We start from the raw sequence: 53,706 nt of genomic DNA, 5'->3' as shown, positions 1-53,706 counted from the left end.
CTCCCATTTAGACTGTAAGCCCTACGGGGTAGGGTCCTCTAGCCTTTTGTTTCCTTGACACTGAGCACTTAATCTGCATTGTAATTATATTTTTTATATTTATGTAAATTGTATTTCTAATAATGCACTTATTGCTACTTTTTATTCCAATGACCCCTTGTTAGTTACTACTAATTTATTGTTTTGCTGTACAGTGCTTTGCCCTCAAGGAGCGCTTTACAAATAAAAAATAAATAAATATACACACATGTATCAGGACTACTGTGCATTTGCTAACCCAAGACCTTGGAGATGGAGTAGTGTGCTACAGAATCATGAAAGGTAAATTGGCATAGCACTTAAGTGCATAGAGCTGCTGGCATTGAGGTGTGGAATAGCTGCTTTGTTTGCCAATGAAAATTAACCAGTGTTTGTATAGTGCTTTAAAGTATCCATTTTTAGACGTCTGTACTGCCTGTGTTATTAAGAGCCAATTTGCACATAATTTACATACCAGTACATATAGACTGATCACATACCTCCCAACATTTTGGAAATAGAAAGGGGGACAAAAACATTTGCTGCACGTAGCGAGGCGAAACATTTTGACCACGCCCATTTTGTGGACACACCCCCTAATTACCATGTTTGTTTTATAAAATTTGGAAGGTCATGAAAGTTTGAAAACATTTCTGTGGTTTTTATGTGTTATTACAGTTTTGTTAATGAAGGTGAATTGCCCTTTAAGCTGAAAGTTGCAGTTTCCCCAAGAGACCTGCTTATCTTTTGTAATTGTTTCTTTGCTTATCTTAAATTGTTACAAAAGTATCAAAGTGCACCTGCCACATATTCTGGGCTCTCTGCTAAAAGCCAATTACGTTTTAGAAGCTTTGTATCTTTTCCTGGCTGTTCAGTGCAGGAGATCAAATAGAAAGTCGGCGCATTTCAGTAACAAACCAGGACTGCAGAAAACGGGACAGTTGGGAGGTATGTGATCAGGCCCCTTTCACAATATATACTATACTACTCTACTCTAACACTATACTAATATCAGCCATTCATGAAATCATTGCTCTGCTTGGAGATAATTCTATTACCATTTCCCATTTCAGCAAAAGGAGAATTAGTCAATGTTACGGTTACTGCATGTGTAAGCTTTTAGCATTTATATTACTATAAATCCAGATAGGATAGTGCATGGAAGCATGTGTACCTGTAGATGGGGAGGTAACACACCACCACCCTGGTGTAATCTTGGTACGGTCCACAGGGATCTTTTCTGTGCTCATCTTCCATCCACTGAAATTACCTGACTATGATGGAGGGGAACTAATAAAATGCTACTATCAACATTACCAACATATTATTCCTTTTGCTAACATAAGGAATGTTAGCTGTTATATATATATAATACACAAAAGCCATGAATATCCTGTAAATTATATCCTTATAAACGGTGAGTAGTGATGTCATCAGTTATAAACGGTGAGTAGTGATGTCATTTCTGTCACATGACTCACTAAAATTTGTGTATTATAATAAATAAAGTACCCCCAGTTGTAAAATATGAGGATATTAGAAGTTACCTCGGAGTTCCATGACCTGTATAAAAACACTCGGCCTTCGGCCTCGTGTTTTCATATGGTCATGAAACTCCTCGGTAACTTATAATATCCTTATATTTTACAAGAGGGGGTACTTTATTCACTATATAATATATAGTTTATATGTATATAATATATAGTTTTTCTGAAGTCGCCCAAAGTTTCCTTGCAAGGAAACCATTCTCCTGGTGTGCCATTGCCCTAAAGGCCTCCGTATTTCAGTTGTCCAAATTTCCATAGCAACTCTGCCTTGATTTGAATAAGAGACTGGAATATGAACAGAAGAAGGCGTGAATAGAAAGATGCGTAATAAAAAGTAGCAATAACAATACATGTGTTGGCTTACAGAGCATCTGTTTTAGATGGGGTCAGTGACCCCCATTTAAAAGCTGGAAAGTGTCAGAAGAAGGAAAATAATTGAAAAACGATAAAAAATAAATAATGAAGACCAATTGAAAAGTTGCTTAGAATTAGCCATGTTATAACATACTAAAAGTTAACTTTAAAGGAGAATTCAACCTGTGGGCAGTTCAGGGAGATTGTCGCCCCAAAGAAGAGACAATTAGTCGCCAGGCGACTAAATCTCCCCGAATCTGCCCGTGTGCTAAAGCCCTAAACCTGAGTTGTTACAGAAACTGGTAATATAGCGACACCTGCTGGCATTGAAAAATAGATGGAGATTACACTACAGTAACTACCAGTTTGAAAATATATACAGGTATTGGACCCATTATCCAGAGACGTGTTATCCAGAAAGCTCCGAATTACGGAAAGGCTTCTTCCCATAGACTCCATTTTATCCAATTTTTTAAAAATGATTTCCTTTTTCTCTGTAATTATAAAACAGTACCTTGCACTTGATCCCAACTAAGATATAATGAATCCTTATTGGAAGCAAAACCAACCTGTTGGGTTTATTTAAAGGGATACTGTCATGGGAAAAAAATGTCTAGCCCCATGTCAGATTTCAAAATTGAATATAAAAAAAAATCTGTTTGCTCTTTTGAGAAATGTATTTCAGTGCAGAATTCTGCTGGAGCAGCACTATTAACTGATGCGTTATGAAAAAAACATGTTTTCCAATGACAGGATCCCTTTAATGTTTACATGATTTTCTAGTAGACTTAAGGTATGAAGATCCAAATTATGGAAAGACCCAATATCCAGAAAACCCCAGGTCCCAAACATTCTGGTTAACAGGTCCCATACCTGTACATATATGGAAATACATACACTATTTGCACCAGTAGAGGTTTATATTAGAATTTGTTCAGCCAATTATTGCATGGTCTATGTACAGTATATAGTGATCAATCAAAAATTTACTGCAACCCAGCTATTTATCTAACTGCTGGAGGAGCATAGCTGTGATTTTTTTTTTGACAATTAAACCCTTCATGCTTGTAAACACGGACTAAAATGATGAATTATGATATTTATTTTTTTTAAAGACGTATTCAATTTACAAAACTTTGTTTGGAATATGTTTCATATTACTTTTTCTGTTGCATTTTGTTTTCTAAAATGTTTAAAAAAAACAACCATTCATTTATCTCATAAAAGCTCTATAAAGGAGAACGAAAGCCTAACTAATGAAACAGGCTAGAAATGTTGTACATTATGTTTGGGGCTTCTGTACCAGCCCAAGGCAACTACAACCCTTTAGCAGTAAAGATCTGTCTCCAAAGATGCCCCAGTAGCTCCCCATCTTCTTTTCTGCTGATTTACTGCACATGCTCTGTGCTGCTGTCACTAACTGAGCTTAGGGACCCACTCACAATATACAGTACACATAGAATAGAAATGTCACAATATAAGGCTGATTAGTAATTAATACAGATAATTACTACATGGCAGCACAGAAACCAGTGCAATTAGCATCAGAATTTAATATGCACCCAATTACCAATGGACTTTGACTATAGAAGCTACAAATATAAGAAAAGGACACATTCAGGCTCATTTACAAACGCTGGGCAAATCAACGCCCAGGTAGTAACCCCTGACAACTAATGACAATTTTTCTTTCACTTATCTACCTGCAGATTAGAGTCCTGCAGCGGGTCGGGTACCTACGAGTACCTGCGGGTTACACGCAAAAAAGCAGGCACCCTGCGGAATGAGGGGAGGATTTTCAGGTGCAGGTCTGCGGGTCTCATCTAAATTTATCTCATGTAATATTGTCTATATTTTACTCCTTTTAAAGTTTTACAAAACGTGTTTCTGTCCTGCCCACTTTTGATGACGTCACTTCTGGTTTGCAGCACCATCACTTCCTGTTTGGTGGTGGTCGGCGGGTTGCGGATTAGGCAGTTGCGGGTCGGGTAGCGGATCGAAATGGGTAAGTGTGTGGGTTGCCGTTCGGGTCACAGGTTTGGGTCTTAGAAATTGGTTCCGTGCAGGACTCTACTGCAGATTGCTGAACAAAGCAAATCACTGACTGTGTTGTTATGGGTTAGTGCCCAGGTACAAATGGCTTTTCGTTCTAATTAAAAATAAAAGTCAATACATACCTGATGTAAAACAAGCCAACCTGCAATGGAATGAATGGAAAAATAATAACATTTCAATAAAAATGAACGTGTTATAAAGCAATGAAAGGATGAGCCTAGCCAACCTGCAATGGGATGAATGGAAAAATAATACAATTTCAATAAAAAGAACAATTTTAAAGGAATGAAAGGATGAATTATTAAGTGACTTTCTTAGAGGAAAAGAGACAACGCAATTGGAATTTCTCCTGTAGAACCTACCAGTGGTGCATCTAGATGTTACTGGGCTCCACAGCAAATAAATCTTAGGGCCCCAAAAATAACCAGAGGTAATTGTGGAAATTGCTCATTATTTATGGCTTCATGGGGCCCCTATACCCCCTGCAGCCGCAGGGTCTGCTTCCTTATGCCCCTAGAACCTACCAACTTGTCCTTAAAGGGATTCTGTCTGTTTTTATTATGTCGTTTTTATTTCTAAATTAAACTGCAAGTTGGAGTGATATCACCCCCTCCCTTTCCCCCCCAGCAGCCTAACAACAGAATGGGAAGGTAACCAGATAACAGCTCCCTAACACAAGATAACAGCTGCCTGGTAGATCTAAGAACAACACTCAATAGTAAAATCCAGGTCTCATTGCGACACATTCAGTTACATTGAGTAGGAGAAACAACAATATTGGTGTGTAGGTGCCATCTCAGGTCATTATGCCTGGTCATGTGCTTTCAGAAAGAGCCACCACTTTAGGATGGAACTGCTTTCTGGCAGGCTGTTGTTTCTCCTACTCAATGTAACTGAATGTGTCGCAATGGGACCTGGATTTTACTATTGAGTGCTCATAACATTCAGCTTTGTATCAGACGTTTTTCGGCCAAGACTGAAATTCACACAAAGTCATGTGACTGTTCCGTTACAAACACACCTGCAAAGACACAGAATGACAGATGCTACTGTGGGAAGTTGAGTCTTGGCTGGAGTAGAGTTGTTTTCTCAATACATTGTTTCTAGAAACAGCCTCTGACATATGTCCTACCCAGCTATTTTTTTGCCTTAATCATCTTTACATTATGAAAGAAGCTCAAGATCTCTGCCTCTACAATGTCATACTTCTTATACCCAATATATATTTAATCATAAATACTTCGCCAATGGAGAAACTCACCAAATTATGTGGGTGGCCCAGGTGCTCCTTCCCCAGGCCCTCAGTCCAAGGGAGCGGGACAATCCGTGAACAGATAAACAAAAAGTTGGAGCAAGGCACTCTGATACGTCACGCACATATCTGATCAATAATATGCAAAAATATGACAATTTTATTTATATAAACATCTCACGCCTAATGCGTTTCATGTCACTGGGACCCTTAGCCTATGACTAATGACACAAAACGCATTAGGCGCGAGATGTTTATATAAAATTTTCATACTTCTTATACCCACCCACTCATTAAGAAGAGGCATTGTTACATACATTTTGTTTAGTCTGGAGATACCAACAGAATCAGATGGGATCCAAGAACAACCTATCAAATTTGAACCCCTATGAACTACCATAAATACCCATATGGTTAAATGATAAACTCCAAATCAGCTAAACTGCCTGACCAAATCTAAAGTCAATAAATGGGCCAATGATCTTCTCTTTTAATGATTTTGACTAAGAGTGTGTCCCCAGCTGTGTAAAGTTATATTCAAACAATGTTTTAGAAAACAAAAATAATAATAATAAAAGGTAACAAAAGACAAATATTAGAATAAGAGCACACTTTTTCTTTTTTTTTTTAGTCCAAAACTGTATTTGTAAAACTAGTACTTCTATTTCAACTTTGTTCAAATAAAATGCAAAATACAGTTGAATATCTTGTTACAAATCAATGGAAAAGCAGTCCTTAGTGTCACAGCTCCTCTTTCTGTTCAGATCAAATGCATGATTAATACAGTGTTTTCCAAAACATACACTTTATAAATATATATTTATGTATAAAACTAGAACCAGTGTTCAATCAGAAAAAGAAGAAAGGGACAATGAGGGATTGTAGGAGCTCTCCCAACATTACAAGTGGGTTACAGTGCTCCGTGGGACTATTGCTTCCAGATTATACTTCATATCAACATATGATTGTCAGGCTAGCTTGTGTGGTTTTATGTTAAATACTATATCACCTGCTAATATTTGAATGCGGTAAGGCACTACCAGTTGTGATACAGAGAAATAACAATGAGTTCAGCAGAAAAAAAACTTTTACACACAATCCAAACAGAAACCACATAAAAAAAATCTGAATTTCTGAAATGTAGTCCATTCTGTATGATTGCATTAAAATGAAGCGCAAATACACTAACTAAAATGCCGCAGTGCTATTTTAAAAGTAGAAAACGATCAATCCTGAGACAGCAATCATAAAATTATAGATCCCTCCACAGAGAATGAGACTTGTTTGTGTAGAAGGTAAAACATAAATGCCCTTTGTATGTTTGCATTTTTTGGCAGCCCTTTTTGTTATCAGTAGCTTTCCCTCAATGGGCCAGTAAAACCAAAAAGTGAAAGGGCTTCATATAAATTTGCATTTTTTAGGGTACCTTGTACATGTAAACACTGAGTAATTCCTTCAGAAACTCTATGGGGCAAATTTATTATTATTAAAATTATATTCAAAATTAAAGGGGACCCGTCACCCAAAAAAATTATAAAAAATCATATTTTATCACTTTAGTCAAGCAAAATAAGCTTTAATTACACTATATAAATTATTTGAATCTTGTTTCCTTCAGTCTGGGAATTCATAATTATAGCAAGCAGGCAGGAGCCATTTTGTGGACACTGTTATTAAGGCAAGTTTTGCATCATCTCAGAATCTTGTTTGTGCACCAGAATGGGGGACCTGATGTCCATCCCCATGTTCTGGTTACACAATTAAATAATTAAGAGAATGGGGGAATGTGGGGAGAGCAGTGACATCTAGGAAGTGCTGAATGGAAAGTGAAAGTAGTTGTCTGCCCCGCCTCTATAAAGGAGGGGCAGACAATATTTGATTGACAGCTGAGAATTTAAAATGAGCTTATAACAGCTATCAATGCTTTAATAAAAACTATGTTTAGTTTGGAAAGGACTTTTATTATACAGCTTTTTGGGTCTGGGTGACAGGACCACTTTAAATTTGGGGTAACAAGATGTGTAAAAGAAATGGGGAATTTATCAAAATGCCACTCTAAGAACACGTAAAAAATTTACGCCGTTTTTTTTAACACAGCGAAGTCTGGCAATGTGTGATGTATTACTCTCTGTTTTTTGCACAGCATAATAAATGTGCCTCTAAGGCTTATGGCACACGCAGCACCTATTCCCGTTTATTAATTGGAACAGGAGATCTCACAGAATGAAGGTCCATTATACAAAGACCGATACAGTTAAAATAAAAATAAAATGCAGGTGCTGAACAAAAATTCTATAAACATATGAGTATTTTTTGATTTTACGGACACTTTACTGGAAATCTTCAACACTCTGATACCACAATAGTGCTAGGGCAGTAGGTTTTGGATATTTTTGTTCTGGACCTCCCCTCTGAAGTCCAAATATTGGTCAGTTCCACCTTACCATGAGTTAAGGGGGGACCAGACAAAAAATATCAAAAACCTACTGCTTTAGTACTATTGTGGTATCTGAGTGTATTTCTGGAAATATTCAGCAAAGGCTGACACCTGATATACATATATATATATGAAAACAATGTTGTGTCAGCCTTTCCTGAATATTTCCAGAAATATCAAGGACAAAAAACTTAAGTATTCTCCCAAATCTGACCTTAAATTTTTTGGTGTTACTGTTCCTTTAAGTGTTTTAAAGTAATGAAAATATCATGTAGTGTTGCCCTGCACTGGTAAAACTGATGTGTTTGCTTCAAAAACACTACTATAGTTCATATAAACAAGCTGCTGTGGAGCAATGGCGGAAATTGAAAAACGGCTATATGGCACAGGTTAAATAGTGGATAACAGATAACACCATTAGACAGACAGAGCTTATCTGCTATCTGCTGTGTAACTTGAGCTTTTTCTCCTTTGAATGGCTGCCCCCATTGCTACGCAGCAGCTTATTTATATAAACAATAGTAGTGTTTCTTAAGCAAACACAACAGTTTTACCAGTGCAGGGCAACACTGCATTATATTTTTATTACTTTAAAACACATTTAAAATTTCAAGTAATATATACCTCTAAAGGGGAAAAATAATTAACTGTACAGAAAAACATGGATGATAAATCAGTGTAGACAAAGGAACCGGACAACCCCATATCCGGTGCAAATTCACATACCTGTGGAAACACTGCTAACTCTAATTCTCATATCATTTCCATGTAAATCATTTCACGCTATATAATATAATGTAGTGGAGTACATAATGCAGTGGTATTGTTGCCTTTATAGCTACCATTATGTATAGGATCAACACTTTCACTGTATGCTACTAATGTAATACTGTAGATCCAACTTCTAGTTAATAGCACAATGGAATGGCTCTTTTTAGAATCTGTAGTGTATAAAAGGAATGAAACATCTTGTTTTATTACAGTATCCCCCTACAGCAGTGATCCCCAACCAGTAGCTTGTGAGTAACATGTTGTTCCCCAACCCCTTGGATGTTGATTCCAGTGGCCTCAGAGCAGGTGCTTATTTTTGAATTCCAGGCTTGGAGGCAAGTTTTGGTTGTATAAAAACCAAGTGTCCTACCAAACAGAGGCTCCTGTAGGCTGCCAGTCCACATAGGGGCTACCAATAGTCAATCATAACCCTTATTTGTCAGCACAGAGGAACATTTTTCATGCTTGTGTTGCTCCCCAACTCTTTTTACATCTGAATGTTGCTCATGTGTGGAAAAAGGTTGGGGACCCCTGCCCTATAGTAATGGTTTTCTCCAACAGTAGGCCACATTTATGGTGAATCATCACATGGTCCTTCATAAACAAGGGTTGTCCCTACGGTATTTATCTGGCCTTTAATAATTACTGCATACAGTTCTTTCGAGAAGATCTCTCACAGTATAGAACGTGGCATGGCTTCCTCCGTGATTAAAGTGCTACATAGCTACAAGGGATCTCTCGCAATAAATAAGGTAGTAATCCAACTATCATAGTAATAACCATTTATAGTCTGTGTAGTCTCTACAGTAGTCTGTGTAGTCTCTACAGCTTAATCCCAAGTAATAGGAAATCTCCATGGTAATGTTATGTTCCGTAGTGGAAGTAGCACTTTTATCATGTGGATTGGATCAGATTAGTGTTATCTAAGAAAAAGACCGTGCTAAAGAGAAATTACAGCGGCAGTGAAAGCAAAGGGCAGAAATATGTAATCTGTCATTTTGGAAGACCAAGATAATATAATAATCTACATTCTTGGAATCGAGTGCCATTGAGGGGAATACCACCTACGGTCCAGGAAAGTAACTAGTGATAGAGACACATAAAGCACAGAGATATAAATATCATATATGGTGGTTGATCTATTTAGTCACAGACCGAGAGAGAGAGATCGAGATCCAGACAATTGAAGCTGTTGGCTGTACAGAACCTTTAGGCAACCCCTGTCAATGCAGTGCAATCCCATTGGTTGTGCTAAAATCACATTGGCAAGATGAAATAATGAACAGAGCAAGCTCAAATAAAGCTCCTATTAATACAGTGAGATGTTCTACTCAATATGTCAAACATTATTTCTGTCCTCCAAGGGAAAAATTCCAGTTGCACCCTGTCCAAAGTTCAATGAATTTACCAGTGTCTAGACCCAGATAAATACTGGGCATGTGTGTCTGTCCAAGTGCTATAAGAGATCCAGTCTGATTCGAAACTCTATGTTTCTCTTATTTAACCTCTATTTCATAGTTTTAGCAACATGGTCAGATGTCCACGGGTCATAACAATAAATTACCTGATTAACATATTCCTTCACTATGTTCCATGAGCGAAGAAGAATGAGAGGAGATGTTGGAAGAGGAATGTTCAGTAGTATATACAACACTGAAATAAAGTGATTGCGTTTGCCAAATTGATGTTCTCCTCCACCATTCTGCTCCATCTTTGGTGATGCTCAGTGGGTTGAAAGTCTTCTCTTCAACTCAAACGATTTTGTCTCATTAGTGGGACAATAGAAGATGGTGGTCCAGCTTTACCCAAAAAGGGGTGCTTAAGAAGCTCATTAGCTGATGCTCTTTGGCTGGGATCTCTGACGAGAAGCCGATCCAAAAATCCCTTTAGTAATGGAGATACCTACAAAGATAAATGTAATGATTTAATAGCAAATTGACAAAAATAGGCAACACACCACATATTTGCAAAAACGGTTCATTTTACCTAACAAAATGATCAGTCTGTGTAATATTTAGTAATGTGCTGTATCTCCTGGATTCCGTTTGGGGCTCTTCTACATCCAAGCTTTTAATGGCAGTATTCTGCCAAATTAGAGTGCCTGGCTAGAAGGTTTTTTCAGTGAGAAAATGTTCAAATGTTTGGCATTAGCCTTAGAGTAAAGAGTACAATGCACAAAGATATCTCATCGCTTGGCTATACTGACAAATTGTAGGTGATTCCCATACAAAGTAGGAATGCACCAAATCCACTATTTGGGATTCGGCCGAATCCCCGAATCCTTTGTGAAAGATTTGGCCGAATACCGAACTGAATCCTAATTTGCATATGCAAATGAGGGGCACGAAGGAAAAAAGGGGGGGATAAATTTTACTTCCTTATTTTGTGACGAAATGACACATGAGTTCACCCCTTGCCCCTAATTTGCATACGCAAATTAGGATTTGGTTCGGCAAGACACAAGGATTCTGCCAAATCGAATCTTGCTGAAAAAGGCCGAATCCTGGCCAAATCCCGAACTGAATCCTGGATTTGGTGCATCCCTCATACAAAGCGAATAGGGGGTAATTTCAAGAATCTTTCATTATACAAAAAAATGTATTTTGGGTGGAGGACCCCTTTGAAGGGATACTGTCAGTTAATAGTGCTGCTCCAACAGAACTCTGCACTGAAATCCATTTCTTAAAAGAGCAGATTCTTTCATATTTAATTTTTATATCTGACATGGGGCTAGATATATTGTCAGTTTCCCAGCTGCCCCAGTCATGTGACCTGTGCTCTGATAAACTTCAGTCACTCTTTACTGCTGTACTGCAAGTTGGAGTCATAGCACCCCCTCCCCTTCCTACCTAGCAGCCTAACAACAGAACAATGGGAAGGTAAAGAGATAACAGCTCCCTAAAACAAGATAACAGCTCCCTGGAGGATCTAAGAACAGCACTTAATAGTAAAAGCCAAGTCCCAATGAGACTGATTCAGTTACATTAAAGGGATCCTGTCATCGGAAAACATGTTTTTTTTCAAAACGCATCAGTTAATAGAATAGTGCTACTCCAGCAGAATTCTGCAGTGAAATCCATTTCTCAAAAGAGCAAACAGATTTTGTTATATTCAATTTTGAAATCTGACATGGGGTTAGACATTTTGTCAATTTCCCAGCTGCCCCTGGTCATGTGACTTGTGCCTGCACTTTAGGAGAGAAATGCTTTCTGGCAGGCTGCTGTTTTTCCTTCTCAATGTAACTGAATGTGTCTCAGTGAGACATGGGTTTTTACTATTGAGTGTTGTTCTTAGATCTACCAGGCAGCTGTTATCTTGTGTTAGGAAGCTGTTATCTGGTTACCTTCCCATTGTTCTTTTGTTTGGCTGCTGGGGGGGGGGAAAGGGATGGGGGTGATATCACTCCACTTGCAGTACAGCAGTAAAGAGTGACTGAAGTGTATCAGAGCACAAGTCACATGACTTGGGGCAGCTGGGAAATTGACAATATGTCTAGCATTTTAAAATGTAAAATGGTTTACCTTCTGTGCATTTTTAAGCTTGGGAGGAAGATTGTCACGAATCATTTTCATTGCCTTTAGTGGGGGCTCATTAAAATAAGGAGGCTCTCCATCCACCATCTCGATCATCATTATCCCAAGAGACCAAATATCCACCTGAAAGCGAGGACAAAATAGAAGGTTCAGCACAGGTAAGGATGCAATCAGAGTTTACCTCTGCCTCACAACACTTAGCACTTTACCTCTGGTCCATATGGCAACCGTGATATTAGTTCTGGAGCCATCCAGTAAGGCGTGCCAACTAAGGATTTGCGACGAGGCACCTCCTTATTAACTTGGGCACAGAATCCAAAATCTGAAAGTTTCACCTATTAAACAGTGGGAGATTTCAAATGTGAATATGAGTGAGAGAACAACAATACAGAGGTAATTTGCAGGAGTAAATATGAAAACCACTATGAATGAAACATTTTTATTGTGGTAGCAATTCAGGAATAAAAAAAACACATTCGTTTGCGCAAAACCACAGGAGTGTCATAATTAGGGATGCACCTATTCCAGGATTCCAGGATTCATTTCGGGATTCGGCCTTTTTCAGCAGGATTTGGCTGAACCGAATCCGAATTTGCATATGTAAATTAGGTGTGGGAAGGGAAATCACGTGACTTTTCGTCTCAAAACAAGGAAGTAAAACATTAGGGGGCACATTTACTAAGGGTTGACATGAATTTTCAAATTTAAAAACTTCGCATTTCAAAGTAATTTTTGGGTACTTCGACCATCGAATAGGCCAAATTCGACTCGAAAATACTTTGAATATTCGACCATTCGAAAATCGAAGTACTATCCCTTTAAAAAACTTTGAATTTGACACTAAGCTACTTTAAACCTGCCGAATTGCTATTTTAGCCTATGAGGACCTCCTACAACTCATAGGCAGTTTTGGCTAAGTTTTTAGAAGTGATAGTTTTGGTTTTTTTTGAAAATCGATTTCTACGATCGATCGAACGATTTTAATTTGATCGAAAACAAAAATAGCTCGAAATTCGAATTTTTTTCATTCGAAAATTCACCTCGACCCATGATAAATCTGCCCCTAAAAAGCACTTGCAGTGCAAGATACTAAGCAGCACTTTACCCGTCCGTCATTTGTCAGCAGTATGGAATCGCTCTTAATATCTCGGTGAATGACCCCTTGAGCATGAAGTACAGACAAAGCTTTGAGCACAGACACACATACAGCAGCAATCTGTTCTTCGTTCATCCTAGAGAAAGACAACGTCATTTTAGATATGAGGAGTCGCTGAAACTTATTTTAAATCAGTAATTAAAACACTCCATTATTCAAATTATTCAAATTTTATTATTCAATTATTTTTCACAGTTTAAAAAAATAAACTGTATATGAGGTGGTATTTGGTTCATCAACATTAAAGGACCAGTTACATAACAAAAAAATTGTTTCTTTTTAACGAAAATAAAACACCAAGACCGTTTTAACTATTTTTATTACTAAGAATTACTTACCGATTCTCTGCATGAGCTCCTCTACACAAAAGGCAACAGGGCGACAATCCATCGTGCAGTGCTCGATTTCTCCTCCCTGGCTATCTCCTATAGGCAGGGAGGAGAAATTGAGCGCCGCACAATGGATCGTCTCCCTGTTGCTATGTGATTTAAAAGTTAAAACTGTCTTGGTGTTTTATTTTCGTTAAAAAGAAATTTTTTTATGTTACTGGTCCTTTAATAAAGGCAAATAGAAGTGTCACAAATAATGGTGTGCAATTTCCTGATGTAGCACCATAATCTTATCATGGGAAAAAAATGTTTTTTTTCCTTCAAAACACGTCAGTTAATAGTGCTGCTCCAGAAGAATTCTGCACTGAAATATGTTTTTCAAAAGAGCAAACAGATTTTTATATCTTTAATTTTGAAATCTGACATGGGACTAGACATTTTGTCCGTTTCCCAGCTGCCCCCAGTCATGTGTCTTGTGCTCTGATAAACTTCAGTCGCTCTTTACTGCTGTACTGCAAGTTGGAGTGATATCACCCCTCCCTTCCCCCCCAGCAGCCTAACAACAGAACAATGGGAAATTAACCAGATAGCAGCTCCCTAACACAAGATAACAGCTGCCTGGTAGATCTAAAAACTAGGGATGCACCAAATGCAGGATTCGGTTCGGGATTCGGCCAGGATTCTGGCTTTTTCAGCAGGATTCGGCCGAATCCTTTTGCCCGGCGGGAAAAGAAACCTAATTTGCATTTGCAAATTAGGAACGGGGAGGGAAATTGTGTGACTTTTTGTCACAAAGCATGGAAGTAAAAAATGTTTTCCCCTTTCCATCCTTAATTTGCATATGTGGATCGTATTCGTCTGAATCTTTCGCAAAGGATTCGAGGGTTCGGCCGAATCCAAAACAGTGGATTTGGTTCATTCCTACTAAGAACAGCACTCAATAGTAAGATCCAGGTCCCACTGCGACATATTCAGTTACAAGGGCTACTTTAAAAATCACTCTCTATTAAAGAGCAGACATTAGAGTGCAAAATGATTGCTTTAATTGAGGCTCTGTACATAGATATAAAATGTAACTTTTAGGGTAAGGCCAGACGAGGAGATTCGGGGAGATTTTGTCGCCTGGCGACTTATCGCCACGTCTTTTGCACGACTATCTCCCTGAACTGCCTCAGCGTTTTTTCCCCATAGGCTACAGCGCAAAATCGCCTGCGCTAATGCACACGCGCCGATGCGTTTTCAATAGTCGCCCAAAGGCAACTGTAGCCTATGGGGAAAAAACGCTGAGGCAGTTCGGGGAGATAGACGTGGCGATAAGTCGCCAGGCGACAAAATCTCCCCGAATCTCCTCGTCTGGCCTTACCCTTAGGATAGGACTGTTGCATGGTGCTTATGCCACATCAACTAATGTTTTACAACCTGTGTTATTTATATCCTTGAGAAGCTGCAAATTTTGCATATCACAAGTGTGATGCGAGTGTACCAAAAGAGGTACAGATGTGCAGATACCTAATTAAGGGTTTACTGTGCTGAGAGTGGAAAGAAATGAAAGCCGTTTGTGCACAGAGCATCCTATGCATATGCCCCAACACCCAGCATGTTTTTATACACTGTCCTATTTACCTGGTGTGTGTTACAATGTCAGTAAGGGCGCCTCCTTCCAGGAACTCCATAATGACCCATAGCTCATCGCCCACAAGGTAACTGTTGTACATCTCAACCACATTCTCGTGTTGGTAATCCCTCATTATAACAACCTGCAGGAGAAAACATGAAGTCGACAATTTAGAAGAAACTACAAAGCACGCTGAATTTGAACACAGCAAAAGATGGCACTCGGATTTCTAAAGCATGATTTTTTTGTGTTCAGAAATGGAAATATTTTTTCAGTTTAAAGGGATACTGTCAAGGGAAAAAACATTTTTTTCAAAACGCATCAGTTAATAGTGCTGCAGACTTCTGCACTGAAATACATTTCTCAAAAGAGCAAACATTTTTTTATATTTAATTTTGAAATCTGACATGGGGCTACACATAGTGTCAGCTTCCCAGCTGCCCCCAGTCATGTGCTCTGATAAACTTCAGTCACTCTTTACTGCTGTATTGCAAGTTGGAGTGATATCAGCTCCCTTCCTCCTCCCCCCCCCCGACCCCAGCAGCCTAACAACAGAACAATGGGAAGGTAACCAGATAGCAGCTCCCTAAAGCTGGCCATAGATGTTGAGATTTTTAAAAGATCAGATCCTGGTCGTGAGACCACGATCTTCTCAGAACGATCGTACGATCGTACGAATTTACCATCAACTAAAAAGACCAATTTACCAGGAAAACAAAGGGGAGCTGCCTGCTTGGCCGTGCAAACATAGAGAGATTGCACTGGGACCGACAAAGATTTTTTGACCTGGCCGATCAATTTCCCGACAGATGTCGGCCGAAAAATCGTAAGATGTACGATCGTTCGAATACCGCTAATCGCACGATAATTTCGAAGGATTGGTCGGGCTTCCCTAAAATCGGTCGTTCGGCAAGAAGAATCGTCGCGTCTATGGGGAGCTTTACACAAGATAACAGCTGCCTGGTAGATCTAAGAACAACACTCAATAGTAAAATACAGGTCCCACTGTGACACATTCAGTTACATTGAGTAGGAGAAACAACAGCCTCCCAGAAAGCAGTTCCATCCTAAAGTGCTGGCTCTTTATGAAAGAACAAGAACAGGCAAAATGACCTGAGATGGCTTCCTACAATCCAATATTACAACTAAAAAAAATGCACTTGCTGGTTCAGGAATTAAATTTTATATTGTAGAGTGAATTATTAGTGTAAACTGTGGAATTTAGAAATAAAAACGACATCATAAAAATCAGGACAGAATACCTTTAATTAATGCATATCTCACCTCATTGAAGAGCAGTTCCCGCCTCTGTTGTTTTCGAAGGTCCATTTTTTTTACAGCAACAAGTTTTCCACTGCTCTTTATGGTAGCAATACAAACAATTCCTGTTGAGCCCTCTCCAATTTTAATAAAGTTATCTAGGTATGTCCTTGGATCCCCAGGATTCACAACCATTTGCAGGGCTGCCCGAAACTGCTCGTGGGACACTCGCTGTGGCTCCCTCTGTGGAGAACGAGGCTGGGAAGGATGCTGGGTCTGAACAGAATGGGCAAGCTGGGGATCTGAGCTGTGTGGAGCAAGCAAAGTAGGATGAGGCTTTTCTGGAAGCTTGGGCTTAACTTGTCCTTGCTGAGGACGGGAAGAGCCTTTGCTGGCAGTGCTTTTGGAGTCAAGTGGAACAGTAGAACGGGAATCAGACACCTAAACAGCAATCAGTAAAAATTCAGTAAGGATATTAAATGTATTCTACAGTCGGCAGTCATTGGGGGCCTTTCCGAAACCTTGTTTCTATGCCTGTAATAAATAAAGGAATATGATGCACTCACTGTAACATCATACAATTCGTGGACTTTAACTCTGTACTTTTCTCTATTCATTAAATTCTATGGGGGGAATTTACAAAAGCAGAGATAGCCCATTTTTTGAGTAAAAGTGGTGGTAAACTGGAGTAAAGCACTTTCTGCATAGTCACAAACAGAAATCCGCCTAAATTCCGACACTTTTCATGTTTTAGTGAAAGAAAGACAGTTTACAGACACTTTTATGAATGTCTTTCAAACAACATAAAAATGGTGCAAAAACAACATTTTAAACGACATTTTCTCCCAACATTTTAAAAATGGAGTAAAGCTCAGTACTCGTCTTCTCCATGTGTCAGATCAATTCTAAAATCATCTGCTCTGCTTTTTGTTCAGCCAATCTACATTTCACACTTCTTGTAGGTGCCTCATTGGGGAATTATTATCATATTAATAGGGATTAGCATTTTATAGTCAGGGCACAAGTTTGTGTCTAACCCTATAGGTGTAAAGCCTCATTAATAAAGCAAGTAAAACACATTTTACTAGTTTTAGCTTAATGAATGAGGCAATATTAGCAATTTGAGTGAATAAATTATCTAAAGGAAATGTTGTTTTAGCAGCAATTAGACACTTGACCTAAGATAATAAAACATATTTCTTATACAAATCCCTATATTGTGCAAAATAGCATTTCTTGAATTCAGACCCTTTTATCTTGTTACAAAAGTGGAATTACACAAACATGTAGGCAGATTTAGAAAGCCCAGCTTATCCTGAAAAAAACAGAACCATTTATGAACTGGTGACTACATCTTATCCCATACATAGAGCTTTACTACGTGGATGGGTTTCTTTTTAAAAGGGAAGGGGGTGGGGGTAAATTTGTTAGGAACCCTGCAGTGATTATAATCGCTTACCTGATACCATAGTGTTGATGATCCTGTTTGCTAAAAACTGCATCAGCTCGGGGTACTACTGTAGGGTGCCATGTCTCCCCCTTCTTACACTTTGGGAATCCCTGTACAGTGCTAGGCCAGCTGAACATGGGCAGTACAGCAAAAAAGGACAAATTGAGTGGTGCTTCAGCATTACAAAGTAAATAGCTCACCAAGTCGATCGTGTGGTCCTGGTGCACCAGCCCCAGACCCCCAGCTTCAGGGAGCAGCAAAACAGCAAAGAGAAAGGGCTATCCTGTACTCACAGGAATCCACAGGGCCAAAAGTATAAGGTACGAAATGCGTAGGGCCTATGGAGATGTATTTATACTTTTAATTATGATCAATAAAGACTTATTTTTTTAATTTGTACTTTTGGCCCTGTGAATTCTTCTGAGTGCCGGATATCCCTCTCTCTTTACTGTACATATCAGACAGCTTTTTGTTTCAACTTTTCCCTGCATGCGCACAGTGCCCTTGGCTGCAAAGTATTAGTGGGGGACAAAAGAAGAAGGCAATATGGGACTCCTACATTAGCACCCCAGGCCAGTGCAGTTTTCAGCTAACAGAACAACTGTCCTAGAGTCTATGGTAAGCAATTATAATCAATGGGAAAGGGATGCCTAAAACATTGGGACCACAATGATTATACGCTTTTGTTAAGAAAAACCTGTAAATAAAAAGTTTTCAATCTTGTTCACTTTCTATTACCTGGTGAGCAGCCCCTCTGCTGGGGTCAGTTTCAGCACGTGGGTAGGTATTGAATGGCCTTCCTGTCTGCGTTTGCTTTACTACTCCATCTGTAGAAGAACTACCATGAGTGTGGATATTGGGCCCAGAGAGTGGCCTCTTGTCCCTGGGAGACTGTGGGCTGCCCACTCCACTAGTGTATGAAGACTTTGGTCTCTTTTCTTCTGCCTTTTCCCTCTTCACCACTTGTTCTGCAGGATCACTATAGCCACGATCATTTCCAGGGTATTCTCGTCTCCCATCACTGTTTTCATGTGATCGGGTGCCTCTTTTCTCAGGTATATCTTTACGATAGTCTGGTGGTGGTGGTCGGTGCTTGTTGCTTGGCTCTTGTCCTTGTGGTTGCCGGGGGGCCGCCATGTGTTCTTCTCTTTGTTTCTCTCTTCTCTGATGCTCTGCTCTGTTTCTCTGTCCATCTTCCCTTTGCTGCCTTACACGGACTTCACTCATACCATTTTCCTGGTGAAACCGGTTCTCTCTGGGTTGACATGGGGGACTTTCTCTACGCAGAGAGTTCGACCGGCAAACTGACATGGCATCAAACTCATCAAGGAGCCATGCCAAGGACCCATCCAGCGACAACTTGTTCCCACGTACAATAGTCTAAGGAATACATTTATAATTCTCAGTTATGATCAGCTTTACACTGAAGCTCACATTTAGCAAGACAATACAAACTTTACCCTTCAATACATACAGAGCATGAACGCACTCTCACTATGCCAAAACAAACACACAAACACAAAAGTTTCCTGAGAACCTTTTAACGATCACCAGTTTCTTCTATATCTGTGTGTGCTGAGAGATAGTCCGGTTTATCAAGTATGACAGAGATCGATGGAAATCTTTATAAGTGGCTTTGTCTAAGAAAACAAAATATCTGATTCATATGGGAAATTACCTTTTGAGGGACATGCTTAATTGTTGTGATATAGGAGGGGTCAACCAGGGGCTTGGGTCTCTTGGCAGACTCCTCAATTAAGCTTTGCCACTGTCGAGGAAGACCCGTGAACTTCTGTTCCTGCTGATCAAAGCCAGTATGCACCCGGTGTTCAAAATTTGATGGAGCAGAGATCTCAATCCGCTTCTTCTTCTTAGCAAACATGGTAGCTAATGGACCTATAAGAGGCAGATTTTATGAAAATGCATTTAACCAAAAAAGGTGCACAAACAAGGCAATTAAACAGAACAACAGCAACATGAAGTAATAAAGGGGAAAACGCAGAAAAAAATGAAACCCAATGATAATGATAACCCAATCATTGCAATAGACAAAATACTATAACCCAATCATTTCAATAGACAAAATATTACAGTTATTGATCCCAACGAAGAGAAGAAGAAGCACAAAATTACAAAAATATCAAAAAATGTAAGGCGCTTAACCAGAAACCAAGAGTTAAAACATAAAGCATAACAAAACGACCCAATTCCCAATATTTTCAATATGCCAGATATCAATATTTATACTTCCACAAAACAACGTTTATGTGCCTATCCACTTCATGGTAAAACAAAAATAAAATCAGTTCCTAGATTGAAGACAAACCAAAGCGGTCCCCCCCCAAACGGATTGTTGAAATACAAACTGTTAAGAAATTGTGACTTGAGTGTAGCAATTTAATGAAAGATGAACAGACAAATGACCTTATGAAAGTGTAGTAGATGCAACCGCTTTCCAGTATAACTTAGTTGAGTTTCAATCAGAAATAAAAGAGACATGAAAACAACACTATTATTAGAAATTAAAGAAAAGAGACACACAGAAAAGGATCCTGAAAACCTGGAATAAAATTGAGATTTGATATTTGAAGTGTCACAGTCATGTGCACAAGAACAGCAGGGAAAGTTCAACCACAAAGAAATCAGTCAGAGCTTTCCAAGGTTTTCCATGCCAAGGGCCAATTATCCGCTCTTTCACGTGTTTAGGGGCCAGATTAATCTAAATGACTAATGTCATACAGAGTGATGGACAGGCCAGGCCTGAGATGAAGGCACTAGACTTGTTTCAGCATCATCGATTAATATAGTGCCAGCAATTTCCATTCATTTATAACAAACAAGGGTTACGGAACAAACATATGACGAAACTGTGGATGTGATTTTGTTCTATATCCAAATTGTTGGGTTAAAAGGGTCAGGAGTATGCTATTAAATAAAGTAAATGTGGGAATCTGAATATTCAAACTAAACAAAAAATGTATTTCTGAGCATAATGTTGTGACTGTTAGTGAGCCCTAAGAAGGCACAAAAACCGTTACTTTCCTTGCACTGGTGATGGTATGGATAGAAAACGATTCGTTTTATATATAGGGATGCACCGAATCACCGAATCCCCGAATCCTTGGTGAAACACCGAACCCGAATCCTAATTTGTATATGCAAATTAGGGGCAGGAAAGGAAAAAGTGGGGAAAATTCTTCTTTTATGACGAAAAGCCACATGATATCCCAACCCGCCCCTAATTTACATATGCAAATTAGGATTTGGATTCGGTTCGGCCGAATCCGCATCCTGCTGAAAAAAGCAGAATCACGAACCCTATGTTATATATAGCGAAACTCACCCTTATCTTCTATTATTCCAGACATCATAGAGACCGATTATATGACCCAGAATATAAGAAAGATTTCAATGGGGAAATCTCCTTATCCCCTTTCTAATTGGTAGGTAGTATCAGACTGATGTGAGAACATCAAGTAAGAGGGCGCACACCCTTAAAGTTAATTACAAGGTGCTAATCCATAGGAGGCTCCCCATGTGGGTCTCCAAAGCAAACATACAAAAACCCAAGAAACGGATTGCACACTCCGTTTACAAAAATAGAAAAATGTTTATTACTTTAAAAAAAGGGGGGGTTACTAATATTACAAAAATAATTGGTGACCCCAACGCGCTTCGAACATAGTGGTCTTCCTCAGGGGCACAAATAATAAATAATCAGAAAGAAAAAGGCAGGAAAGTATCAGACTGATGTGAACACACAATGGAAGACTTTCTGTTTCTGCTATGTAGGACCTACCGTATATACTCGAGTATAAGCCGAGTTTTTCAGCCCCCAAAATATGCTAAAAAACTCCACCTCGGCTTATACTCGGGTCAAGCGCAAAAACGGTCGCCGGAGCCTAAGAATAGTCGCTGGCGTCCAAGAATAGTCGCTGGCGTCCAAGAATAGTCGCCGGCATACAAGAATAGTCTCCAAGAATATTCGCCGGCGTCCAAGAATGGTCGCCGGCATCCAAAAACGAGACGCCGGCACCTCCAATGGGAGCAGAAACCCTCAATTTTTTGATTGAAACTTACCAGAAGCTGCTGCATTTCTCACCCTAGGCTTATACTCGAGTCAATAAGCTTTCCAAGTTTTTGGAGGTAAAATTAGGTACCTCGGCTTATACTTGGGACGGCTTATACTCGAGTATATACGGTATATGCTTTCTCACACTGCCCCAGCCAGTTTCATGACATTGGAAAAATGGAGGGGAAGGATAGCGGTGTAAAGAAAATGCACAAGGACGCAGGAAAACAAATCATTGTACAGGAGAGAAGCCAAGTAGAGAGAGAAAGGCAGAGCAGGGAGTACTTAGATGAGTAAGAATGTACAGACAGCAGACTGGTTAGTGCAGATGCAGCAGATAGTAAAGGAATTTGCAGGACAGGGAATGTTAGGCTGAAAGCTTTGGATCATCTACAAAGGCTGCAAATATCCAGCTCAGTTCATCTGAGATACAGGAATACACACCCCCTCTTCCTTATTCCCATTGCCATATTAAATCTACAGATGTGGGAACAGGATAGCTTCTATACACATTTATTCAATTCTACAAAGAATGCTGTAAAGACAAAAACTTACATATACTAAGAATACATGTAGGAAAATGCTCCCAAACATGCTCTGTTACTTTCTGAAAAACAGGACTCAGCTTTTAAAAACTTTAATTGAATTTGATTCAAATACGATTCGAATTTGCGCGTCGATCCTATTCACTCGAGTTTGAAAAATTAGCTTTTTATAATAAATTGCAATTGGTTCAATTCGAGTTCATGGGGGTTGATGCAAGTTTAAATGACTCTAGTGAACTCGAAATTGGACCATTAATAAATCTGCCCCTAAGGGGCAGATTTATCAAGGGTCTAAGTGAAAATTCGAATTTCGAATTTTCAAGTTTTCAATCAAGGTTGTCATGATTTTTAGAATGTAGTTTTTATTTCTAAATTACACTGTTTACACTACAAATAATTCACTCTACGATATACATTTCATTCTTGAACCAACAAGTGTATTTTTTTAGTTGTAATATTGGTGTGTAGGTGCATCTCAGGTCATTTTGCCTGGTCATGTGCTTTCAGAAAGAGCCAGCACTTTAGGATGGAACTGCTTTCTGACAGGCTGTTGTTTCTCCTACTCAATGTAACTGAATGTGTCGCAGTGAGACCTGGATTTTACTATTGAGTGTTGTTCTTAGATCTACCAGGCAGCTGCTACCTTATGTTTGGGATCTGGTTACCTTCCCATTGTTCTGTTGTTAGGCTGCTGGGGGGAGGGGGTGATATCACTCCAACTTGCAATACAGCAGTAAAGAGTGACTGAAGTTTATCATAACACAAGTCACATGACTGGGGGCAGCTGGGAAACTGACAATATACTTACTGTAATGGTGAAAAGTCACAACCATACTGGTAAATGAACATTACGGTCTATGATCTCTTGCTAAAAAAAATTATATGCAGGTTGTAAATAGCTCTTGCTATGACTGCCACATTCTGGATAATATTTTAAGGGATACTGTCATGGAAAAAAAAAATTCAAAAAAATTTTGAAATCTGACATGGGTCTAGACATATTGTCATTTTTCCAGCTGCCCCAGTCATGTGACTTGTGCTCTGATAAACTTCAGTCAATCTTTACTGCTGTACTGCAAGTTGGACTGATATCCCGTCCCTTCCTCTCCCCCCCCCCAACAGAACAATAGGAAGGGAACTAGATAGCAGCTCCCTAACCAAAATAACAGCTGCCTGGTATAGCCTGCTATAATGTAAATCGCTTAGTTTTCCAAAGTCACCCAAAGTTGCCTCACGATGAAACTTTGAGCGACTTCGGAAAACGAATCGCTCCGAATGCCATCCCGCCGGGGCACTCACATTTTTCATTGTATAAAGAGTAGCTATCTTAGTTTATTGGTATAGTAAAGATAGTTCTTGCACATGATTAGTAAGCCTTTCACAGAAAAATAGAAACACAGTTTTGATGTAGGTGATCTTAATTTTGTTATAATTAATAAATGAAAGGGGACAATATCTTGGTCACTTGTAAAGGAACATACCACAAGTAAAGGAGTATGAAATATGTAGAAAAGATAAAGCATATATGTATATAGTGATTAATATGGTGCAAACTGTATATGCAGTGCTGTACATAAAGGGAAAATAAAATATGCACAAATAAAAAATGTATTTGAGACAAAGGAGTAATAATGTTGCTGCCGCAGACAGACCCTAACAATCTATAAAAAATATGGGGTAAAAAATAGTAGCAAATGCATCATATATATCCCATTAGATCAAATCAGCTTAAGGTCCCCATAGACTCAAAGATTTCTCTTGCCGTACGACCGATTTTAGCAAATTCCGACCAATCCTTCGAAATTATAGTGTGGTTAGTAGGATTCGAACATCTTACGATTTTTCGGCCGACATCTGTCAGGAAATTGATCGGCCAGGTTAAAAAATCTTTATCGGTCCCAATGCAATCTATCTATGTTTGCAGGGCCAAGCAGGCAGCTCCCCTTTGTTTTCCTGGCAAATTGGTCTTTTTAGTTGATGGACAATTCGTATGATCGTTCCGAGATAATCATGGTCTCACGATGAGGATCGGATCTTTTAAAAATCTCAACATCTATGGCCAGCTTTACACAGTAGAGATTTAAAGGGATAATTTAGTTGCCCTAGTGTAACGGCAGGGCACACAGGCAGATTTGGGGAGATTAGTCGCCCGGCGACAAATCTCATCTTCTTCGGGGGGACTAACCTCCCGAAATGCCTCCCCGTCTTCCCGCCGGCTAAAATGTAAATCGACGGCCGGATGGCACTCATGCGATTAGTTTTCCAAAGTCACCCAAAGTTTCCTCACAAGGCAACTTCGGGCGACTTCGGCAAATGTAGCACTCCGAGTGCCATCCCGTCGGAGATTTAGATTCTAGCCGGCGGGGAGGCAGTTCGGGGAGATTAATCGCCCGAAGAAGAGGCTATTTGTTGAGGGGCGACCAATTTCCCCGAATCTTCTCGTATGTCTCAGCCCTTAAGTGCCATCCCGCCGGCTATTTACATTTTATCCAGCAGGAAGGCAGTTTGGGGTGATTAGTCGCTTTTGGGCTGGACAGAAGTTCAAAACAGTTCTCTTTTAAGGGTCAGTTTCCACTTCTAGCGACCTCGGAAAAACGAATCGCTCCTAGTGCCATCCGACCGGCAATTTTCATTTTAGCCGGGGGGGAATGCAGGGGAGGCAGTACGGGGAGATTAGTTGCCCCGAAGAAAAGGTGTGCCCTGACCCTAAGGGGCATATTTATCGAAGGTCGAAGTTAAAAAAAACTTTGGACTTCGAATTCAAAAAGACCATCGAAAGTGGGCCAAATTTGGCCTACTTCGAATTGTACGATCTTATTTCGAATCAAAGTTTTTTTTAACTTCGACCTTCGATCTCCCAAACTCTCCCAATTGCCTCCATACAGGTTGTATGAGATTTCGACCTTCGAATTTCAAATTCGAATCGAAGTATGACTATTCCCTAGTCGAAAGTACACAAAAAATAGCTCGAAATTCAACGTTTTTCACTTCGAAACTTCACCTCGACCTTTGATAATTCTGCCACTAAGAGTAGACAGATAGAAGATAAAAGCTAAGGGCATTCAAGCCAATGTATCAACACAAGCAGAGTCTTCTGAATGAAATCTCAGGAATGAAACCTGGAAAGCATCCAGCATCCATCCCCCATCACCATCACCACAGCCTGTGATCTCTCACATGTCTCCACAGCAGCTGCTCCAGAGAATGCACCAACACATTCCCTTGCACACTTAGTACTCCCAAATCATCGGAGGCTTCCTACATCTTCTAGGAATTGAAAAAGTGAGTTTGTTTTACATCCATGTTTTCCCGTTATAAAACTTACACCATGATAATGACAACTTACAAAAAGCAAAGTAAACAATCTGTTCTTAATACTGATCCTTAAGATGAAATTGCCGTTTTTTTAAACAACTTTAATCTTGTTATGGGCTGGGGGTGCTAAAACAAAAGACTTCATAGATGATCTAAAGGCCAAAAACACTTAAATAAAACACACTTTAACCAATGTAACATATCCATTTATTTCAGTAATTCTTATTCTAAGCCAAATTAGACAGAGGACAAGTCAAAAAACAGTAAAACTAGTGCTTAAATAATAACCTTTCGAAGTCTGAGAGAAAATAATGAACAAACAAAACTAGAAGCTTCAACAAACTACACTACTGTGCACATTAGTGTCACAAACAAGATAGGCTCATAATAAATTCTAAAAAGTAAGCCCAAACTTCAGGGGGCCCCAAACTGCAATGGGGCGAGGTACTAAAAAGGACGGCACAGTTGGCTGCCAGCCATGGCATAAAAACAAGTTCATGTAGTTATGTAATGCAATTTCTCCACCATTATTCACCTACACGCTTCTACAGCTCAATGAAAATTTAGAATATAAAAGAACAGTAACATAAAAAACGAAAAATAAAAGTGTTTCAGTAATAAAAATATAATACAGTGTTGCCCTGCACTACTGTGTTTGTGACACTACTATAGTTCATATAAATAAGATGTTGTGTAGTAATGGGGGCAGCCATTTTAGGGTGGTGGTACATGGGGAAATTAATCGCCAAGTGACAAATCTTTTCTACTGTGGTTGACTTATATCCCCAAAATGCCTTCCCGCCGGCAAGAATGTGCATCGCTGGCGGGATGGGCGCCACTTCAATTTCTGAAGTCGCCCGAAGTTTTCTTGTGCGGCAACTTCAGAAAACAGAAGCAATTCATATGCCATGCCACCGGTGATTACCATTCTTGCCAGCGGGAAGGCATTTTGGGGAGATTAGTCACCCACAGTAGAGAAAATTTGTCACTTGGCGACTAATCTCTCCTTAGCTTAATCGCCTATTAGAATATTACAGAGCAAGTTACTGGTCAATTGGTCTTCATAATTTTGTAAGTTTCTGACTCACTAGCCTTCCCATTCTGTCAGCCTTTAAACATAAATCCCTCTGGCTGTAGCAGTCAGCCAAAAATCACATGGTCTGTGTTGTTTCAATTGTCATTCTCATTGCTAATCTCTTCATCTTCTAATCTAACTTTCAAACTGTTGCTAGGTTTATGCTAAGACATAATCAGAATTCAGAAAGAAATAATCAGACAATGTAAATCTTAAAAAAAACACGGAAACAAAGACCAACTGCATATTGCCTTAAAGGAACAGTAACACCAAAAACCGAAAGTGTTTTAAAGTAATGAAAATATCATTTAGTGTTGCCCTGCACTGGTAAAACTGGTGTGTTTGCTTCAGAAACTCTACTATAGTTTATATAAACAAGCTGCTGAGTAGCAATGGCGGAAATTGAAAAACGGCTATATGCCACGGGATGAATAATGGATAACAGATAACACCATTATGTTCTACAGAGTTTATCTGCTATCTGCTGTTTAACTTGAGTCTTTTCTCCTTAGAATAGCTGCCCCCATGGCTATAGAGCAGCTTATTTATGTAAACAATAGTAGTGTTTCTGAAGCAAATACAGCAGTTTTACTAGTGCAGGGCAACACTGCATTATATTTTTATTACTTTAAAACAATTACATTTTTTGATGTTACTGGTCCTTTAAAAGAGAACTAAATCTTATCTAAAAAAGTAGCTAGAAAATGCTGTACATGGTGTTTTTGGACTTCTGTCCAACCCAAAGCAACCCCAGCCCTTTAACAGTAAAGATATGTGTCTCTAAGGATGCCCCAGTAACTCCACATCTATTGATTAGTAATACAGATAATTACTACATGGCAGCTCAGAAACCAGTGCAATTAGCATCAGCCCTGTAGCATCAGCTTATATTACAGACAGCGCCGTTTCTGTATCCATTGCCGCCTGAGGCGGCTCCAGTAATGCCGCCCCCCCAGCCCGATTCACGCTAGTGCGGAGAGCGCAATTGCGCTCTCTCGCCCTAGTAAAGCCGAATTTCCGGTTCAAAAACCGGAAATTCGGCTCTTAAAGGCACCAGGAGCGGCTTTTTGCCGCCCCTGGAAACCTAGCTGGCGATGCCGCCTGAGGCGAGCGCCTCAGCTCGCCTCATTGGCGGATCGCCCCTGATTAAAGACCAACCTAATTTTCTGCTGGATAATTAGTGACGAGCCCTAAGCTTAGCTTCTCAACAGCTGCTCAGAGCCCACTGAGCATGTGAGTGTCACAGACACTTTCCAAGATGGTGACCCCCTGTGACAAGTTTGAAGTCCTGGATCATTGCTGCTATTGACAAGCTGAAACTTTAGCCTCGTGCAATAAGTTCACTATATAAAATATATAGCATTTTTAGCCACATTCATTTTTAGGGTTCAGTTCTCCTTTAAAATACTGTTGTTTTGATCATATTAGTAAACGAATGTCATTGGATTGACAGACCGCAGGTCAGAGCTCAGTATACGGCAATTACACTTCGGTGCAGAACTCAGGGGAACGTCCCGTTAATACATAGGCAACTTCTCTTCAATGTAATAACTGGTACGTGCTTTATTTGGCTATTAGAGGGTTTCGTTCCACAGATACTTCGCAAGCAATTCTCCAGCTACACCAACACAAAGAAAGTCAGAATACCTGTACCCCTGACGTCCTCTTACGTTCCTCTATTCGCTGCCGCCATATTGTCCGATAATTTCCAACATCCGGGAGCTCTAAGATCCCTAAGCAACCGCTGCTAGGCAACGCGAAATGCCGCCATCCCATTGGTCCGGAGAGCTGGCAGCGTGTAAGCCCTAAGCAATAGGACGATGGTTAGCGCTGTCAGTCATGAGAGTGTCGGGCTGTTATTGGCTGGAAAAGAATTTGTAAATTGCCTGGGTTAATTTCCTGAAAAAGGCGGTGGTTAGGAGGAAGCGATATTATGTGTAAAGTGTCAGGGAGATCCTGGTTCGTAGGAACGGGGACTTTGAAGGGGAAAGAATTGCGGAAATGTAGTCAGGCTTTATGTTGGCCTATTAGCTGGGTTGTAACAGCATAAAACGCCAACCTCAGTCTTGTTAGAAATCAAACCTTGTACTTTCCTTCCCAGAGCAGGGGTGGAGGCACATGTTTGCACCTGCAATTTAAAGGGAAAACATGTTTTTTTTTTTAAAAAAACCACATCAGTTAATAGTGCTGCTCCAGCAGAATTCTGCACTGAAATCCATTTTTCTAAAGCGCAAACAGATTTTTTTATGTTCAATTTTAAAATCTGACATGGGGCTAGACATATTGTCAGTTTCCCAGCTGCCCCCAGCAGCTGATTTATATAAATTATAGCAGTCTCTATAAAGCAAACACACAACGTTTACCAGTGTAGGGCAGTAGCACATTATATTTTAATTACTTTGATACTCTTTTATCATTTGGTGTTACTGTTCCTTTAAGGACTTCAGATTTTGAGGAAACATTTAGTTTTATTTTTCTAAAGCAGTACTGGATGTGTGTATATTTTTGTTTATATAGCACTACTTATGTACACCACCCTGTACAGCAGAAAACGAACTGGTCATTACAATAATAAATCCAAATCCTAACTATTAAGTACTAATGTCACACAAGCACCCAGAACAAGAACCAAGGTTCTGGTCGCAGCTTGCCCTTTTGCCTATAACAGCTGCCTTTCTTCTCTGGAGGAGCCCTCAGCTACTCAGATGCCAACATGTCTTTACAGAGACAGAACAGGGCTCAGGTGCTGGGCATGCAAGGGAATGGGAGCTAAAACAGATGAACGGGGATCATTCAGAACATAGGAGTCAGGCCGAGGTCAATACCGTGAGAGCAGCGAAGTACAAAATCAGAATCAAAAATTGAGTCAGAACAGGCTACAAGGTTAGGACAGGCACTAAGTATCAAAGTCGAAAACCGACACAGGTCAAACCACAAAAATCGCACCCAGGAGCTATAATCAAACTGCATATGCATTGGGCAACAATTCCAGGTGGTAGCCCCTTTAAATATTGGAATTTTGCTCCGTGCAAGATCACATCATGATGTAGCAACGTTATCGTGTGGGCACAACTACAAAAACCCTAGTGCGCAAGATGTGCTAACCCAGATCCTGCGTGTGTCCCTGTGAACAGAATGATGCACCTCTAGACTACGAGGTACAGTAACCCCTAGGCTTATTCAGGAAGTCTAGGCTATTCAGCATGGATATCAGAGGATGAACCTTGCAAGTAACATAATGTTGTTGCGACAAAACTGCCCAGTGAAATCCGGATGGCAAAGTACAGGTGCAGAGGTTAATGCCTCTTTCAGTAGTTCAAAAGTCTCTACAGCTTCAACCGGTCACATACTTGGATCCTAGGAGGATTGGACCCAGGGATCAAATCAATACCGCAGTCATAGTGCTTTTTCGGAGAAGGCGTCTGTGAAAGCAGAATAGCTTCTAAAAAAAAAAAAAACATTGGTGCCCCCCATAAAAGTTTTTAAAAAAAAAAAAAAAAAAAATCATTGGTGGTCAGGGCCCCCCATAAGTTACAATAAATGTTGGCGCCCCCTTACAAGTTAAAAAAAAACATTGGGGCCCCAGAGAATATTTTCTAAAAAAATCATTAGTGGCCGGGGGGCTAAAGAGTATTAAAATAATACATCGGTGGCTAGGGGTTTAAAAAAATAAAAAACACACTGCTGTTCAGTGGAACTGAACTCATGGCTTCAGAACTTCGGCTCCTTTCGTGACTTTGGGTCTTTTTGCGGCTTCGGGACTTCAAGTTTGTCTCTTTTCATGACTTCGGGTCTTTTTTAAGTTCGGCTCTTTTCGTGACTTTGTGACTTTCGCAGCTTCAGCACTTCATAAGAGGCGTCACGGATTTGGCACATCAAAGGGGGCTCTCTATTTCCAAAAGTGCAGCATAGCCCTTTCGGCCAGGGCCTGGTACAAGATTACCCCCTGTGCCCCCCTGATGGCGGCCCTGGTTACCAAGTAGTAGCAGTGGTTTTAACACCAAGCCCCGTTTTTTTTTTTTTTTAATTTATAGATTAAGTAATCAGTGGGAGGGAGAGGTTTAGGGAAGGGGTATCTGTTAACCTGGTCTTCTGTAATTACCTATCCCATAATACAAAAGGCTCACAGAAAATAACATTCAAATCTGTATTTGTACTTTTCTGCTCCAGGCAACTAAAATATGAACCAACCCTGGCAATGGATGATCAAGTATTGTTAACAGAGCTCACCAAAATGACTGGCCTACTAGTGTTTGTTGTCTCCTGTGACTGATTTAGTATTGGATACCAAAACTCTTTTAGGTAATTCTTCTCTATTCATAAGATTTGAGAGCAAATTTGCTCTCTGGACTAGGTGGAGTGAAACTCACCATTTATATTAAAGTAAACTAACATTCTTCTACTATTGATAATACTATTTTATTTGTTAATATAGATTATGTTGCTGGCTAATAACTGTGCATTTTGCACACAAAAAAGTTTTTTTTAAACAATGATCACCATAGAAACTAAAAAACTTCAACAATTTACAGAAACTAATATAGTAGAGAAGAAACCAGAAGAGAGAGAGAGGCCTGCAAAGGAAGATCAAGCAAATACAGTAAGATATCCTTAGTATAATCATTCATTTATTATCACCCAAGAAGCATTCGAGAGTATGTACTACCTGCCAAAAGCAGCAATTAAAGGGATTTTGTCATAATTGTTTATGATGTGGTTTTTGTTTCTAAATTACACTGTTTACACAGGGTTACCTGTGTAGGAAAGAAGAACCTGTTAGGCTTAAACCTTATCCAAAAAGGCACTTTATCCCGAAGAGACAGCAACAAGCAGTAGAGAAAAATACTTAGACAACAGCATTATGTCAAGAGGAATGGCTGCCTCACACTACAATCAGCCAACAAATAGCAATCAGGACTTCACAGTGCCCTCCAATAAAAAAAAAAAAAAAGACAATCCAGCTGAGGGAAGGACAGAATACTGCTATACACACCTGTATGTTTCATTCAGCGGTCTATTAATCTACCTTGTAAGAGAAACTAGACACTTTTTTTTCTAATGTAAAGAAACTGGCAGGAAACTTAATTCAAAGCATCATATTGGTCCCTTACTTTAGATTAGGACTATTGTAGCACACATTATTTAAACTATGTATGTAGTGTATTTACATTTCCTTCTACTTTAGCCCCTTAATATTTATTTGTATGCAAAATATTTGACATGAGCTTTTGTTTCTCACCAAGACTTATTCTAAGGATCCTCTCAATGTTTCAACTGCTCATTAGTCACAATTACAGCAGCCACCTTTCCAGTTTTGAACCAAACACTTTAGTTCTGTAGGTGCTGGCCAGTTCTGGAATCTCTGCCAGCGATCTGAAACCTTTAGGGCTGGGACACACTGGGCGATTTGGGGAGATTTAGTCGCCTGTCGACTAATCGCCGCGACTTTCCACGACCAATCTTCCCCGAATGCCTCCCCTCGCTCTGCGCCTGGCTAAAATGAAAAATCGTCTGTGCTAATCACACGCGGCGATTCATTTTCCAAAGTCGCCCGAAGGGCCCAACGGTCGGATCCTAACGAATAGTAACGGGCTGTCGGATTGTGGGACAGCATCAACGAATAGATGAAGCCGCGATCCGACGGGATTTTTCGTGCCATCCGATCGAGATCTGGCCAACTTTCGGCCAGATCTCGATCGGTGAAGCCTGTCGGGGGGCCCCATACACGGGCCAATAAGATGCCGACACGGTCTGTCGGCAGCTTTTATCGGCCTGTGTATGGCCACCTTAAGTTGTGGGTTGTTGAGGTAAATCTTTTACAAGTTAGTATGCTTACAGATTTCATGCTAATTTACAATCAATACATGGCAATTTGCCTGTTGCCTCTCCTTTGGTAAATGAGATACAAGTTACTATGTGTGTTTTGTGTGATATGTATTTTAGCACTTACCACTTGAATTGCTCACAACTGAAAATTTGAGGCAGCAATCCTTTCTTCTATTTCTTCACCCTGGATGAAATCTTAAAAAGTATAGTTCCCTGTGTAGGATTGGCTAACGATTTTTGGTCAGCACCTGGTGAAAGATAGGTTGTGTCTGTATGGAAATGTAGGTCTTCTCGGGTCTCTTTGATAATAAATATGCATGTTTGGTCAGTGTCTATAAAAATGTAATGGGATGGACTGGACAAAAGTTCTTGTTACAAATGTTGAAAGTGGGGGTAACAGAGGAAGTTTGATATGTTTATTTAATTCAGTATAATATACACCTTTAACAATATCATGTGATACATTCAGATCATATATGGTGATGCCTGACAGGCCCATTAACGCCAGCTTACTGGCATTTGCAGCACAGTTGTTCATAAGGCTGACTTGTTTTTTTATTACACTGGCATTGTGCACTTGCAGCCACTGACTTTCCTTGAAATTGAAAAAAGTAATCATACTGTGGCTGCGCTCTTACAATAGCACCAAAGTTTCTGTTCACCACAATTTTTATTGTGTAAGGATGTACGTTGCAACCCACTCACATAATGTGAATATTCTGTGCAATTTTAAAGCAAGAGAGTGGATGCCAGTGCTATGAAAATTCACTTTTATTACACCCCAGAGTGAGAGCCAATTGTTGTACTGACTTCCTCCCATACTGTTAGACTTCAGTATTGTACTTCTTACTTTACAATAAGTTCCAAAACTTTGTATCCTACTGAACATATCATAGGCATTATGCTTACACACAAAGTGTATTTGGCCAAGCAGTAAAAATATGGAGCAGAAAAAAAAACAGGCACCAGGCAGTTCTTACCTCTAATATATATTAAAAAACACAACAGTAAAAAACCATGCTTTAAAATTGTTTAACATAGCTGCCATCTTATGGTTTCAACAGGTAATACAAGATCACCATGGAAAACACATCACAAAACAGGGACTTGTGAGGTACCCGTACCCGATCCGCAACCCGCATTCTTACCTGCTTGGACCCGCTACCCAACCCAACCCGCAAGTACCTTATCTGCAACCCGGACCCGCTGAACATTTACAGCTTTTCTTAAGATACCACTTTAGTTGCTTACTCAGGCTAAAAATCAGTGGCCAAACTCAAGGTACTAATGTTTTGCCTGTATGTAGTTCAGGTGCAGATTCTGCGCTGTTACAATTTTGCAACATTTAGTTGATACATTTCTCAACAGCATCTCTGGAGTATCTGAAACCAACTGAACTGAAAAAAGTGTTTGAAGGTGAACAACCCCTTTAAATTTGTTTTATGTGATCATCCATAAAAGGTCCTTAATCCCCATGAATTCTTGTTCTTAATTTAGGGATGAGTGTTCCAGCGGAGACCGTCAATTTAAAAGGATGGTTCGAAAAATTTTGGTTGGAGTTATAGTCTTCTAAGAGCAGAAAAACCAATACGCATAGGGCTGCTGGACCTCTGATTGGGACATGCGTCTGCCAAGACTCATGCGTAAGTCCTATTTAGAAGCATTTTAAGATTTGTTCCAGTCAGTGTTATATATAGCATATGCAGCAGGGAAAATAAGTATTGAACACGTCAACGTTTTTCTAATAGGGCTATTGACATTAAATTTTCACCAGATGTCAGTAACAACCCAAGTAATCCAAACATACAAAGAACTCAAAACAAATAAGTAATATGTCTAGTAAAGTGGAATGATTTAGAGAACAAGTATTGAACATGCTTACTGAAATGTATTTAATCAGTGTCGAACTGGGACACCAGGGGCCCACCCAAAAACCTTAGATCAGGGGCCACTCTCAGTACAATTATTCTTCCTCTCCTCACTCAACCTCTATTTGCCTATTCTGTTTTCTTTACATGCTATAATCTATTATTCCATCTATTTAGCATCTTTGTTCTCATAGAAATAGAAAGTGGCCATGAAATAGGCCAAATATTTAGCAACATGAAGGCCCACTAACACCTGGGCCCACCGGGAGATTTCCTGGTATCCTGCTGGGCAAGTCCGACACTGTTTTAAATACTTAGTAGAAAAGCTGGTTCAAGATGCCTCCTGTATAGAGGAAACTAGTCGCAGTGCCATTTCTCCTCCAAACATGGTGTGTGCAGTGACATCCAAAGAGTTCAATTGTAGTCTCATCTATATTCTCCCAGAATTTCAATGGCTTGTCCAAATATTGTGCAGCAAACAAGCATCAATAATCTTTTTTTTTTTTCAGCAGTGGAGTCTTGGGCGGTGAGCGTACATAAAGGCCATGTTGGTCTTTCTGAAGCTCTCCTAGAGTGATCCTTGGCTCTTTGACAACTCTTCTAAATATTGTTTTGACTCCTCTGTAAGAAATCATGCAAGGAGCACCTGGCCATGGCTGATTTAGGGTGAAATGATGTTCTTTCCACTTCCAGATTGAGTCCTCTATGGTGCTCACTGGAACATTCAGAAGCTTAGAAATCCGTCTGTAACCAATGCCATCAGTATGCTTTGCAACAATAAGGTTGTGAAGGTCTTGAGAGGGCTCTTTGCTTTTACCGATCATGAGATGCTTCTTGTGTGATACCTTGGCAATGACAAACCTTTTAATAGGCCATCAATTAAGACTAAACCAGCTGAAATTAATTTGCTTTCCATGCCTTTTTGCACCTCCTTTTCTTCAGTACTTCAATGGACTTCAATTGGACTGTTTTTGGTTCTTGTACGTGTGGATGACAAGGATTGTTACCCACATCCGGTGTAAATTTCATGTCAATAGCCGAACCCAAATACCGAACCAAATCCTAATTTGCATATGCAAATTAGCAGTGAGAAAGGGAAAAACATTTTTAACTTCCTTGTTTTGTGACAAAGTCACACAATTTCCCTCCCTGCCCCTGATTTGCATATGCAAATACTTTGGAGCAAACTGATTTTTGTATATTTAATTTTGAAATCTGACACGGAGCTAGACATATTGTCAGTTTCCTAACTGCCCCCAGTCATGTGACTTGTGCTCTGATAAACTTCAGTCACTTTTTACTGCTGTACTGAAAGTTGGAGTGATATCACCTCCTACCTTCACCCTCCCAGCAGCCTAATACCAATGCAATGTGAAGGTAACCAGAGAGCAGCTCCCTAACACAAGATAACAGCTGCCTGGTAGATCTAAAAACAGCACTCAATAGTAAAATCCAGGTCTCACTGAGACACATTCACTTACATTGAGTAGGAGAAACAACAGCCTGCCAGAAAGCAGTTCCATCCTAAAGTGCTGGCTCTTTCTCAAAGCACATGAGCAGGCATGACCTGAGATGCACCTACACACCAATATTACAGCTAAAAAAAATACACTTGTGGTTCAGGAATTACATTTTATATGGTAGAGTGAATTATTTGCAGTGTAAACAGTGTAATTTAGAAATAAAAAAAACATCATAAAAATCATGACGGAATCCCTTTAAAGTAGAGCATTGGTTTACCACTATAGGAATAATGTTTATTTGGAGCAAAATGAGGACGGTGTAGCCAGCAAAATAAACAAAACACTATTTCTTCTTTTTAACATGTGCACAGTCATATTTGCCCCTGACAATCTTCAGCTTCACCCCTGGCAAGTCCTGGGTGCGACCCCCTTCCACCAAGACAATGTTATGTTCCTGTAGGTTGTGACCCTCTCCAGGTATAAAGCAAATGACTTCTTTGCCATTGCTTAGCCGGACACGAGCGCATTTTCGGTTGGCAGAGTTTGGCTTTTTGGGCTTTCGGATCATGGTCTTTAAAACCACACCCTTGAGCTGCGGGCAGCCAAAGGTGGGACCCAATTTTGGTGGATCAGGCTTGGGCTTGCCTGCACGATGCATCTGGTTTAGGGTGGCCATGCTATGCGAGTTGCATGGTGTGGAGGCTCGGAACATCCACTGGGAAAGAACCCTGGAGAATGTGATAAAACCTGGAGAGACAACAAAAAATATAAAAACAACAAATTCATTCTTCAAGCATTTTACTCCCTTAAAATTCAAAATTGATTAAAGTCCATTCAGAGATCTTTTATTATGCCTTAACATACTTGGAATCAAAGCAGAATTCACCATGCATTGCAGGATAGCACTGTTAGAATGAATGTACCTGATCTGATGGCTGTAGAGGCAAAACTCTGGATTACAGCGGATGACATCCTGAAGAAAGCCGATGTTACCTGCAATTGAAATATATATAGATGGGACCACGAAACAACAATGTAAAATGACGGAAGACTTAAAGGGGTTGTTCACCTTCCAAACACTTTTTTCAGTTAATTTTATTTTAGATTGTTCCTCAGAAATAAAGACTTTTTTTTTTTCGATTACTTTCCATTTTTAATTTTTTACTGTTTTTACAAAATCTAAGTTTAAAGTTGAATGTATCTGTCTTTGGTGTATGAGTCTGGCAGCTCAGTAATTCAGGTGCAAATACAATAAAACTGGTACTTTTACCTTTGAGTATTAATTCTGGTATCCCAACACCTTGCTTCCATCCAAAGCCATCAATACGTGGTTCCAAAGTGTAGGCGTGGATACAAAACAGCGCATCTGCTGCAAAGGTGACTTTATTCACAAACATGACATGCATACCTCCCAACTGTCCCTTTTTCGGAGGGACAGTCCCTCTTTTGACAGCTCAACCAGCAGTCCCTCATTTGTACTGGAAAGTCCCTCTTTTCTCTGCACTGAACAGCCAGAAAAAGAAACAAAGTTTCTCACTTAATTGGCTTTTAGCAGAGAGCCCAGAACAGATAACAGGTGCAAATAAGATACTTTGTAACAATTTTGAGACACAAAAACACAGTTTAGATAAGGAGAAATATTTTCAAACTTTCATAACCTGCCAAATTTTGTAAAACAAACATGGTAATTAGGGGGTGTGGCCACAGAAAGGGGTGTGGTCAAAAAATTGCTGCGCTATGTGCGGAAATTGTTTTTTTTCCCTCTTTTTACTTCCAAAATGTTGAGAGGTATGATGACATGTTTTGAGCCTCCAAGCTCTTTCTCCCCGCAGGAGAAAGCAGAACCCATAAAAAAAAAAATCACAATCCAAATAAAGTCTTTAGTCGCTGTGTTTTTTCGTTTTGTGTGAGAGCTGTAAAATTCAATAAAAACTATTTACACTTGGACCTCTACACTGCTTTATAAAGCCTGCTAGAGACAATGTAAGTCGAGACATAGTATACATGTTTGAACTTTTGTCACATAATGCTTCAGCATAGTTACCAAAATAGCCAAAATGCTGCCAACAATTAACTGTAATTAAAATAATTTACTAAGGTATCTTACCACACAGGCGAATCAATTCTTATTCAAAGGCAGCTCTATCTGTTAGGGGATTAGTCTTCACATGGACTAAAGAAAAGGACTATGATGTCATCACTTGGGATTTCTATGGACTTGAGTCACTTGAGCAGTCAGGCTGCAAACCCTCTCAACAGTGGCTGAGGTGACCAATCAGATGGATGGTGGGAGGGACTTTTTGTATTTAAATGTTGTATTTATTTTATTATTATTAACATGTATTTATATAGCGCCAACATATTGCGTAGCACTGTAAAGTAAATGTGATTATACAACTACATCACATGAATTACATACATAGAATATATGGAGTAACAAACATCACAATCAATACAGATACAAAAAGGTGAGGAAGGCCCTATGCATAGGCATACAGTCTAAAGGGAAGGGAGTAATACGCAAGGTGTGGGAGTGGGCAAGATCGAATTGAGTGGGTGAGAAATGTGGTATTGCGTTTGGTAGTTAAGCAGAGTGAGGGTAGGCTTCTCGAAAGAAGTGCGTTTTCAGAGATTTCTTGTACACTGTTTGGCTCACATACACTTGATAAAGAGCCTGGAGGCTCGAAACATGTCGTGTTTGTGAATAACGGCACCTTTGCAGCAGAATCTCTGCGCTGTTTTGTATCCACACCTACACTTTGGAACCACGTTATTCAGGTGCGGACTCTAAACTGTTAAAATTTTGCAACATTTAGTCGATACATTTCTCAGCAGCATCTCTGGAGTATTAGCAACCATTGTATCAATTCTAACAGCTGCAAGTAATGAAACTCAAGAGATTCTGCTCAGCAGGTAGAGTCCTGCGCAGGTCCATTTTTTGGGACCAGACCCGTACCCGCAACCCGGACCTGCATTCTTACCCGCTTGGACCCGCTACCCGATCCAACCCGCAAGTACCTTATTCGAAACCCGGACCAGTTGACCATCAAAAATCAGGAAGTGCCGTCATTGTAAACCGGAAGTGGCGTCAGCAGGTACAAAGATAAGAAATGTATCAACTAAATGTATCAATTTAGAACATTACAGGGTCGGCGACCCCCCCCCCCGGAGCTGCTTTAGAAGGTGAAAAATGACACTTTACACTTCAATATTTGAAAAATGGTGACACATAGAAAATAGAAAGTCATTGGGAAAAGTTGTTGTTTCTAGTGAACTATCTGAAAACAACTAGTTGGTTAAAGGTGAACAACCCCTTTAAAACTAGGGGATGTTAAATTGAGGTTACACTGTATTGAGAAGTGGAATATTGCACAGTTGTATTCATCCCTGCTACAGTCTAAAATGTAACTCAAAATAATAACTCAAAATACTTGCATCTGTAAGGCTAAAAACTGCATCCCAATAGATTCTGACACAACAGGCAATCGCATTAAGCAGCTGCATACCATCAGCATTAAACAGAAACTGTATACTTTGAATTCAAGTAAATACCCATTAAATGGAAATTGATGGGTCAAACACAATATTAGCAGGACCCATTCCCAAAAGTGAGCCTTGTAATCCCAAAAGTGATGACACAAAGACTGGCTCTAAATCTAAAGTGACATGATGACTGGGATTGTTTGACCTGAGGACTATACATTATATTTCCCCCCCCCCAAAATGTTTGATTAATTGGATGCCTATAGCTCAGTCGATTGCCCCTGCAGGGTTCCCACAGACCACCCATACTGATGGAATTCCCGTGGTAGGTGCTTAAAGAGGTGGTTCACCTTTGCGTTAACATTAAGTATGATTTTGAGAGTGTTATTCTGAGACAATTTGCAATAGGTTTTCATTTTTTATTATTTGTGGTTCTTAAGTTATTTAGCTTTTTACTCAGCAGCTCTCCAGTTTGCAATTTCAGCAAACTGGTTGCTAGGATCCAAATTACCCTAGCAACCATGCACTGATTTGAACAAGAGGCTGGAATATGAAGGGGAGAGGCCTGAATAGAAAGATGAATAATAAAAAGTTGCAATAACAATACATTTAGGGGCACATTTACTTAGGGTCGAAGTAAAATCCTTTGACTTCCAATTTTGAAGTAGAAGGATTTACAGCATTTCCTGCGATCGAACGATCGAAGGAAAAATCGTTCAAACGATTTTAATCCATCGATCGAACGATTTTCCTCCGATCAAAAAAAGCTAGGAAAGCCTATGGGGACCTTCCCCATAGGCTAACATTGATGCTCGGTAGGTTTTAGGTGGTTGAAGTTTTTTTTTTTTAAATAGACAGTACTTCAACTATCGAATGGTCGAATAGTCGAACGATTTTTAGTTCGAATCGAAGCCGAAGTTGTAGGTCGAAGTAGCCAATTTGATGGTCGAAGTAGCCAAAAAAATACTTCGAAATTCTAAGTATTTTTTATTCTATTCCTTCACTCGAGCTAAGTAAACGTGCACCTTATAGTCTTACAGAGCATTTTTTTTAGATGGGGTCAGTGACCCCCATTTAAAGATGGAAAGAGTCAGAAGAAAGCAAATAATTCAAAAGCTATAAAAAAAAATAATGAAGACCAAATGAAAAGAGCTGGCCATTCTATAACATAATATAAAAGTTAACTTAAAGGTGAACCACCGCTTTAACATATAGACACCCCCTGTCAGTACTGGACCCTAAATTTTGCAAGCATTTTAGCTTAATCGCTTGTGGGTTACACTCAGTTACCAGTTACTCAAGTCACCACATTTATACTTACTAGCACATTGCTAGTTACAGTTTTAAGCATGATCTGGCAAGCCCTTCTTAAAGGAGACATATAGGATAAATGAAAAAACCCTTATTTTGTAGGCAATTATAAGTTATATATGGTGTTGCTTTAACATGGGGCTAAAAACAAAATATTATATTTAAAAATAGTCCCTTTATTAGAGCTCCCTATAAATGTTCTCCGGTCCCTGTTTCAAATGAGGGATGGGCGTGTCCTAATGGTCCCTGCCAGAAGCACAGTAGGAGGGGGACAGCCAATCACAGGCCTGCAGTCACACAAGCACAGACAGGCTTCAGTTCCCTATCAGGTCCTGCTAGCTGCTGATTGGTTCCTGTCCTACAGTGCAGTGAGCGGAGTGTTACCGGCTCCCCTACACAGCCTGGGAATTCAGGGAGCAGAAAGTGGAAGAGAAGGGAGAGATTATTAGGGTTTTTGCAAAAATATTCAATAAATCAGCCTGAAACACTACTTTTTTAAGCACAATTCTTCTATATCTAAACGAGTATAATGCACTGGTGCATTCTTATTTTTTTTTTTTTTTTTTTTTTTTTTTTTACACAATAGGTCTCCTTTAAAGGGGTGGTTCACCTTTAGGTTACCTTTTAGTAGGTTATAGAATAAACAATTCCAAGTAACTTTTCAATTTGTCTTCATTATTTATTTATTTTATAGTTTATACATTATTCCCCTTATTTCTCTGACTCTATCCAGCAACGGGGGTCACTGACCCCATCTAAAGAACAAATGCTCTGTAAGGCTACAAATGTATTGTTATTGCGACTTTTTAGTAATTATCTTAGTATTCAGGCCTCTCCTATTTATATTCCAGCCTCTTATTCAAATCAGTGCATGGTTGCTAGGTTAATTTAGACCCTAGCAACCAGCATGCAGAAACTGCAAACTGGAGAGCTGCTGAATAAAAAGCTAAATAACCCCAAAAGCCACAAATAATAAAAAACGAAAACCAATTGCAAAATGTTTCTGAATATCACTCTGTACATCATACTAAAAGTCAGTTTAAAGATGAACAAGTGGCAATTAAATTAAAACCACTGACCCATTTTTAAAAATGCCTTTGGTTTGCTCCAATAAAGTTCATGCACAAAGTTGCAACCATACACGCATTCGCCATTACACAGCCGGAGACCAAATAACAGCAAACAGTAGTGTGGCGATGACAAGACGAGACGCAGACACGTACCTTGTCAGAGCGCGGAACCCTGAAACCAATATAAGCATCTCCTGTCACCTTGATCACCCCTCACGCCGCCTGTACATGCACTTCCGGTCACATTGTACGTAGGCGGCGCTGATTCAGAAGGAGGCGTGGAACCGAAGCCGGAAGTTGCGACTTTCGCTTTCAGTAGTAGTCAGTGGTGTCATTATACAGACTCTGGAGTCAGGCAAACACAGGACGCTTCAGGCGCAGTTAAGACCGGAAGTAGATATGTGCAGACAGATGCATGAAGGGAAAGCTTGCTGAATTCCTACAACCAAGGTATTGCTTACAGATAGAACGTGTTTGACTGAAATTGACCCCGCTCGGCTCTCCTCTCTTTTTTACTTTCTGCTTCTTTACTGGAGAATAACAATATTTGCTCATGACCAGGTCCGCTGAATGTCAATGGCTTGTATAGCTGGAGCCTTGATCTACTGCAGTCTGCTGCGAATAGAAGACGATCGCTTTTAATTTGGGAGTGACTTAAAGGGACCCGTCACCCGGACATAAAGAGTTGTTTCATGAAAGTACATTCCAAATTAAACATCAAACCCCAATCCCTTTTCCTTTTTTCTTAATTAAAACAGCTCTACCTTTTATAAACGCATTTTAAAAAAGTCACATGTCAATGTCATATATTGGCTTTCATTTTCCTTTCTGCACTTCCTAAATTTAACTGCACTCCTCCCATCCCCTCCCTTGTCACAATCTCAAATTGTGTTCAGCTGGCGACAGACGCAAAGATCCGATCGTACCAATCAACGTACAAATCCTTCCCCATCTCCCGCCCTGCCACTAACCATCCATACCTCCCAACTGTCCCTTTTTCAGAGGGACAGTCCCTCTTTTGACAGCTCAACCCGCAGTCCCTCATTTGTACTGGAAAGTCCCTCTTTTCTCTGCACTGAACAGCCAGAAAAAGAAACAAAGTTTCTCACTTTATTGGCTTTTAGCAGAGCCCAGAACAACTAACAGGTGCAAATATGATACTTTGTAACAATTTTGAGACACAAGAACACAGTTTAGATAAGGAGAAATATTTTCAAACTTTCATAACCTGCCAAATTTTGTAAAACAAACATGGTAATTAGGGGGTGTGGCCACCAAAAGGGGTGTGGTAAAAAAAATAACAGCCTGCCAGAAAGTAATTCCATCCTAATGTGCAGACACAAGTCACATGACAGGGGCAGCTGGGAAATTGACAATATGTCTAGCCCCATGTCAGATTTCAAAATTGAATAAAAAAAAATCTGTTTGCTCTTTTGAGAAACAGATTTCAGTGCAGAATTCTGCTGGAGCAGCACTATTAACTGATGTGTTTTTGAAAAAACGTTTTTCCATGACAGTATCCCTTTAAAGAACAGCTGTGCTGCAGTACTAAGTGCAAGCATCAGACACAGTTTGTTCTGTAAATTAGCTTTTCAACTGGAAACGTGGTACTCTGAGAATTACTCATGTAAATTAAAATATAATGTACCCCTACTGTAAATGATAAGGATATTAGAAGTCACTGAGGGGTTGTTCTGTGACCATATAAAGGCACAAGGCTGCAGAATCTTGTACATAATTTTTTGCAGTTTTACCCCAATATATGAGCGAATGTGTACAAAACCATTGCGTGTTTACATGTGGGCTGCTTTGATTTCTTTTCCCCGGGCTGCTTTTTACCCCTCAGTCCGGCCCTGACTACAAGTGTACATTTGTATTTACATTTAAAGTCTTTATTTTCCGTTTCCATTCAGCTTGTTTCTTTCTATGTGGATTATCTTTTATCTTTTTTTTTAAATCATTTACACCCTTTTGTTTTTATGGATATGGAGTCTGAAAAACCTTTATTTTTTTTCTCTCTGTAGAAATGTACCTTTCTTATTGTAGGATTTATGACCAAGTCACTCCACCTTCTTGCACTCCACCCTGTCTGTGGCTTTCTACATTATGGATGCTTCCAACTCACAGTCTTTGAAACATGTGAAGTATATCATGGATTTGGAACCTTTCCCAGATGATGTTCTCCTTGTTATACTAAGTTTTGTGCCTTCCCTGGACCTGTTGAAGAGCTGCCGACTGGTGAGCAAACGCTGGCTGCGACTGGTGGACACCCCTACACTATGGAAGATTAAATGTCAACAAAAGTGGAGAAAAGAAGTTTTCAATAGTGCCCTGAGCATCCCAAATGTAAACTGGCAGCGAATATTTATGAAAGAGCCTTTCTTACGGAATCTGATTCGGAACCCGTGTGGTACTGGTAAGTCCAGCTGATGTAGAAAGAAAAATGGCAAAATAAAAAGATTTAAAGGATAATAACGCCACAAAGTGAAAATCATTTTTGTATCTGTCCAACCAGCACCTACAAGTTACCTCATTATTTTCAACAAATCTCATATATGGGAAGTGGTTTGTGTCAGTTCTGTAGTTTTGTAGAGCCCCATAAATCACCTTTTGACCCCTGATTGAATACTAAAATTGTTGTACTTTACAAAGCTTATCTGTAATTGGCTATGTGTGGCAGAAGCCCGGTTGCAGTCTCACAGAGCATGCCCCACGCAGTGCCTCTCTGTACAGGAGCCACGAAAGGCCTGTGGATCAGCTGATTCTCAACCTGTTTTTACATGCAGTTTATCTTAAAGGGATACTGTCCTAGGAATACATGTTTCTTTGAAAAACCATCAGTTAATAGTGCTGCTCCAGCAGATTTCTGCACTGACATCCATTTCTTAAAAGAGCAAACAGATTTTTTTATTTTTAATTTTGAAATCTGTCATGGGGATAGACATATTATCAGTTTCCCAGCTGCCCCCAGTCATGTGACTTTTGCTCTGATAAACTTCAGTCACTCTTTACTGCTGTACTGCAAGTTGGAGTGATATCACCCACTCCCTTCCCCCCCCCCAGCAGCCTAACAACAGAACCATGGGAAGGTAACCAGATAGCAGCTCCCTAACACAAGACAACAGCTGCCTGGTAGATCTAAGAACAGCACTCAATAGTAAAATCCAGGTCCCACTGAGACACATTCAGTTACATTGAGTAGGAGAAACAACAGCCTGCCAGAAAGCAGTTCCATCCTAAAGTGCTGGCTCTTTCTGAAAGCACATGACCAGGCAAAATGACCTGAGATGCACCTACACACCAATATTATAACTAAAAAATACACTTGTTGGTTCAGGAATGAAATTTTAGTGAATTATTTGCAATGTAAACAGTGTAATTTAGAAATAAAAACGACATCATAAAAATCATGACAGAATCCCTTTAACTACCTCTAAGACGGGTGAACCAACAAAACCATGATGTGGGTCATGGTGGACAGACCTGGGAGTCATTGTATTTAATTAATTGCTTGAGCTAACACAATTTAAATGGCTGTTTGCAGGGCACTTTTTTGTTGTGCTGCCCCTCAAGAGGCTGGGCAGTGGGGTAGTAAATTTGATGTGCCGCATGTGTGCCATCACTCCATATGCCTTATTAGTGGTGGATAAATTTGCAGGTAGGTAGAAACAAGCCACTTGTCTTGACCCCTTGTTCGGCTGCCGGTCGTTTTGGTGTCAGCTGTGCTTTACTGTATTCAGTGCTTTATTGTAATATGAAAAATTATGTATGGGGGTTTAACTGGGTGAGCCAAGGTGTGGGTTTTAGCCCCTCTATGTATCTACTGTTCCACGAATTCGCACAGTTGCCAATAGTAACAAGTAGTGCAGTAGTAAATTTGCTTAGAAAAACCAAAAGTTTCTAGAGTACAATAGCTCTGAAAGAATGTCTGAACATTTTTGCAAACTTCAGCAAAGTGATGGTACATCACAGAGGGGTCTGTACATGTTTTACGGTCCCCTGCGGATCGAAACGCGTAGATGCGAATATGGAGGAATAAAAGTTTCACATTGCCGCATTGGGCTCAAAACATACTTGCTGTGAGTGATTTCTGACTTGGTGGTGAGCACCCGGTCTGTGCCGCTGGAACGGTGAAAATATATAGTGAATAAAGTACCCCCTCTTGTAAATTCTAAGGATATTATAAGTTACCATGGAGTTTCAAGGCCGACTGTTTTTATACAGGTCATGGAACTCCGAGGTAACTTCTAATATCCTCATATTTTGCAACTGGGGGTACTTTATTTATTATAATACAGTGAGTCATGTGACAGACATTACATCAGAACTCCCCGTTTATAACTGATGACATCAGAACTCACCGTTTATATAATGGAATCCAGATGAGTAGAATTGCACTAGGTGAATACTGGTTGCAGGATGAGAAGTTTAAAAATATTTTTACAATTTGGGATAAAATGTACATTGGGCATGGGGCATGTGGCATGTGGCATTACATGGGAGGATAGTAAACAACACAGTGTGTAATGATAAGAGTTTGTTTTATTTCTCAAAATGAAATATTCTGTTGACTTCAGATGGTCTAAAGCACTGGAGATGTATGCATGGTGGAGATGGCTGGAAAGTAGAAGATAACCATTTTCCACTGGAAGTGGCAGATAGTCAAACCAGTTTTGTCACATCCTTTGAGTAAGTACGTAATGTGGTATTAAAGGAACAGTTCAGTGTGAAAATATAAAACTTGGTAAATAGATAGGTTGTGCAAAATAAAAAATGTTTCTAATATAGTTAGTTAGCCAAAAATGTAATGTATGAAGGCTGGAATGACTGGATGTCTAACATAATAGCCAGAATACTACTTCCTGCTTTTCAGCTCTCTAACTCTGGACTTGAAGGGGGGGCCACATGGGACATATCTGCTCAGTGAGTTTTCAATTGATCCACAGCATTCAGCTCAGATTCAAAAGCAACAGTTAGGACCTATGTGCTCCCCCCCCTCAAGTCTCTGATTGGTTACTGTCTGGTAACCAGTCAGTGTAAACCAAGAGAGATGAAAAGCAGGAAGTAGTGTTCTGGCTATTATGTTAGACATCCAGTCACTCCAGCCTTTATACATTACATTTTTGGCTATGTAAACTGTAAAATTCACGAGGAAACTTTGGGCAACTTCGGAAATTTGAAGTGCCGCGAGTGTATTGGCGCAGGTGATTTTTAATTTTAGCAGACAGAAGGCAGTTCCGGGAGATTGTTGCCCCGAAGAAGAGTCGTTTATTCGCCAGGCGTCTAAATCTCCCTGAATCTGCCCATGTGCCCCTGCCCTAACACAAGATAACAGCTCCCTGGTAGATCTAAGAACAGCACTCAATAGTAAAATCCAGGTCCCACTGAGACACATTCAGTTACATTGAGTAGGAGAAACAATAGCCTGTCAGAAAGCAGTTCCATCCTAAAGTGCTGGCTCTTTCTGAAATCACATGACCGGGCAAAATGACCTGAGATGGCGCCTACCCACCAATATTACAACTAAAAAATACACTTGCTGGTTCAGGGATGAAATTTTATACTGTAGATTGAATTATTTGCAGTGTAAACAGTGTCATTTAGAAATAAAAACGACATCATAAAAATCATGACATGATCCCTTTTAACATCAGATTTAGGGTGTATTTATTTACACCTTTGAAACCTGAAACAAGGTTCCCATATATAACCCTGCACATATGTTGGACCTTAAAAGAGGGCTTGAACCTAGTCTGAAAACCACTGTACTAAGGAGATGTCTCTCACCTATTTTCTCTAATTAGATGGTGCAAGAAGAATCAGCTTGTAGACTTGATAAAAGAAGGACTGTGGGAAGATCTCATGGACAACCATCCGCCTTCAATCTGCATTTCTGATTGGTTTGTTAAAACTGGATTCAACTTTACTTTAAAATGTATTTGTATTTCATTCTGGGGCAGGACATTTGTATGTTTGTTTTTTTTTTTATCCCTTGGCCATCTCTGCAATAAAAATAAATAATCCATACCATCATAATCTTAAAAAACTATTTATAAATCTCTTATTTCGTTTTTTTAAGAGATTTTGGTAATGCGTAGGGGCAGCTTTATCAAAGGTCGAATTTCGAAGTACAAAAAACCTCTAAATTCGACCATCGAATTAAAAAACTTTGAATTTTTTCAACAAATCTGGCAATACTGCGGTCGAATAAAAACCGTTCGAATCAAACGATTCGAACGATTTTAGCGATCAATCAAAGGATTTTCCTTCGACCTCTAAAGACTTAGAAAATGGTTGTAGAAGGTCCCGATAGGCTAACATAGCACTTCGACAAATACAAGATTCCTCTGCACTCAACCCATTATCAATATATTTAAGACAGAGACATTTTGTGCATACTGCTACTGAAAAATGCCTTACCCTTTAAACAAAACAGGGATTGTTTGTCCATATATTGCAATATATTTAAGCTGGCCAACTACGTCAAAGTCATCCCATATCTGGCCAGTCCTATGCTCAATTTTCATTTGATTCATTAAGAATTCTATGGTTTCATTATACATTTTATAAAAGGGACGAATACGTTTTACCTGCAACTTACTAGCTGCTTTCAAAGTAAAACTCCCAAACTTGGCTGCCCTTTTATTAGACACCAGTGGGATCACCTGACTATAGTTGGAGGGGGTGGGAGCTACAACATGGAGCTGGTCACTGCTCTTGTAGAACTATAACAAACAAGGGAAAGTTGTGCTCACCACTAGTTTTTAAAATCATTAGGCGGGGGTGCAATGAGGGTGTGACCACAAAATACATATAGACAAATACAAGATTCCTCTGCACTCAACCCATTATCAATATATTTAAGACAGAGACATTTTGCGCATACTGCTACTGAAAAATGCCTTACCCTTTAAACAAAACAGGGATTGTTTGTCCATATATTGCAATATATTTAAGCTGGCCAACTACGTCAAAGTCATCCCATAGCACTTCGGCAGGTTTAATTTGGCGAAGTATTGAAGTCGAAGTTTTTTTAAAGAGACAGTACTTCGATTATCGAATATTCAAACGATTTTTTCTTCAGATCGAAGTCAAAGTAAATTTGAAATCGTAGTATCCTATTCAATGGTCGAAGTCTCCATAAATGACTTCGAATTTCTAATTTTTTACTTCGAAAATTCCCTCAAATTCACTTCGACCCTTGATAAATCTGCCCCTAATTGTCATATATTTTTCAAGGCAAACATTACAAACAATGTGAGAAAGTGAAGTATATAAAGGCAAAGTACTATCCTAGGAGGTAGTCCCCTCCCCCTTTGTAAGTCACTACTATCAATGTCTCAATAGACCATTTGTGTTGTTAAAGGGGACCTGTCAAACAGACATACAAAGGTCTATAATAAAAGTTCTTTTCATATTAAAGATAATCCCACATTAATTTTTAATTAGAACATCCATACCTGCTATAAGCTTATTTAAAAATCTCAGCTGTCAATCACATTTTGTCCCGCTTACTGTTACCCGCTTCTATGCCTGAGGCACAAGGAATCTTCAAACACATGCATCGGTTTTGTCTGCTGGACTGCAAATATTATCAGGGTTTCTATGGCATATTAATATTTTGAAATGATGTAGAATTAAAATTGCTCAATTGCTAATTCTTTCCTGTTTTCTGGTTCTGGCGCTTGAAACGACGTAGCAAAATCAGTTCCATTGTTTTAGAAACCAGAAGTTCAGAGAATATACATTTTCAGAAAAGTATTGCTTAAAGGGATACTGTCATGTGTTTCAAAACACATCAGTTAATAGTGCTGCTCCAGCAGAATTCTGCACTGAAATCAGATTTTTTTTTATTTCATTTTGAAATCTGACATGGGGCTAGACATATTGTCAGTTTCCCAGCTGGCCCCAGTCATGTGACTTGTGCTCTGATAAACTTCAATCACTCTTTACTGCTGTAATGCAAGTTGGAGTGATATCACCCCCTCCCCCGTCAGCAGCCTAACAACAGAACAATGGGAAGGTAACCAGATAGCAGCTCCCTAACACAAGATAACAGCTGCCTGGTAGATCTAAGAACAGCACTCAATAGTAAAATCCAGGTCCCACTGAGACACATTCAGTTACATTGAGTAGGAGAAACAACAGCCTGCCAGAAAGCAGTTCCATCCTAAAGCACAATGACCTGAGATGGCGCCTACACACCAATATTATAACTAAAAAATACACTTGATGGTTCAGGAATGAAATGTTATATTGTAGAGTGAATTATTTGCAGTGTAAACAGTGTCGTTTAGAAATAAAAATCATGACAGAATCCCTTTAAAGGCTGTTTGGCAAATATCTGTACCTTATAGAGGGGTGACAGGAAAAATGCAATAATGCACAGGGACAGAATTTTCAAGAATGTTGTGTGATGTTGGACACCTGCGTTAGCAGTGCCTTTTAAATAGTCCGTTCTAATAATTAGAAGCAGTGCATTGGTCATGTACATTGGAAGTGTGCAAGCAGACCTGCTACTGATGTTATATAATAAAGTTGCTGAAGTGAAAATATAGTGATTGCTGTTAAGTTATAAAAGACTGAAGTTGTAATCTTTTCTAAGGTATGCAGGTCGGCGGGATTGTGGCTGTGTATATGAAATCAGAGTTCAGTTACTATCTGAAGACAGAAAGCATGTTATTGATGAATTTAAAGCCAGTCCAGACCCAATCCCACAATGGAATGATGGAAATTACCACCAGGTATGGAGAACCTGTTCGTGACCCACCAAGTGGTCACTGTACTAGAGTGCCAGACACTTGGGTGAATCGCTGAAAAAAGCTCTTTGAAATTTATGGCTACATTATACTTACTTACTTACTTATAAGGAAAACTATACCCACAAAATGAACACTAAAGCAATGGATAGTTTAAATTAGGGATGCACCGAATCCACTTTTTTGGATTCGGCCGAACCCCCGAATCCTTCACAAAGGATTCAGCCGAATACCGAACCGAATCCGAACCCTAATTTGCATATGCAAATTAGGGGTGGGAAGGGGAAAACATTTTTTACTTCCTAAAAGTCACGCAATTTCCCTCCCTGCCCCTAATTTGCATATGCAAATTAGGATTCAGATTCGGTTCGGCCAGGCAGAAGGGTTCGGCCAGGCAGAAGGGTTCGGCCGAATCCGAATCCTGCTGAAAAAGACCGAATCCCGAACCGAATCCTGGATTCGGTGCATCCCTAGTTTAAATGAAATTAAATAGCATATTAACGAATCTTACCAAATTGGTATATATTTAAGTAAATCTTACCCTTTAACATCTCCTGCCTTAAGCCACCATTTGGTGATGGTCTGTGTGCTGCTTCAGAGATCACCTGACCAGAAATACTACAACTCTAACTGTAACAGGAAGAAGTGTGGAAGCAAAATACAGAACTCTGTCTGTTAATTGGCTCATGTGACCTAAGATGTATGGTTTGTTTCTGTGCACCGTGAATTATAGGATCCCAGGGGGCAGCCCTTATCTTTTTTTTTTAACTCAATTTTCTATTTATGATTACCCAATGGCACATACTACAAAAAAAGTATATTATTATGAAAATGGTTTATTTACATGATGCAGGGTTTTACACATGAGCCGCTTTATGCATTTTCCTTTTATAGAGACCTACATTGTTCGGGGGGTATAGTTTTCCATTACATTAAAAACGTATGCAGATTTGCATGACTGCAAAATGTGTGTGTGTGTGTATATAGATTATATATATATATATATATATATATATATATATATATATATATATATATATATATATATATATATATATATATATATATATATATATATATATAAAAACATGGAGGAGCACACCCTAAACTTGCAACTTGCCCGGGTGCTGGTCTTGTACAACGTTCAACTACAGCACAGCACCCGACATTTACTAAACAGCAGATAGCGTGTGCGGATTTTGGAGTCTTTTTTATATATATATATATATATATATATATATATATATATATATATATATATATATATATATATATATATATATATATATATATATATAATAATGTACCCCCTACTGTAATTTATAAAGATATCATGTCACCGAGGAGTTATGTGACCATATAAACGGCCGAGTGCTTTTATACACGTCACATAACTCCGAGGTGACTTCTAATATCTTTATAAATTTCAGTAAGGGGTACTTTATGCATTATAATCTACATTTTGTGTGAAATGTCGGGAGGGAAGTGGAGGGGTCGGCGTCCACATCGGGCGTTCAATTTGAACACGGCGTGGCAAATTCAGATGCTCAGCTACAAATTTGGACGTGCGGCGTCAAAGTCGCCAGCCGGGGACCCCTGTTATAAATGGAGTGTTCTGACGTCAGAACGCGCCATTTATAAGGATATAATTTACAGTCTGGTCCCATAGGGAAATGACCAGACTGTCATGCATGAAAGTTACCTACACAATTCTAAGGCTCTATCCTGTAGGAAGTGTTATTCCAGCTCATTTAATTGGCATAGGCATAGATCAGGAGATAAGATAAATATGTCGTATGGTAAGTTTGCTTCAGGATATTTTATAGTGTGGAAAAGATGGGGGATTTCCCTGAGTTGCTGTTGTTATACTAGGCTAGGCTTATACTAGGCTGTGTGAAAGTAGATCTTAATGTACAAGTGTGAAATCAATTTGTAACTCCTTTTCTCCCCAGGTGTTTCATGTGTTTAATGACTATGGACCTGGAGTACGGTTTGTGAGATTCTCGCACAAGGGAAAGGATACCCAGTTCTGGAAGGATTGGTATGGGCCACGCATCACCAACTCCTCAGTTATTGTGACAATTAAAAATCATGAAGAGGTTTGTGGGAGCACTCCAAGGCTAAATAAAAGTGAAAAATATCACTTGAATCCAAAAAAAGTTAAAAAATCACCAAATAAATGAATCTGCAGCAAAACACTCAACCTATACACGTGTTCTGTTCTCCATTACCCCATCCAAACTGTTTATCGAAGGCAGCATTTAAGTATCTATTCTCACTATAATACTATATCCTTGTTTGTATTTACCCCCTATAAATCCCTGCATACATTTACATAGAAATGCAACAGAATGTTTTTTGAGGGGGGGGGGTTATAGTTTTTATTGCTTATAAAGAGTAACCGTAAAAAAACAAGCCAATAAAATAACAGCCAATGAAATGCATTTAATAAAACATAAATCGTATTTACAAAAATATTTCATGAGATCCTTTACTGTTTCATAAAGTGTCAAATGATTGACCTCGAGAAGGAGATTGTTTTGAGCGTGTTAAGGAAATCTAGGCTTGCATGTCTCACAATGGGTTTTCTGGACTAAAATAAGCCTGTGTAGTGACGCTCTATTCATGTCAATTACTTTTATTACTTGAATTTTATACCAGCTGAGAAAAGCCCAGGTGTGACCTATTGGGTGGCCAAACACCCAAGAGGATGGTTTTGTTAAAGTGTCCCTTTGATTCAACAAGAGCAAATTCTTGAAAACTGTCTTTAATGAGTTGTAGGAGATAAAGAGGGAACTTGAGAAATGTTCTTTGTTGGGAGAAGACCATGCTCTGATACAGGGATCCCCAACCTTTTGAACCCATGAACAACATGCAGAAGTAAAAGGAGTTGGGGAGCAACACTAGCACGAAAAATGTTCTTGTGGTGCCAAATAAGGGCTGTGATTGGCCATTTAGTAGCCCATATGTGGATTGTCAACCTACATTGAGGCTCTGTTTTGCAGTACATCTGGTTTTTATACAACCAAAACTTGCCTCCAAGCCTGGAATTCAAAAATAAGCACCTGCTTTGAGGCCACTGGCATCAACATCCAAGGGGTTGGAGAGCAAAATGTTGGTCACAAGCAGGGCAGCCATCAGG

The 53,706-nt window shown here is 39.5% G+C and overlaps 3 protein-coding genes across 7 annotated transcripts; 1 reads left to right on the top strand and 2 right to left on the bottom strand.

Annotated features, from left to right (window-relative positions):
- Positions 1–9,920: 9,920 nt before the first annotated feature.
- On the bottom strand, positions 9,921–28,587 carry pak4.S (p21 protein (Cdc42/Rac)-activated kinase 4 S homeolog). The gene is made up of 9 exons (XM_018233365.2): positions 28,432–28,587; positions 19,456–19,673; positions 18,516–19,157; positions 16,352–16,768; positions 15,076–15,209; positions 13,073–13,199; positions 12,177–12,302; positions 11,956–12,090; positions 9,921–10,336 (listed from the first exon to the last, which is right to left on the bottom strand). Exons 2-9 carry the CDS (start codon positions 19,657–19,659, stop codon positions 10,181–10,183), a joined length of 1,941 nt encoding a protein of 646 aa, XP_018088854.1. The 5' UTR covers positions 19,660–19,673; positions 28,432–28,587; the 3' UTR covers positions 9,921–10,180.
- Positions 28,588–36,096: 7,509 nt separating this feature from the next.
- On the bottom strand, positions 36,097–42,096 carry mrps12.S (mitochondrial ribosomal protein S12 S homeolog). 3 transcript variants are annotated; one of them, XM_041575350.1, is made up of 4 exons: positions 41,959–42,090; positions 37,212–37,444; positions 36,865–36,934; positions 36,097–36,688 (listed from the first exon to the last, which is right to left on the bottom strand). In XM_041575350.1, exons 3-4 carry the CDS (start codon positions 36,911–36,913, stop codon positions 36,285–36,287), a joined length of 453 nt encoding a protein of 150 aa, XP_041431284.1. In that variant the 5' UTR covers positions 36,914–36,934; positions 37,212–37,444; positions 41,959–42,090; the 3' UTR covers positions 36,097–36,284. The 3 variants fall into 3 exon arrangements, with proteins under 3 accessions (XP_041431284.1, XP_018088851.1, XP_018088852.1); XM_018233362.2 differs by lacking the exon at positions 37,212–37,444 and having other exon boundaries at positions 41,959–42,096; XM_018233363.2 differs by lacking the exon at positions 37,212–37,444 and having other exon boundaries at positions 41,815–41,961.
- Positions 42,097–42,115: 19 nt separating this feature from the next.
- fbxo27.S (F-box protein 27 S homeolog) lies at positions 42,116–53,039 on the top strand. Of its 3 annotated transcripts, none has more exons than XM_041575349.1 (6): positions 42,116–42,255; positions 43,830–44,221; positions 46,383–46,494; positions 47,610–47,740; positions 50,411–50,549; positions 52,517–53,039. In XM_041575349.1, exons 2-6 carry the CDS (start codon positions 43,912–43,914, stop codon positions 52,560–52,562), a joined length of 738 nt encoding a protein of 245 aa, XP_041431283.1. In that variant the 5' UTR covers positions 42,116–42,255; positions 43,830–43,911; the 3' UTR covers positions 52,563–53,039. The 3 variants fall into 3 exon arrangements, with proteins under 3 accessions (XP_041431283.1, XP_018088849.1, XP_018088850.1); XM_018233360.2 differs by having other exon boundaries at positions 42,120–42,255; positions 47,610–47,705; XM_018233361.2 differs by having other exon boundaries at positions 42,121–42,255; positions 43,852–44,221; positions 47,610–47,705.
- Positions 53,040–53,706: the final 667 nt, after the last annotated feature.

Source organism: Xenopus laevis, chromosome 8S (assembly GCF_017654675.1).
Source record: "Xenopus laevis strain J_2021 chromosome 8S, Xenopus_laevis_v10.1, whole genome shotgun sequence".
Classification (NCBI taxonomy): Eukaryota; Metazoa; Chordata; class Amphibia; order Anura; family Pipidae; genus Xenopus; species Xenopus laevis.
The sequence above is the reverse complement of the archived record's forward strand: the minus strand, read 5'-3'. Positions and strand labels throughout refer to the sequence as shown.

Excerpts from the sequence above, each read along its gene's own strand:
- pak4.S (XM_018233365.2), bottom strand. The coding sequence starts at position 19,659 with ATGTTTGCTAAGAAGAAGAAGCGGATTGAGATCTCTGCTCCATCAAAT. Across the intron at positions 15,210-16,351 it reads GGGAACTGCTCTTCAATGAG|GTTGTTATAATGAGGGATTA; the intron begins GTGAGATATGCA and ends TTTCTCCTGCAG. Across the intron at positions 12,091-12,176 it reads GGTTGCCATATGGACCAGAG|GTGGATATTTGGTCTCTTGG; the intron begins GTAAAGTGCTAA and ends CCTCGCTTTCAG.
- mrps12.S (XM_018233362.2), bottom strand. The coding sequence starts at position 36,913 with ATGTCATCCGCTGTAATCCAGAGTTTTGCCTCTACAGCCATCAGATCA. Across the intron at positions 36,689-36,864 it reads CTCTACAGCCATCAGATCAG|GTTTTATCACATTCTCCAGG; the intron begins GTACATTCATTC and ends TTGTCTCTCCAG.
- fbxo27.S (XM_018233360.2), top strand. The coding sequence starts at position 43,912 with ATGGATGCTTCCAACTCACAGTCTTTGAAACATGTGAAGTATATCATG. Across the intron at positions 46,495-47,609 it reads AGTTTTGTCACATCCTTTGA|ATGGTGCAAGAAGAATCAGC; the intron begins GTAAGTACGTAA and ends TTCTCTAATTAG. Across the intron at positions 50,550-52,516 it reads ATGATGGAAATTACCACCAG|GTGTTTCATGTGTTTAATGA; the intron begins GTATGGAGAACC and ends TTTTCTCCCCAG.